Source organism: Mobula birostris, chromosome 8, assembly GCF_030028105.1.
Source record: "Mobula birostris isolate sMobBir1 chromosome 8, sMobBir1.hap1, whole genome shotgun sequence".
NCBI classification, from domain to species: domain Eukaryota; kingdom Metazoa; phylum Chordata; class Chondrichthyes; order Myliobatiformes; family Myliobatidae; genus Mobula; species Mobula birostris.
In genome coordinates, this window is record NC_092377.1 from 6151760 (window position 1) to 6223848 (window position 72089).

The window sequence follows — 72089 nt, forward strand, 5'->3', positions numbered from 1 at the left end:
GGGTCTTATTCTGGTTGGCAGTCAGCACTGAGTGGCCTGCTACAGCTGTCAGTGCTGGGCCCACAACTGTTCACGATACGCATACATTAACAATCTGGAAGAGAGGACCAAGTGTGGTGTATCTAAGTTTGCTGATGACACTAAATTGAGTGGAAAAGCAAATCGTGCAGAAGATATGGAGAGTCTGCAGAGAGATATTAATAGGTTAAGAGAGTGGGCAAAGATCTGGCAGATGGAATACAATGTTGGTAAATACGAGGTCATCCACTTCAGAAGGAATAATGGAAGAGCAGATTATTCTTTAAATGGTAAAAACTTCTAGTATGCTGCTATGAAGAGGGAATTGGGAGTGCTTGGTACATGAATCTCAAATGGTTGGTTTGTAGGTGCAGAAGGTTATCAAGAAAGCAAATGAAATGTTGTCTTCATTGCTGTAAGGATTGAATTTAAGATCAGGGAGGTTATGCTGCAACTGTATTGGGTACTGGTGAGGCTGCACCTGGAGTACTGCATGCAGTTCTGGTCTCCTTACTTGAGGAAGGATATACTGGCTTTGGAGGTGGATCACCAGGTTGATTCCAGAGATGAGGGGGTTAGATTATGAGGAGAGATTGAGTCACCTGGGACTGTACTCACTGGAATTCAGAAGAATGAGCGGAGATCTTATAGAAACATATAAAATAATGAAAGGGATAAATAAGATAGAGGCAAGAAGGTTGTTTCCACTGGTAAGTGAGACTAGAACTAGAGGACATAGCTTCAAGATTCCGGGGAGTAGATGAGGAGGAACTGCTTATTCCAGAGAGTGGTGAATCTGTGGAATTCTCTGCCCAAAGAAGCAGTGGAAGCTACCTCAGCAAATATATTTAAGACAACGGTGGATAGATTTCTGCATAGTAGGGGAATTTAGGGTTATGGGGAAAAAGCAGGTAGGTGGAGATGAGTCCATGGTCAGATCAGCCATGATCTTATTGAATGGCAGAGCAGGCTTGACAGGCCAGATGGCCGACTCCTGCTCCTATTTCATATATTCATGTGTTCCCCCCAGTCCAAAGGTGTACTGGGAAGGTTAATTGGTCATCGTAACTTGTCCCGTGATTAGGTTAGCTTTAAATTGGGGTTGCTGAGCAGTGCTGCTTGAAGGGTCAGAAGGATCAATTCAGCTAAATATCGCTAAATAAATCCAGAAAAACCAGGACCCCGAGTTCTGGAGCTCCCTCAACACCTTCAGTCCTCTGTTTGACGTGAATATACCCCTGGACTTTATACCCTGTGATCTGTTGCAACACATCCTTTTGTGTCCCAGCCTCAGTTTCTGTATGATAAAGATTCCTGTTTGATACTTTGGGACGTTTCAGTCTGTTAGAGGTACTGTATGTGGTGGTGTTGGAGAAACTGATGAGTGAGTGAGCCACCCGACATCACCCGACCTGCCTCCACTTCAGAGCCTCAGGCTGAGTGAAGGAAGAGAACCTTCCGACATCAGTAATGAAATCTGACAGCAAACCGTACATTTATTCATATTTAATAACAACCATAGCAATACATTGGCTTTCAGATCAGCATGCAAACACTTCAGTATGGTGAATATGGGAAATTGGTAAATATCGTAGTCATGGCCAGCCAGCAGCTTAACACAGACAACGCTGTGTATCCTGCTCAATTCATTGTGAGTGTCTGGTTTAAATCAGGGTCTGAAATCATGGTAAATTATGGGGTTCATTTAGAAATAAATCGGGGCCATGTTCTCCAATGTCACCGTTCACTTTCTCTGTTAAATCCAACTGTATGTTGTTTTTGTGCTGGCATTCACCTCACATCTTTGCAGTTTGAAAAACGTACTTCATGTGCACCAGAAACCCAGATTCAGTCCTGTCCTTGGGCACAGTCTGGGTGCAGATTGCATGTTTCCCTGTGGGGTTCCTCCAGATGCTCTGGTTTTCTCCCACATCCCAAAGACAAAACTATTTGTAGAATAACTGGTCACTGTAAATTACCCCAGTTAGTGGTAGAACTGGGGAAGAGCTTGTAGGAATGTAGGAGATCCAAAACTGAGATCACTGCAGGAGTCATGGAACAGAGTGGTGACTGGTGGTGTGGGCTCAGTGGGACAAATACCCTGTTTCTGTACTGGATGACTACTGTAACTGGGTAGTTACTGGTGGTGTGGGCTCAGTGGGACAAGGTCCTGTTTCTGTACTGGATGACTACTGTAACTGGGTAGTTACTGGTGGTGTGGGCTCAGTGGGACAAAGACCCTGTTTCTGTACGGGATGACTATTGTAACTGGGTAGTTACTGGTGGTGTGGGCTCAGTGGGACAAGGTCCTGTTTCTGTACTGGATGACTACTGTAACTGGGTAGTTACTGGTGGTGTGGGCTCAGTGGGACAAGGGGCCTGTTTCTGTACTGAATTAGGGACATGAATAGAACTGAATATCAGGAACCCCAGGGACACAATGGGAGGGGTGATAACAACTTAAAGCACAGTTTCCTGCAGTGAATTGATGTCATGGGGCACAGACTGATGTCCACAATTACTGTGGTCATCGCCATTAGCACCACTGACTGACATCAGAACCTGATGATTCAATGGCCTTCAGCTGACCACTGAGAGATTCCAGCATTTCAACAGTGGAAGCCTCCAGCTGCAGCACCTTCCCTTCCAGCAGGTTGGGCAGCTTTAACATGTGGGCAATGATGTCATTGAGAACAATGACCAGTGCATCCACGTTACAGAATTTCTCACTGCGAAACTTCAACACGTCCACTTTACCAAGCAGTTGATTAACAATGCCTGTCCCTTGTTTCAGCTGGTAATCTAATTCACCGAGAATTTTCAGCAGCTCATGCAGTTTTTCCAGTTGATTCTCCGTACTTTGGAGGTTTTTATCAAGCCTCTCGATCTCTCGTTTTTTCTCCTCTATGCGTGCGATATAGGATTGCAGACGTGCTGAACATTTTGAAATGTGCTCCTCTTCATCCCGTATTTGTTCACTGAACAATTGACAATTCGCCTCTGCCTCGGCTCTTTGAGATTCACAAACTCCGATTGTTATAGCTCCTGGAGGCGGAAATATTTTCAGTGGATTAAATACTCCAGTATTAATTGTTACAATGCTCAATCACAAGCTTACTGTCCATTGGACTTCACTGCTGATGTACAGCCAGTAGACAAGATCATTTGTGAGAATTAGTTCTGTTGAAAGTTGCAATATGGGCTGAGAAATGGGAATGGAATTGAACCCCGATAAATGTGAGGTGTCATACCCTGGTAGGTCAAATGCAAGGAAACAGTACACTGTTAAGGGCAAGATCCTTAACAGTGTTGCTGAGCAGGGAGAACTTGTGATCCAAGTACATGGCTCCTTGAGAGTGGCTGCACAGGTTGATTAGATGGTTTAGAAGGCTTATGGAATGCCTGCTACAAATAGACGAGCACAAACAACAGGAATTCTGCAGATGCTGTAAGTTCAAGCAACACACATCAAAGTTGCTGGTGAACGCAGCAGGCCAGGCAGCATCTCTAGGAAGAGGTGCAGTCGACGTTTCAGGCCGAGACCCTTCGTCAGGACTTAAAATTAGACGAGCATTGAGATCAAACTTATTAATCTCTGGTTTGGCCACATCTGGAGTATTGTGTACAGTTCTGGTCACCCCACTATAGGAAGGATGTTGAGGCATTGGAAAGAGTGTGGAAGAGGTTTAGTTTAGAGAGCACGTGCTATCATGAGAGACTGGATAAATTTACATTGTTTACTCAGAAGCACCAGAGCTTGAGTGGAGATGTGATAGAGGCTTTCAAGATTATGAGACGCATAGGTAGACTGAACAGAAAGTATCCGCTTCTCAGGGTCGAAATGTCTAATACCAGAGGGCATTCATTAAGATGACAGGGGGTAATTTCAAGGGGGATTTGAGGGATGAGTGTTTTACTCAGAAGTTGTGGATGTCTGGAATGTGCTGCCTGGTATGGTGGTCGAGGTAAATTCACTGAAGATCTTTAAGAGACATACGGATAGGCACATGGATACAAGGAAGATGGAGGGATATGGACATTGTGTAGGTAGGAGTGATTTGGGCTTTGGTGTTTTTGACTTGCTTTTTGGCTGGTTCAGCACAATGTAGAACATAGTTTACAGCACATTACAGGCCCTTCAACCCACAATGTTGTGTTGACCATGTAACCTACTCTAGAAACTGCCTAGAATTACGCAAGCGCTTAGCCCTCTGTTTTCCTAAGCTCCGTGTAGCTATCTATGATTCTCTTAAAAGACCCTATTGTATCTACTTCCACCACCACTACTGGCAGTGCATTCGATGCACCCACCACTCTCTGTGTGGAAAAACTTACCCCTGACAACTCCTCTGTACCTACTTCCAAGCACCTTAAAACTATGGCACCTATTGTTCGCCATTTCTGCCCTGGGAAAAAGCCTCTGACTATCCACATGATCAATGTCTCTCATCATCTTGTACACCTCTATCAAGTCACCTCTCATCCTCCGTCGCTCTGTCTTCAAATTTGACCTACCAAAATGAACCACTTCACACTTATCTGATTTGAACTCCATCTGCCATGAATTAACTGAGTTCTGCATCCCATCGATGTCCTGCTGTAACCTCTGACAACCTACCAGACTATCTACAACATTCCCAACTTTTGTATCATTTGCAAACTTACTAAGCCACTCTTCTACTTCTTCATCCAGGTCATTTATAAAAATAACAAAGAGGAAGGTTCCCAAGACTGATCCTTGCAGAACACAAGTAGTCACTGTCCTCCATGCAGAATACGAACCATCTACACCCACCCTTTGCCTTCTCTGAGAAAGGCAATTCTGGATCCACAAAGCAAGGTCTACTTGGATCCCATGCCTCATTACTTTCTGAATGAGCCTTGTATGGAGAATATTATCAAATGCCTTACTGAAATCCATATACACTGTTCTACCTTCAATGTACTTTGTTACAACCTCAAAGAATTTAATCAGGCTTGTAGGGCTTGACCTGCCCTTGACAAAGCTATGCTGACTATCCCTAATCAGATTATGTCTCTCCAAATGCTCGTAAATCCAAGGCCTTCTCATGACCCTTCTAGCTCTCCTAATTTCATTCTTAAACTCCTTCCTGGCAACCTTGTAATTTTCCAGACCTCTAACAGTACTTAGTTTCTTTAACATTTCGTAAGCTTTTCTTTTCCTCTTAACTAGATTTTCTACATCCTTTGTACACTGTGGTTCTTTTATTTTAACCATCCTTTCCCTGCCTTAATGGAGCATACTTATGCAGAACGCCATGCAAATAATCCCTGAACATTTGCCATATTCCAGCCGTTCATTTCCCTGAGAAAATCTGCTCCCAAGTTTCTGCCCAATAGCATCTTATTTCCCCATACCCTAATTAAATATGTTTCCCAAATTGTCTGATCCTATCCCTCTCCAGCACTATGGTAAAGGAGATAGAGTTGTGATCAATACCTCCAAAATGCTCTAGTATTGTGGGCTGAATGGCCTACTCCTGCACCTATTGTCTATTGTTCTATGAAAGTTCACCAAGTTCTATATTTCTGCAGCATAGAATGAGGTCGGTCAGCCCAAACCTATCGTCTGCCTGAACTGCACTTTCTCTGTAACATTAACAGTTTATTCTGCATTCTGCTGTTGTTTTATCTTGTACCACCTCAACGCACTGTGTAATGAATTGATCTGTAGGGATGGCACGTGAAACATTGTTATTCACTGTCCCTCACTGCACCTGATTTATGCCCCAGACCACACCTGTGAATGTGTGACATTGGAACCAGCTTTCTAATCTAACTCGTACCACCATAACGTTCCGTCCCCGTCTTCCTTGTGTGCTTGGCCTGATATTCCCTTAAGGTCATGATACTATACACCTCAGCCACTGTTGAGAGATCTGGATCCACTTCTCTCTCTTTCTCTGGGGAAGTGTTTCTGCTCAATTCCCCATTGGATTGGCGGCTACTCTTGCCCATGTTGGTGCACTCTGTTTACTCAAAGCCTGTCACAGATTTGAAGATGTCAATCTGGTCACATAGTCTAGACTCATTCAGCTCTGCTGTCACAAGGATCGTTACAGAAAATCTTTCCTACCAATTGCAATATACATCATTTCATCTCTGTGTGACAGAACACACATCATAGTACAATAGTCTCTGTTTTATTATTTGGTATATTATCATTGCACATAATTGCATTGCTACATTATTATTGTTTATATTGTTATTCGGTGGTTTATTATTAGTTATGTCTGAACACTGCTGAATGTTTTTAAATGTTGCTGCTGTAACAAAAGAATTGCCTGCTCAGGATCAGGAAAGTACTTTATTATTATTATTATGTCAGTCTTTTTTCAATACCCCAGTGATATTTTCACTGAACATGCAACCTTGCAGGACTACCCTAGTGAACCTTCATTGCACACACTATTTTATTCTGCCAGCAAGATGTAAATTGATGATCAGAATTGTACGTGGTGTTTCAATGTGTGGCCTAGTTGAGACTCAGCTAAGTAACATAATCTATACAGAATCTGAGAAGGGAAATATGATGAGCTGCTGGAAACAGTGGTTACACTGATGATCACTGCACTGTGTGTGTAAAATTGTTTGAATTTAAAATTATATTCAAAGGATTGGCCAGATGTAGGAGGGGATGCTTTGTTGAAGTTTTTTCAAACAGCAAAAAAGACTTATCAAAAAGATGGCCTGTGCTGTGAGTCATTTCCCAGTCCATGAGGCACAATACAAAATACACAATTGTCCATCACAGAACAGTGCAATAGGTAGAGCTATCGCAACCTGAAAGTTAGGTGGGTTTTCAATATTTGAATCGTACCAAATGGTTGGAGCCAGAATCAGTCTTTATTGGACAGTAGCACCTATTCTTTTTCACCAGGTTAATCTGAAGAGAGTGACCAGCCAGGCAGCAACTCTCTTTACAGGAAGGTAAGACAGTGAGTTGAGCACCCACAGATTCTGCTAAATTTGTCATGAATCAGCCTGATGGTGGTCAAATATCAAGATGTACTTCAGTGTTGCATTGAAGAAGATATTTTGCTGTTATGTCCTGCGCTGGTGTATTTGTGACGAATCCCATTTGAATATGATTGGCTGCTAATGAGCCCGGAGAGAGCAAAGGCACACACCATATACCACCACTGAAAGGAACATATCACAATGCACACTGCAACTACAAGCTGGGTGTAGGAATGGCACGAGGCATTGTAAATGTAGATTGTAAATTCAATTCCATTCACAGAAATATGATTGCAGAGTGCCCATGATCCTCTGGAAATTGGATTGGATCAGCAGAAGGTGATATTTTTGGACTGAGATTAAAAAGTAACAATGGCAAACCAAAAGTTTTATGTTACTGCAACATGATTTATTGACTCATCTACTCAGTGCCCCAAGGAGGAAGGCAAGTGTACAGCATTGGAAAGGGTACAGAGGAGATTTACCAGGATGCTGCCTGGTTTAGAAAGTATGCATTATGATCAGAGATTAAGGGAGCTAGGGCTTTACTCTTTGGAGAGAAGGAGAATGAGAGGAGACATGATAGAGGTGTACAAGATAATAAGAGGATTAGATAGAGTGGATAGCCAGCGCCTCCTTCCCAGGGCACCTCTGCTCAATACAAGAGGACATGGCTTTAAGGTAAGGGGTGGGAAGTTCAAGGGGGATATTAGAGGAAGGTTTTTTACTCAGAGAGTGGTTGGTGCGTGGAACGCACTGCCTGAGTCAGTGGTGGAGGCAGATACACTAGTGAAATTTAAGAGACTACTAGATAGGGATATGGTGAAATTTAAGGTGGGGGTTTCTATTGCAGGCCGTGTTTAAGGGTCGGCACAACATTGTGGGCTGAAGGGCCTGTACTGTGCTGTACTATTCTATGCTCTATGAATTATTGAGACAGTATGGCCACATTCATGGAGCTGTGGACATGGACTCCAGTATCACTCTGCTAATGTTGTTAAGGCTCCTGCCATTAACTGTAAACTTTCTCAAGCAGACAATAATTAGATCATTCAACCATCAGAACATAAGATATAGGAAGTGAATTAGGCCATCTGGCCCATCGAGTCTGCTCCACCATTTCATCATGGCTGATCCATTTTTCGTCTCAGGCCCAATCTCCTGTGTTCTCCCCGTGACTGTTCATGCCCTGGCCAGTCAAAAATCTATCAACCTCTGCTTTAAATATGCATACAGACTTAGTCTCTACAGCTGCAGATGGCAAAGAATTCCACAGATTCACCATCCTTTGGCAAAAGAAATTCCTCCTCATCTCCGCTGTAAAAGGATGTCTCTCTATTGCAGTGACTAGCAGGGTACCGCAAGGCTCAGTGCGGGGACCCCAGTTGCTTACAATATATATTAATGACTTAGATGAGGGAATTAAATGCAGCATCTCCAAGTTTGCGGATGACACGAAGCTGGGTGGCAGTGTTAGCTGTGAGGAGGATGCTAAGAGGATGCAGAGTGACTTGGATAGGTTGGGTGAGTGGGCACATTCATGGCAGATGCAATTTAATGTGGATAAATGTGAAGTTATCCACTTTGGTGGCAAAAATAGGAAAACAGATTATTATCTGAATGGTGGCCGATTAGGAAAAGGGGAGGTGCAATGAGACCTGGGTGTCATTCTACACCAGTCATTGAAAGTGGGCATGCAGGTACAGCAGGCGGTGAAAAAGGAGAATGGTATGCTGGCATTTATAGCAAGAGGATTCTAGTACAGGAGCAGGGAGGTACTACTGCAGTTGTACAAGGCCTTGGTGAGACCACACCTGGAGTATTGTGTGCAGTTTTGGCCCCCTAATCTGAGGAAAGACATCCTTGCCATAGAGGGAGTACAAAGAAGGTTCACCAGATTGATTCCTGGGATGGCAGGACTTTCATATGAAGAAAGACTGGATGAACTGGGCTTGTACTCATTGGAATTTAGAAGATTGAGCGGGGATCTGATTGAAACGTATAAAATCCTAAAGAGATTGGACAGGCTAGATGCAGGAAGATTGTTCCCGATGTTGGGGAAGTCCAGAACGAGGGGTCACAGTTTGAGGATAAAGGGGAAGCCTTTTAGGACCGAGATTAGGAAAAACTTCTTCACACAGAGAGTGGTGAATCTGTGGAATTCTCTGCCACAGGAAACAGTTGAGGCCAGTTCATTGGCTATATTTAAGAGGGAGTTAGATATGGCCCTTGTGGCTACGGGGATCAGGGGGTATGGAGGGAAGGCTGGTGCAGGGTTCTGAGTTGGATGATCAGCCATGATCATAATAAATGGCGGTGCAGGCTCGAAGGGCCGAATGGCCTACTCCTGCACCTATTTTCTATGTTTCTATGTTTCTATTCTGAGACTGAGTCCTCTGATCTCATTCTCTCCCACCAGAGGAATCATCCTCTCCACATTCACTCTATCAAGGCTCGCAATACTCCAAGTGAGGCCTCACCAGTGCTTTATAAAGTTTCAACATTACATCATTGCTTTTATATTCAAGTCCTCCTGAAATGAATGCTAACATTGAATATGTCTTCCTCATCACAGATTCAAACTGCAAATTAAACTTTCGAGAATCCTGCACAAGGACTTCCAAGTCCTTTTGTACTTCAGTTTTTAGTATTTTTTCATCATTAAGAAATAGTCAACACTTTCATTTCTCCTACCAAAGTGCAGGACCATCCATTTCCCAACACTGTATTCCACCTTCCATTTCTTTGCCCTTCACCTAATCTGTCTGTTATTCTGTAGCTACTCTAGTTCCTCAAGTCTACCTGCCCATCCACCTATCTTTGCAACAAAGTCATCAACTTCATCATCCAAATCATTCACATATAATGTAAAAAGAATTGCTCTCAACACATACTCCCATGGAACATCATTTCTCATCAGCAGTCAACCAGTAAAGGCTTCTTTTATTTCCACTGACTACCTACTGCCTATCAACCACTACTGTATCATGCAAGAATGTTCCCTCTAATAGCATGGGCTCATAGCTTGTTAAGCAGCCTCATGTGTGGCACCTTGTCATAGGCCATCTGAAATTCCAAGTACACAACATCAGATGATTCTCATTTGTCTGTCCTGCTTGTTACATCTTCAAAGAATTCCAACAGATCTGTCAGGCAAGATTTTCCCTTGAGGAAACTACAGTCCATTTTATCTTATGCCTCCAAGTACCTTGAGACCTCATCCTTAATAATCGACTCCAATATATTCCCAACCACTGTGATCAGACTAACTGGCCTATACTTTCCTTTCTTCTGCTCCTCTCCTTGAAGAGTGGAGTGACATTTACAATTTTCCTGTTTTCTGGAACCATTCCAGAATCTAGTGATTCTTGAAATATCATTACTAATGCCTCCATGATCTCTTTAGCCATCACTTTCAGAACTGTGTTGAATGCTATCCAGTCCAGATGGTTCATCTACCTTCAGACCTTCCAGTTTCTCATGAACCTCCTCTCCAGTTATAGTAACTTCACACATTTCATGATCACTGGCACCTGGATCTTCTACCATACTGCTGGTATATTCCATAGTGACTACTAATGCAAATACTTATTCAGTTTGCTCGCTATTTTGTTGTTCCCCCATTACTACCTCTCCAGCACTGTCTTCTGGCAGTCCAATATCCACCTTTGTCTTTCATTTACACTTTATGAATCTGAAAAACTTTCAGTAACCTCGTTAATATTATTGGCTAACTTATTTTCATAGTCTATCTTTACCATCTCAATGACATTTCTAGTTGCTTGCTATTAGTTTTTAAATCTTCCTATTACATTTTACTCGATTATAAGGAGGCATGGGATCCAAGGGGACATTGTTTGGTGGATTCAGAATTGGCTTGCCCATGGAAGGCAAAGAATGGTTGTAGATGGGTCATATTCTGCATGGAGGTCAGTGACCAGTGGTGTGCCTCAGGGATCTGTTCTGGGACCCCTCCTTTTTGTGACTTTTATAAATGACCTGGATGAGGAAGTGGAGGGATGGGTTAGTAAATTTGCTGATGACACAAAGGTTGGGGGTGTTGTGGATAGAAACATAGAAAACCTGCAGCACAATACTGACCCTTCAGCCCACAAAGCTGTGCTGAGTATGTCCTTACCTTAGAATTTACCTAGGTTTACTCACAGCCCTCTATTTGCTGATGATACAAAGGTTGGGTGTGTTGTGGATAGTGTGGAGGGTTGTCAGAAGTTACAGCAGGACATCTATAGGATGCGAAACTGTGCTGAGTAGTGGCAGATGGAGTTCAACCCAGATAAGTGTGAGAAGGTTCATTTTGGTAGGTCAAATATGATGGCAGAATATAGCATTAATTGTAGGACTCTTGGTAGTCTGGAGGATCAGAGGGATCCATGGGGTCTGAGTCCATAGGACACTGAAAACTGCTGCGCAGGTTGACTGTGTGGTTAAGAATGCATGCGGTGCATTGGCCTTCATCAACCATGGGATTGAGTTCAGGAGCCGAGAGGTAATGTTGCAGCTATGTAGGACCCTGGTCAGACCCCACTTGGAGTACTGTGCTCAGTTCTGGTTGCCTCACTATAGGAAGGATGTGGAAACCATAGGAAGGGTGCAAAGGAGATTTACAAGGATGTTGCTTGGATTGGGGAGCATGCCTTATGACAATAGGTTGAGTGAACTTGGCCTTTTCTCCCTGGAGCGACGGAAGATGAGAGGTGACCTGATAGAGTTGTACAAGATGATGAGAGGCATTGATCATGTAGATAGTCAGAGTCTTCTTCTCAGGGCTGAAATGGCTAACACGAAAGAGCACAGTTTTAATGTGCTTGGAAGTAGCTGTAGAGGAGATATCAGGGTATTTTTTTTAATGTAGAGGGTGGTGAGTGCATGGAATGGGCTGCTGGCGACATTGGTGGAGGTGGATATGACAGGGTCTTTTAAGAGACTCCTGGATGGACACATAGAGCTTAGAAATATAGAGGACTATGTGTAACCCAGGGTAATCTCAAAAGTAAGGTCATGTTCAGCACAGCATTGTGAGCCAAAAGGTTTGTATTGTGATGTAGGGTTTCTGTGTTTCAATTATTGGACCTCTCTTCAAGCGATGCGGCCTGTGGAAAGCAGCCAGTGAGTGAGTGGGCCAGTGAAGGAGTGGAGCTTTGAGGCTTTTACTCGACAGGCTTCGATGAGAAGAGGCGGAGGACAAGCTTGCTTGCAGTTAATCTTCACAATGTCTACTGAGACAGTGACGTGCCTCTCACGTGAGATGTGGCAGTCTCGGGGGAACTCCCCTCTCCCGCAGAGTCATATCTGCCAGAAGTGCATACAGCTGGGTGATCTGGAAGACCGTGTAAGGAATCTGGAGCAACAGCTGGATGACCTTCGACTCATAAGGGAGAATGAGGCAGTCATGGATGAGAGCTACAGGGTGGTAGTCACACCTAGGCTGTCGGAAGCAGGTCGTTGTGTGACAGTCAGAGGGGGGAAAGCGAAGGTGAGCAGACAGGTAGTGCAGAGCACCCCTGTAGCCATTCCCCTGAGTAATAAGTTTACTGTGCTGGATACTGTTGGCGGGGACGACCGACCAGGTGTGAGCCACGGTGGCAGGGCCTCCGGCACTGAGTCTGACCCTGTGGTGCAGAAGGGTGGGACGGAGAAGAGGAGAGCTGTCGTCATTGGAGACTCTATAGTCAGGGGAGCAGACAGGAGATTTTGTGGATGTGAGAAGGATACTCGCATGGTTTGTTGCCTCCCGGGTTCCAGGGTCCGGGATGTCTCTGACCGGGTGCACGACATCCTGGTACGAGAGGGAAAGCAACCAGAAGTCGTGATATATATTGGAACCAATGACATAGGCAGGAAAAGGGATGAGGTCCTGAAGTGTGAGTTTCGGGAATTAGACAGAAGGCTGAAAAACAGGACCTCGAGGGTGGCGTTCTCAGGATTGCTGCCGGTGCTACGTGACAGTGATGATAAGAATTGGAGGAGATGGCAGTTGAATACGTGGCTGAGGAGTTGGTGCAGGGAGCAGGGGTTTAGATTTTTGGATCATTGGGGTATCTTCTGGGGAAGGTGGGATCTGTACAGATTGGATGGGTTACACCTGAACTCAAGGGGGAACAATATTCTTGCAGGTAGGTTTGCTAGCATGGTTCGGGAGGATTTAAACTAATTTGCGAGGGGAATGGGACCCAGAGCGATAGAGCAGTGAAAGAAGTGCCTGGAGTAAAGCCAGATCTAATATACAGAGAGGCTTTGAGGAAAGAGAAGCAGAATAAACCGTGTAAAGACAGTAAGGTAGAAGGGCTGGAATGTGTGCACCTCAATGCCAGAAGCATCAGGAACAAAGGTGATGAACTGTGAGCTTGGATACATACATGGAATTATGATGTAGTGGCCATTACAGAGACTTGGCTGGTACCAGGGCAGGAATGGATTCTCAATATTCCTGGATTTCAGTGCTTTAAAAGGGATAGAAATTGTGGAAAAAGGGGAGGAGGAGTGGCATTACTGGTCAGGGATACTATTACAGCTACAGAAAGGGTGGGTAATGTAGCAGGATCCTCTTTTGAGTCAGTATGGGTGGAAGTCAGGAACAGGAAGCGAGCAGTTACTCTATTGGGGGTGTTCTATAAGCCCCCTGGTAGCAGCAGAGATACAGAGGAACAGACTGGGAGGCAGATTTTGGAAAGGTGCAAAAATAACAGGGTTGTTATCATGGGTGACTTTAACTTCCCTAATATTGATCGGCATCTGATTAGTTCCAAGGGTTTAGATGGGGCAGAGTTTGTTAAGTGTGTCCAGGATGGATTCCTGTCACAGTATGTGGACAGGCCAACTAGGGGGAATGTCATACTAGATCTAATACTAGGTAATGAACTGGGTCAGGTCACAGATCTCTCAGTGGGTGAGCATCTGGGGGACAGTGACCACCGCACCCTGGCCTTTAGAGAGGACAGGAAAATTTTTAATTGGGGAAGGGCAAATTATGAGACTATAAGGCTAGAACTTGCGGGTGTGAATTGGGATGATGCTTTTGCAGGGAAATGTACTATGGACATGTGGTCGATGTTTAGAGATCTCTTGCAGGATGTCAGGGATAAATTTGTTCCGGTGATGAAGATAAAGAATGGTAAGGTGAAGGAACCATGGGTGACAAGTGAGGTGGAAAATCTAGTCAGGTGGAAGAAGGCAGCATACATGAGGTTTAGGAAGCAAGGATCAGATGGGTCTATGAGGAATATAGGGAAGCAAGAAAGGAGCTTAAGAAGGGGCTGAGAAGAGCGAGAAGGGGGCATGAGAAGGCCTTGGCGAGTAGGGTAAAGAAAAACCCCAAGGCATTTTTCAATTATATGAAGAAAAAAAAGGATGAAAGGAGTGAAGGTAAGACCGATTAGAGATAAAAGTGGGAAGATGTGCCTGGAGGCTGTGGAAGTGAGCGAGGTGCATACAGCTGGGTGATCTGGAAGAACTTGATGATGGTGAGGACAATATGAGTGAGGTAGATGTTCTGGAGCATGTTGATATTAAGGGAGAGGAGGTGTTGGAGTTATTAAAATACATTAGGATGCATAAGTCCCCGGGGCCTGTCGGAATATTCCCCAGGCTGCTCCACGAGGCGAGGGAAGAGATTGCTGAGCCTCTGGCTAGGATCTTTATGTCCTCATTGTCCACGGGAATGGTACTGGCGGATTGGAGGGATGCGAATGTTGTCCCCTTGTTCAAACAAGGTAGTAGGGATAGTCTGGGTAATTATAGACCAGTGAGCCTTACGTCTGTGGTGGGAAAGCTGTTGGAAAAGATTCTTAGGGATTGGATCTCTAGGCATTTAGAGAATCATGGTCTGATCAGGGACAGTCAGCATGGCTTTGTGAAGGGCAGATCGTGTCTAACAAGCCTGATAGAGTTCTTTGAGGAGGTGACCGGGCATATAGATGAGGGTAGTGCAGTGGATGTGATCTGTATGGATTTTAGTAAGGCATTTGACAAGGTTCCACACGGTAGGCTAATTCAAAAAGTCAGAAGGCATGGGATCCAGGGAAGTTTGGCCAGGTGGATTCAGAATTGGCTTGCCTGCAGAAGGCAGAGGGTGGTGGTGGAGGGAGTACATTCAGATTGGAGGGTTGTGACTAGTGGTGTCCCACAAGGATCGGTTCTGGGACCTCTACTTTTTGTGATTTTTATTAACGACCTTGATGTTGGGGTAGAAGGGTGAGTTGGCAAGTTTGCTGACTACACAAAGGTTGGTGATGTTGTAGGTAGTGTAGGGGATTGTCACAGATTGCAGAGAGACATTAATAGGATGCAGAAGTGGGCTGAGAAGTGGCAGATGGAGTTCAACCCGGAGAAGTGTGAGGTGGTACACTTTGGAAGGACAAACTCCAAGGCAGAGTACAAAGTAAATGGCAGGATACTTGGTAGTGTGGAGGAGCAGAGGGATCTGGGGGTATATGTCCACAGATCCCTGCAAGTTGCCTCACAGGTGGATAGGGTAGTTAAGAAAGCTTTTGGGGTGTTAGCTTTCATAAGTTGAGGGATAGAGTTTAAGAGTCGCGATGCAATGATGCAGCTCTATAAAACTCTGGTTAGGCCACACTCGGAGTACTGTGTCCAGTTCTGGTCACCTCACTATAGGAAGGATGTGGAAGCATTGGAAAGGGTACAGAGGAGACTTGCCAGGATGCTACCTGGTTTAGAGTGTATGCATTATGATCAGAGATTAAGGGAGCTAGAGCTTTACTCTTTAGAGAGGAGGAGGATGAGAGGAGACATGATAGAGGTGTACAAGATTTTTTCGAGGAATAGACAGAGTGGATAGCCAGCGCCTCTTCCCCAGGGCACCACTGCTCAATACAAGAGGACATGGCGTTAAGGTAAGGGGTGGGAATTTCAAGGGGGACATTAGAGGAAGGTTTTTTACTCAGTGGTTGGTGTGTGGAATGCACTACCCGAGTCAGTGGTGGAGGCAGATACACTAGTGAAGTTTAAGAGACTACTAGACAGGTATATGGAGGAATTTAAGGTGGGGGGTTTTATGGGAGGCAGGGTTTGAAGGTCGGCACAACACTGTGGGCCAAAGGGCCTGTACTATGCTGTACTGTTCTATGTTCTATGTTCTTTTGCTTTTATGTAGGTTTTGGCTTCTCTTGTTAGCCATGCTTGTTTCATCTTTCCTTGAGAATACTTCTTCCTCTTTGGGATGCATATACCCTGTACCTTCTGAATTGCTTCCAGAAATTCCAGCCATTTCTGAGAATTTCTGGCAGGTATTTCTGGGAATATTACAGAATGTGCAGGATCAGTTCATTCCAAAGAGTAAGAACGATTCTAAGGGGAGTAAGGGGCAACCGTGGCTGACAAGGGAAGTCAAGGACAGTATAAAAATAAAGGAGAGGAAGTATAACATAGCAAAGATGAGTGGGAAGCCAGAGGATTGGGAAACTTTTAAAGACCAACAGAAGATACTTAAAAAGGCAATACAGTGAGAAAAGATGAGATATGAAGGTAAAGTAGCCGAGAATATAAAGGAGAATAGTAAAAGCTTCTTTAGGTATGTGAAGAGGAAAAAATTAGTTAAGACCAAAATTGGGCCCTTGAAGAAGTGGGTGAATTTATTATGGGGAACAAGGAAATGGCAGACGAGTTGAACAGGTACTTTGGATCTGTCTTCACTAGGGAAGACACAAATAATCTCCCAGATGTAATAGTGGCCGGCGGACCGAGGGTAACAGAGGAACTGAAGGAGATTCATATTAGGCAGAAAATAGTGTTGGATAGACTGATGGGACTGAAAGCTGATAAATCCCCAGGGCCTCATGGTCTGCATTCCAGGGTACTTAAGGAGGTGGCTCTACAAATCGTGGATGTATTGGTAATCATTTTCCAATGTTCTACAGATCCAGGATCAGTTCCTGAGGACTGGAGGGTAGCTAATGTTATCCCACTTTTTAAGAAAGGAGAGAGAGAGAGAGAAAAAACAGGGAATTATAGACTAGTTAGCCTGACATCAGTGGTGGGGAAGATGCTGGAGTCAATTATGAAGAATGAAATAGCGACACATTTGGATATAACAGGATCGGTCCGAGTCAGCATGGATTTATGAAGGGGAAGTCATGCTTGACTAATCTTCTGGAATTTTTTGAGGATGTAACTATGAAAATGGACAAGGGAGAGCCAGTGGGTGTAGTGTACATGAACTTTCAGAAGGCCTTTGACAAGGTCCCACATAGGAGATTAGTGGGCAAATTTAGAGCACTGGTATTGCAGGTAGAGTACTAACATGGATAGAAAATTGGTTGGCAGACAGGAAACAAAGAGTAAAGATTAATAGGTCCCTTTCAGAATGGTAGGCAGTGACTAGTGGGGTACCGCAAGGCTCGGTGCTGGGACCGCAGCTATTTACAATATACATTAATGATTTAGATAAAGAATTAAAAGCAACATCAGCAAATTTTCAGATGTCACAAAGCTGGGTGGCAGTGTGAAATGTGAGGAGGCTGTTCTGAGAACGTAGGATGACTTGGACAGGCTGGGTGAGTGGGCAAATGCATGGCAGATGCAGGTTAACGTGGATAATTGTGAGGTTATCCACTTTGGTGACAAAAACAGGAAGGCAGATTCAATGGTGTCAAGTTAGGCAAAGGGAAAGTACAATGAAATCTAGGTGTCCTTGTTCATCAGTCACTGAAAGCAAGCATGCAGGTAAAGCAGGCAGTGAAGAAAGCTAGTAGCATGTTGGCCTTCATAACAAGGGGAGTTGAGTATAGCAGCAAAGAGGTCCTTTTGCAGTTGTACAGGGCCCTGGTGAGACCACACCTGGAGTACTGTGTACAGTTTTGGTTTCCAAATTTGAGGAAGGACATTCTTGCTATTGAGGGAGTGCAGCGTAGGTTCACAAGGTTAATTCCCAGTATGGCGGGACTGTCTGTCTTTCTTTTCAAATCTTTTTATTATTATTATCCAAAATTAACACGAGTACATCGAATTAAGCAACACTTACAATGTCTCAAGAAAAAAAAACTATTTTAAAGATTGAAAAAATTTTGATGATTAAAAAAACCCCTACTAAGCAAGAAAAAGTGGCAAAAAAACCCCATTAGGTGTTTAACCCCAGAGCCATATGTCATACAAAAAGCTTCTAAAGATAAACATCAAACTGCCAGCAAAAAAAAAGTACCATAAATTTACAATGGATCTTGGAGGAAATCTATCAATTAACTCAAATGATAATAACGAGGAAATGAACCCCATCTTTTCTCAAAATCAAACATAGGTTCAACAGTTCGACTTCTAATTTTTTCCAAACTAAGACATAGCATCATTTGAGAGAACCATTGTGACAAAGTGGGAGCTAATGTACCCTTCCACTTCAGCAAAATGGCTCTCTTGCGGGCATGTCATATGTTGAAAGGTTGGAGCAACTGGGTTTGAATACACTGCAATTTCGAGGGATGAGAGGGGATCTGATTGAAACATAAGATTATTAAGGGATTGGACATGCTAGAGGCAGGAAGCATGTTCCTGATGTTGGGGGAGTCCAGAACCAGAGGCCACAGTTTGAGAATAAGGCCTAGGACATTTAGAATAGAGTTGAGGAAGAACTTTTTCACCCAGAGAGTTGTGGATCTGTGGAATGCTCTGCCTCAGAAGGCAGTGGAGGCCAATTCTCTGGATGCTTTCAAGAAAGAGTTAGATAGAGCTCTTAACGATAGCGGAGCCAAGGGATATGGGGAGAAGGCAGGAACGGGGTACTGTTTGTGGATGATCAGCCATGATCACAGTGAATGGTGGTGCTGGCTCGAAGGGCTGAATAGCCTACTCCTGCACCTATTGTCTATTGTCCTATTGCTTCTCTGCCATCATCCTTGCCAGTGTTCTTTTCCAATCAATTCTGGCCAACTACTCTCTCATGCTTCTGTAATTCATATTACTCCACTGTAATACTGATACATCTGACTTTAGCTTTTCCTTTTTAAATTTCTGGCTGAATTCGATCACATAATGATCAGTTTCCCTCATGGTTCTTTTACTTCAAACCTTCTCGTCAGTTCTGGTTCATTGCACAACACACAATCCGGAATAGCTGATCTTCTGGTGGGCTCAATCACAAGCTGTTCTTAAAAACCCTTCTCACAAGCACTCTAGAAATTCTCCCTCCTGGATCGAGCACCAACTCGATTTCCCAAACTACCTGCCTATTGAAATACACCATGACTATTGTTACATTGTCCTTTTAGCATGAATTTTCTTTCTTCCATTGAAATTTGTAGACCACATTCTTACTACTGTTTGGGGGTCTGTATACAATTCCCATCAGGGTCTTTTCACCCTTGCAGTTCCTTAGCTCTATTTACAATGACCTTATGTCACCTCTTTCTAATAATTTAATTTCATTTTTTACCAACAGAGCAATGCCACCACGTGGCTTACTGCCTATTCTTTCGATACAATGTGTATCTTTGGATGTTAAGCTCCCAGTTATAATCTTTCAGTCCATCAAGTCTGCTCCGCAATTCCATCTTAACTGATCTATAATCTCTCTCAACCGCATTCCTCCTGTAACCTTTGATGCTCTGACTCATCCGGAATCTACCAACCTCCTCTTTAAATGTATCCAGTAACTTGCCTCTACTGCCATCTGTAGCCACAGATTCTTCCTCATCTGTTTCAAGTGGATGTCCCTCAGGCTAGCCTTCTGGTCGTAAACTCCCCATCTATCCGAAACTTGCTCTCCACATCCACTCTATCTAGGCCTTTCAATACTTGATATGTTTCAATGGAAGCCCGCGGCATTCTTCTAAACATCACTAAGTACAGGATCAGAGTTATCAAATGCTTCTTATATGTTAACTCTTTCAATCCTAGAACTATTCACATGCATCTCCCCTGGACCTCATCAAATGCAGCAGAACTTTACTTAGAAAGTCACCCAAAACTGATTACGATATTCCAAATGCAGTCTGTCCAAAGCCTTATAATGCCTCAAAATTACATCCTTGCTCTTATATTCTAGTCCTCTTGAAACAAATGCAAAAATTGCATTTGCCTACCGTACCTCCAACTCAAAAATTGAGTCGTCTCTTTGAAGAGGACAAGAGAAGCAAGAGTAGATATCAGACCACTGTAAAATGATACTGGACAGGTAGTATAGGAAACAGTGGAATAGTGGACAAACCTGGTAAGTATTTAGCATCAGTCTGCACTGTGAAAGACGCTGGCAGTATGCCTGACGTTCAATGGTGTCAGGGGACAGAAGTGAGTGTTGTTGCAATTACTAAGGAGAAGAGTCTTGGGACATGAAAGATCTGAATCTAGATTAGTCACCCAGACAAGATAGATTACTCCCTGGGTTTCTGAAAGAGGTGGCTGAAGAGATTCTGGAAGCAACAGTAATGATCTTCCAAGAATCACTAGATTCTCTAATGGTTCCAGAGGACTCAAAAATTGCAAATGTCACTCCACTCCAAGATGTCAGAACAGGAATAGGAAGTGGAAATAAAATGAGTGGCCACTGGGAGATCTCACTTCTTCTGACGATCTGCAAAAGCGGAACATCGCAGTGGTCAAACATTTTAATCCTGCTTCCCATTCCTGTTCTGACATCTTGGTCCATGGCCTCCTCTTGTGTCAAGAAGAGACCACACTCAGAGTGGAGGAGCAGAAGAAGTGGGATCTCCCAGAGGCCAACTATTTTAATTCCAGTTCCCATTCCCATTCTGATATATCTATGCATGGCCTCCTCTGCTGTCACAATGAAGCCACACTCAGGTTGGAGGAACCACACCTTGTAATCTGCCTCAGTAGTCTCCAAACTGATGGTGTGAACATCAATATCTCGAACTTCCGGTAATGTCTCCCACTTCTTTCTCCATTCCCCATCCCGTTTTCCCTCTCTCACCTTACCTGTTTGCCAGTCCATCACCTCCCTCTGGTGCTCCTCCTCCTCCTTTCTTCCATAGCCTTCTGTCCTCTTCTATTAGATTCCGCCTTCTCTAACCCTCTATCTCTTTCACCAATCAACTTCCCAGCTCGTTACTTCACCCCTCCCCCCCAATTTCACCCATCACCTTTTGTTTCTTCCTCCCTTCCACCCACCTTTTAAATCTACTCTTCATCTTTTTTTTTCCTCCAGCCCTGCTGAAGGTTTTGGCTTGAAATGTTAACTGTACTCTTTTCTATTGATGATGCTGACCTGCTGAGTTCCTCCAGCATTTTGTGTTGCTTGGATTTCCAGCGTCTGTAGATTTTCTCTTGTCTGAGGTGGAATGTAGTGTAGGGATGTCTTTGGTCATGCACTTTGGTGGAAGAATAAAAATGTAGACTTTTCTAAATGGGGTTACAATTCAATATTTATATATCTGAGAACACTTTGTGTATCCTCTTTTATATTATTGACTAAGTTCCCCTCATAGTTCATCTTTCCTCTACTTGTGGTTCTTTTAGGTGCTTTCTATGGGTTTTCAAAAGCTTCCCAATCCTCCAGCTTCCCACTAGTTTTTGTTATATCATACGTCCTCTGTTTTGCTTTGGTGCTGTTCTTGAATTCCATTGTCAGACATAATTTCCTCATCCTTCCTTTAGAATACTTCTTCTTTGAAATCTGTCTCTTCTGCACCTTCTGAATTGCTCCCAGAATCCCCACCCACTGCTTTCTGATGTTATCCCTGCTAATGTCCCCTTCCAATCAACTTTGGCCAGTCTCCTTCTCAAGCTCTAATCCCCTTTATTCCAGTCTAATACTGACAGATCTGGCTTCAGTTTCTCTTTACAACTGACCTTCCAGAGAGTTTTCTGATCACTCAGTGTTCTTGTAATTCATGGCTAGACTGTCTCACCTGGTTGAAGTACCGTTTTCTATCTACATCTGCAGCAGCAGTTCGCAGTGACTCACCTGCGATTGTGCCGATAATAGGCAGAAATAAAAGGCCGATGCCAACATCACGTCCCACTGCCATCGACCTCTCCTCTTCCCTTTGTCTCTCCAATGCTTGCTCTGCATCTCTCAGAGACTCTTCTGCATAACGTAGGTTTTTTTCATACTCTTCCTTCTCACTTTTAATGACCTGTAACCAATCTCGTAAGTTGCTCAGTTGCTGTTTCTTCACTTTCACCTCTGCTTGCAGTCTTCCTTTCTTTTTGACGGACTTCGCATGAAATGACTGAACCTCTCTCAAGCAGGCAGAAGCTGCATCATAAGCTCCCTGTGCTCCTTGATGTGCTTTCTGAACGAGGGTCTGAATCACACAAATATCCATCTCACTCAAGTCTCCGTTCCCAATGTTGATCATTTTGTTGGCCAGTGACTTCACAGCTTCGATCTCTTGCAAAAGACACTCTCCGATCTTGCTAAGAACTTCTTCATTCACAGAAAGGTTGGCAACTGCCATGGTCCCTTTAGAAATACAGAGATCTGATATTATTGAGTGACAGTGTTGGGTTTCCATGGGTCACACTCCCTCCCCTGTCAGGATCAAAAGGTTAAACATGGTGCAACTAGTTTCCTGAGCTTCATATATTTCAGTGCAAGAAATATTGTGGGAAAGGCAGATGACAGTGCTGAAGGAGTAGCTGGTTTACAAACAGAGGCAATTTGTTGTGAGGAGAGGCTGTTGATAGGGTAAACTTCCAGTAAATATGACGAATTACAATTTAAAAGGTGCACAAAATCAAAAAGAGTGAATACAGGACTGAAGGTGTTGTATTTGAATGCGCACAGTATACAGAATAAAGTAGATGAACGCAGTGCAGTTACAGATTGGCAAATAGGATGTTCTAGGCATCACTGAAACATGGCTGAAAGAAGATTATAGCTGGGAGCTCAGTGCCCAAGGATACACATTGTCTCAGAAGGACAGGCAGGAAGGCAGAGGAGGCAGCATTGCTCTGTTGGGAAAAATTGAAATCCAATCATTAGAAAGAGGTGACATAGGGTCAGAATGTGTTGAGTCATTGTGAATAGGAACTGCAAGGGTAAAAAGACCCTGAAGAGAGTTGTATACAGACCACCACACAGAGGTAATGATGTGGTCTACAAAATACAACAGTTGATGGAAAATGTATTCCCAAAGGGCAATGTAATAATAGTCATGGGGGACTTCAATATGTAGGTTGATTGGGAAAGACAGGCTGTTGCTGGATTCCAGGAGGGGAAATTTCTAGACTGCCTATGAGATGACTTTTTAGACCAACTGGTGGTTGAGCCCACTATAGCATCAGCTAATCTGGATTGTGAGATTTCTAATGAACCAAAAATTGATTAGAGAGCTTAAGATAAAAGAATCCTTATGGGCAAGTGATCATAATATGATCAAATGCACCCTGAAATTTGAGAAGGACAACCTAAAGTCCGATGTATCAGTATGACTGTGGAGTAAAATGAATTACAGAAGCATGGGAGAGGAGTTGGGTAAATTGATTGGAAAAGAATATTGGCAGGGATGCCAGCAGAGCAGCAATGCTGGAACTTCTGAAAGCAATTTGGAAGGCACAGGCTACATACATCCCAAAGAGGAAGAGGTATTCTAAAGGAAAGATGACACAACTGTTGCTAACAAGAGAAGTAAAAGCCACAGAGACAGCATATAATAGAGCAAATATTAGAAGGATGTTAGAGGATTAGGAAGCTTTTAAAACCAACAGAAGGCAACTAAAAACATCTTTAAGGTGGTAAAGGTAGACTACGAAAGTAAGCTAGCCAATAATATTAAGGAGGATACCAAACGTTTCTTTAGATACATAAAGTGTAAAAGAGAGGTGAGAGTGGAAATTGCATGGCTGGAAAATAATGCTGGAGAGGTAGTAATGGGGAACAAAAAAATAGCAGATGAATTGAATAGGTATTTTCTATCAGTCTTCCCTGTGGAAGTCACTAGCAGTATGGTGGAATTTCCAAGAGTCAGGGTCATGAAGTGTGTGAAATTAACATGACTAGACAGAACGCTCTTTGGAAACGGAAAGGTCTGAAAGTTGATGAGTCATCTGGACCGGATGGCGGGAAACCCAGAGTTCTGAAAGAGCTGGCTGAAGAGATCATGGAGACATTAGTAATGATCTTTCATGAAGCACGAGATTCTGAAATGGTTCCAGAAGATCGGAAAATTGCGAATGTCACTCCACTCTTCAAGGTATGAAAGGGGCAGAAGGAAAGAAACTATAGGCCAGTTAGTCTGACCTCAGTGGTTGGGAAGATATTGGAGTCGATTGTTAAGGATGTGGTTTTGGGATACTTGGAGGCACATGATAAAATAGGCTGTCGTCAGCATGGTTTCCTGAAGAGAACATCTTGCCTGACAACTCTGTTGGAATTCTTTGAAGAAATAAGCAGGATAGACAGTGGAGAATCAGTAGATGTTGTGTACTTGAGTTTTCAAGAGGCCTTTGACAAGGTGCCACACATGAGGCTGTTTAACAAGCTACAAGCCCATGGTATTATAGTAAAGATTCTAACATGGATAAAGTTGTGGTTGATTGGCAGGAGGCAAATAGTGGGAATAAAGGGAGCCTCTTCTTGTTGGCGTCTGGTGACTAGTGCTGTCCCACAGAGGTCTGTTGGGTCATATGTCAATGATGTGGATGATGAAATTGTTGGCTTTGTTGAAAATTTTGTAGACAATGTGAAGATGGATGCAGGGGCAGGTAGCTTTGAGAAGTAGAGAAGCTACAGAAGGACTTAGACAGATTAGAAGAATGGGCAAAGAAATGACAGATGGAATAGTGTTGGAAAATGTATGGTCAAGCACTTTAGTAGAAGAAAAGAAAGGGTTGACTATTTTCTAAATGGAGAGAAAATACAAAAAAAAAACTGAGGTGCAAAAAGATTTGGAGAGCATGTGCAGGATTCCCTAAAGGTGAATTTTTAGATTGAGTCTGTGCTTGGGAAGACAAATGTAATGTTAGCATTCATTTCAAGAGGACTAGAATATGAAAACAAGGATGCAATGTTGAGACTTTATAAAACATTGGTGAGTCCTCACTTGGAGTACTGTGAGTGGCTTTGGGCCCCCTCTCTTCCTTATCTTCGAAAGCATTTGCTTAAACTGGAGAGGTTTCAAAGGAGGTTCACAAAAATGGTTCCACTTTGAATAGCTTGTCATACGAAGTGTGTTTGATGCCTCTGGGCCTATATTCATTAGTATTCAGAAGAATGGTGAAAATACTTGACAGTGTGGATGTGGAGAGGGTGTTTCCTATGGTGGCAGATTTGAAGACAAAAGGACACAGCCTCAGAATAGAGGGGTCATGTAGGGGCCATGTCATTATGTATATTTAAGGCAGGGGTTGATAGATTATTGATCAGGGCATGAAGGGATATGAGGGGAAGGCAAGAGATTAGGGCTGAGAGGAAAATTGGATCAGCCATGATGAAATGATTGAGCAGATTCGAATGGCAAAATTAACTAATTCTGCTACTATATCTTATAGTCTTATGAAAACTGAAAAGTTTGAATGTAGATATGTCACCTGGACCAGATGGACTACTCCCTAGGTTTCTGAAAGTAGTAGCTGAAGAGATTGTGGAGGCATTAATAAAGATCTTCCAAAACTCAATAGATTCTGGTTTGGTTCCAGAGGAATGAAAAACTGTAAATGTCACTCCACTCATCAAGGGAGGGAGGCAGAATAAAGGAAATTATAGGTCAGTTAGCTTGACTTTGGGGGTTGAGAAGATGTTGGAGTCGATTGGTAAGGATGTGGTTGGAGCTTGGGTGTTTGGATGTACATGATAAAATAGGCCAAAGTCACAACGGGTTCCTCGAGGGAAAGTCTTGTCTGACAAATCTGTTGGAATTCCTTGAGAAAATAACAAGCAATATAGACAACCGGAATTACTGGATGTTGTGAACTTGAAATTTCAGAAGGTACTTGACAAGGTGCCAAACGCAAGGCTGCTTAGCTGGATAAGAACCCATAGAATTACAAGAAAGATACTAGCATGGATAGAGCATTGGTTGATAGGTAGGAGGTAAAGAATGGTAATAAAGGGGGCCTTTTCTGATTGGCTGCCAGTGATTAGTGGTGTTCTGCAGGGGTTGGTGTTGGCACTGCTTCTTTTTAGATCATATAGCAATACTTGGATGATGGAATTGATGGTTTGTGGTCAGTCTGCAGACGATGTGATGGTAGGTGGAAGGGCAGGTTGTGTTAAGTAAAAAAGGGCGGCTGCAGAAGGACTTAAACAAGGAGAATGGGCAAAGGTGTGGCAGATAGGATACAGTGTCAGGAAGCGTTTAGTCAAGCACTTTGATAGAGAGAATAAAAGTGTAGCTATTTTCCAAATGGGCAAACAATTCAATAATCCAAGGTGGAAAGGGACTTGGGAGTCTTCGTACAAGATCCTCTAAAGTTTAACTTGCAGGTTGAGTGGGTACTGACGAAGGCAAATATATTGTTTGCATTCAATTCAAGATGAATATACTATAAAAGCAATGATGTTTTATTGAGACCTTTTAAGGCACAGGTGAGGCTTCACTTGGAGTATTGAGAGTAGTTTAGGGCCCCCATCTGAGAAATGATGTGCTGAGTAAATATTTAAGACAAGCTTGGATAGATTTTTGCATAGTAGAGGAATTAAGGGTTATGGGGAAAAGGCAGGTAGATGGAGATGAGTCCACGGTCAGATTAGCCATGATCTTATTGAGTGGCGCAGCAGGCTCGATGGGCCGGACGGCCTACTCCTGATCCTATTTCTTATGTTCTTCTTGTGTTCTTATGACATTGAACCAGGTTCAGAGGAGTGGTTCTGGGAATTAAAGATTTATCATATGTTGAACATTAATTGTTGCAGGGCTTTACTTGCAGGAATTCAGAAAAATGAGGAGGATCTCATTTAGACCTGTTGAATGTTGAAAGGCCTAGAGAGAGTGGACACGGAGAGGATGTTTCCTATTGTGGGGGAATCTAGGACCAGAGGGATGTCTTTTTATAACAGAGATGTCGAGAAATTTCTTTTGCCAGAAGGTGGTGAATCTGTGGAATTCATTGCCACAGGCAGCTTGGAGGCTATGTTATTGAGTGCATTTAAGGCAGAGGTTGATAGGTTCCTGATTAGTCAGGATGTAAAAGGTTATGGGAAGAAGGCCGAGAATGAGGTTGAAAGGGATAATGGATGAACCATGATAAAATGGCGGAGCAGACTCAAAGTTCAAAGTAAACTTATTATCAAAGTACATATATTTCACCATATGTGCAGAATATGTTAATTCTTCTCCTACCTCTCCTGATTTTATGTTCTTGTGCTCTAAATCTGTTCTGAACCCTCTTCAACTCCTTGACATCTTTCCTATAATGGGACAACCAGAACTGTATGCAATATTCCAGATGTGGCCTAACTACATCTAGAGTTTTAAAAGCTGCAAGAAAATTCGCTGACTTTTTAAATCAATGCCTCAACTAATAAAGGCAAGTCTTCTTAACTACCTGATCAACTTCCTATGAATTTAGACTTCAAGATCTCTCAGCTCATTAAAGGTGTTAAAGGTCTTAAAGGTCTTGCCATTAACAATGTTCTGTTTCTTTACATTTGACTTACCAAAGTGCAACATTTCACATTTGCCCAGGTTAATCCCCTCTGGCATTTTTTGCCCATACCTGCAACTGATTTATATCCCGTGTATTCTTTGCCAGTCTCCTAAACTATACACAACATGATCAAATTTCATATAATCTGCAAACTTAGTAACACACCTATCTACATTTTCATTCAGGTAATTCACATAGACATCACAAATAGCAGAGGTCTCAGTACAGATCCCTGTGGAACCCCAATGATCACAGACCTCCAGCTAAAATTCAACCACTACCGTATATCTTCTGTCGGCAAGCCAATTATGAATCCAAACGGTCAATTCACCATTGATCGCATGCATCTTAATCGTCTGGATGAGCCTCCCATGACAGATCGGGACTACAGAGCGTCGTGGGAGCTGAATTCTGAAGGAATGCAGTTTTTTTTTTTTTAAAAACTTCTTCGAGTGCAAGGAGGACGAGACTGCGCAGGCGCGTGACGTCAACAGGACAGCGCGGAGAGTTTAAAAAGGAAGATTGCTACCAACGTCTGTCTTTTGGATCGGGACTACAGAGCGTCGTGGGAGCTGAATTCTGAAGGAAGGCAGTTTTTTAAAAAAACTTCGAGTACAAGAAGGGCGAGACTGCGCAGGCACGTGAAATCAACAGGACAGCATGCAGAGTTTAAAAAGAAGACCACCCTGTACAGTGGGCAGCTGTCGGAGCGGGCAGCGGAGTGAGTGGGAGCAGAGTGTAGGGCTTTGGCTTCAACGGGCTTCGGCAGTAAACGGGAAGACGCAAGAGCGAAGCACCAACTCTTTTTTTCCTTCACTGCCTCCCCCCATTCGCAAATCGGCCTGGACAGACAGGAACAGCAGGGCTGTCACAGCTAACGGTATGAGCTAACGGTTTAAAAAGTTCATCTGTTTGGCGAGGTAAGTGTGTGAGTAGACTTACTTTTCCTGTTTCATTCCTGTAGAATTAGATAGCATGCCTGCAGGGTTAGTGCTTTGTTCAGGGTGTCAGATGTGGGAATCCTGGGAGACCTCCAGCCTCCAGGATGGCCACATCTGCGCCAGGCGCACCGAGTTGCAGCTCCTCAGAGACCGTGTTAGGGATCTGGAGCTGCAGCGTGATGACCTACTGCTTATCAGGGAAAGTGAAGAGGTGATAGACAGGAGCTACAGGGAGGTAGTCATCCCTAGGCTACAGGGGTCAGAAAACTGGGTCACTGTCAATAGAGGGAAGGGAAATGCCCGGAGAGTGGAGAGTACACCTGTGGCTGTCCCCCTCAGCAACAAATATCTTGTTCTGGATGCTGTTAAGTGGGATGACCTGACAGGGGACGCCCACGGTGACCGGGTCTCTGGCACTGAGCCTGGCGCTGTTGTGCAGGAGGGAAGGAGGGAGAAGAGGAATGCGGTAGTCATAGGGGATTCCATAGTCAGGGGAATGGACAGGAGATTCTGTGAGCCTGGTAGAGATACCCGCATGGTGTGTTGCCTCCCAGGTGCCAGGGTACGGGATGTCTCGGATTGGGTCCTGAATATTCTGAAAGGGGAGGGTGAGCAGCCAGTTGTCTTGGTACATGTTGGTACCAATGACAAAGATAGGACAAGGGAGGAGGACCTGTAGAGAGATTTCCAGGATTTAGGAAGGAAGCTGAGAAGCAGGACCTCTAGGGTAATAATCTTGGGATGGCTACCTGTGCCACGTGCCAGCGAGGCCGAGAATAGTAGGATCAGGCAGATGAATGCATGGCTGAGAGACTGGTGCAGGGGGCAGGGCTTCAGATTCTTGGATAATTGGGATCTCTTCTGGGGCAAGTATGACCTGTTCAAAAAGGACAGGTTACACCTGAACCCAAAGGGGACCAATATCCTAGCAGGAAAGTTTAATAGAGCTGTTAGGGAGGGTTTAAACTAATTTGGCAGGGGGATGGGAACTGGAATGATAGAGCGGAGGAAGGGGAAAACAGAAATAAATCTAAGATAGTGAGCAGTAAAGATTTCAGGAAAGACAGACAGGTGATGGGGCAAATTCGTAGCCATTGGGATGAGTTGCAGTGCAATAAAGTTGCAGTGAAATCAAAGCAAAAAGTATCAAATACTGGTCTTAAGGTGTTATACTTAAATGCACACAGCATAAGGAATAAGTTGGATGATCTTGTCGTACAGCTACAGATTGGCAGGTATGATATTGTGGCCATCACTGAGACCTGGCTAAAGGATGCATGTTTCTGGGAGCTGAATGTCCAAGGATACACGGTGTATCCGAAGGATAGGAAGGTAGGCAGTGGGGGAGGCGTGGCATTATTGGTAAGAAATGATATTAAATCATTAGAAAGAGATGATATAGGATTGGAAGGTGCAGAATCTTTATGGGTTGAGCTAAGAATCGCAGGGGTAAAAGGACCCTGATGGCAGTTATTTATAGGCCTTCAAACAGCTGCAGTGTTGTGGACTTCAAATTAACACAGGAAATAGAAAAGGCTTGTCACAAGGGCAGTGTTATGATAATTGTGTGGGATTTTAACAGGCAAGTGGATTGGGAAAATCAGGTCGGCGCTGGATCTCAAGAGAGAGAATTTGTAGAATGTCTGCGAGATGGCTTTTTAGAACATGTTGAGCCCACTAGGGGATCGGCTGTACTGGATTGGATATTGTCTAATGAACCAGAGGTGATTAGAGAGATTGAGGTGAAGGAACCCTTAGGAGGCAGTGATCATAACATGATTGAGTTCACTGTGAAATTTGAAAGAGAAGTCAAAATCTGATGTGTCGGTATTTCAGTGGAGTAAAGGAAAGTACAGTGACATGAGAGAGGAACTGGCCAAAGTTGACTGGAAAGGGACACTGGCGGGAAGGACGGCAGAGCAGCAGTGGCTGGAGTTTATGCGAGAAGTGAGGAAGGTGCAAGACAGGTATATTCCAAAAAAGAAGAAATTTTCGAATGGAAAAAGGATGTAACCGTGGTTAACAAGAGAAGTCAAAGCCAAAGTTAAAGCAAAGGATAGGGCTTACAAGGAAGCAAAAATTAGTGGGAAGATAGGATTGGGAAGTTTTTAAAACCTTACAAAATGAAATTAAGAAGGTCATTAAGAGGGAAAGGATTAACTATGAAAGGAAGCTAACAAATAATATCAAAGAGGATACTAAAAGCTTTTTCAAGTATATAAAGAGTAAAAGACAGGTGAGAGTAGATATAGGACCAATAGAAAATGATGCTGGAGAAATAGTAGTGGGAGATAATGAGATGGCAGAGGAACTGAACGAGTACTTTGCATCAGTCTTCACTGAGGTAGCTATCAGCAGTATACCGAACACTCAAGGGTGGCAGGGAAGAGATGTGTGCGCAGTCACAATTACGACAGAGAAAGTACTCAGGAAGCTGAATAGTCTAAAGGTAGATAAATCTCCTGGACCAGATGAAATGCACCCGCATGTTCTGAAGGAAATAGCTGTGGAGATTGCGGAGGCATTAGCGATGATCTTTCAAAAGTCGATAGATTCTGGCATGGTTCCAGAGGACTGGAAGATTTCAAATGTCACTCCGCTATTTAATAAGGGGGCAAGGAAGCAAAAAGGAAATTATAGACCTGTTAGCTTAACATCCGTGGTTGGGAAGTTGTTGGAGTCGATTGTCAAGGATGAGGTTACAGAGTACCTGGAGGCATATGACAAGATAGGAAGAACTCAGCATGGATTCCTTAAACGAAAATCCTGCCTGACAAACCTATTACAATTTTTTGAGGAAATTATCAGTAGGCTAGACAAGGGAGATGCAGTGGATGTTGTATATTTGGATTTTCAGAAGGCCTTTGACAAGGTGCCACACATGAGGCTACTTAACAAGATAAGAGTCCATGGAATTACAGGAAAGTTACATACGTGGATAGAGTGTTGGCTGATTGGCAGGAAACAGAGAGTGGAAATAAAGGGATCCTATTCTGGTTGGCTGCCGGTTACCAGTGGTTTTCCGCAGGGATCAGTGTTGGGGCCGCTTCTTTTTACATTGTACATCAACGATTTAGATTATGGAATAGATGGCTTTGTGGCTAAGTTCGCTGATGATACGAAGATAGGTGGAGGGGCCGGTAGTGCTGAGGAAACAGAGTCTGCAGAGAGACTTGGATAGATTGGAAGAATGGACAAAGAAGTGGCAAATTAAATACAATATTGGAAATTATATGGTTATGCACTTTGGCAGAAGAAATAAATGGGCAGACTATTATTTAAATGGGGAAAGAATTCAAAGTTCTGAGATGCAACGGGACTTGGGAATCCTCGTACAGGATACCCTTAAGGCTAACCTCCAGTTTGAGTCGGTGGTGAAGAAGGTGAATGCAATTTTGGCATTCATTTCTGGAGGAATAGAGTATAGGAGCAGGGATGTGATGTTGAGGCTCTATAAGGCGCTGGTGAGACCTCACCTGGAGTACTGTGGACAGTTTTGGTCTCCTTGTTTAAGAAATGATGTGCTGACATTGGAGAGGGTACAAACATAGAAAATAGGATATTACAGCACAGTACAGGCCCTTCGGCCCACAATATCATGCTGACCCTCAAACCCTGCCTCCCATATAAGCCCCCACCTTAAATTCCTCGATATACCTGTCTAGTAGTCTCTTAAACTTCACTAGTGTATCTGCCTCCACCACTGACTCAGGCAGTGCATTCCACGCACCAACCACTCTCTGAGTGAAAAACCTTCCTCTAATATCCCCCTTGAACTTCCCACCCCTTACCTTAAAGCCATGTCCTCTTGTATTGAGCAGTGGTGCCCTGGGGAAGAGGTGCTGGCTATTCACTCTATCTATTCCTCTTATTGTCTTGTACAGGGAAGATTTACTAGAATGATTCCGGGAATGAGAGGGTTAACATATGAGGAACATTTGTCCGCTCTTGGACTGTATTCTGTGGAGTTTAGAAGAATGAGGGGAGACCTTATAGAAACATTTTGAATGTTGAAAGGCATGGACAGAGTGGATGTGGCAAAGTTGTTTCCCATGATAGGGGAGACTAGTACGAGAGGGCATGACTTAAGGATTGAAGGGTGCACATTCAGAACAGAAATGCGAAGAAATTTTTTTAGCCAGAGGGTGGTGAATCTATGGAATTTGTTGCCATGGGCAGCAGTGGAGGCCAAGTCATTGGGTATATTTAAGGCAGAGATTGATAGGTATCTGAGTAGCCAGGGCATCAAAGGTTATGGTGAGAAGGCTGGGGAGTGGGACTAAATGGGAGCATGGATCAGCTCATGATAAAATGGTGGAGCAGACTCGATGGGCCAAATGGCTGACTTCTGCTCCTTTTTCTTATGGACAGACTTTGCCAAGCTCCTTTCTAAAGTCCATTTTAACACACACACACACACACACTTTCATTATCACCCTTGTCACCTTGTCAAAATAATCTGTCAGGTTAGCAAGATATGACTTGTCCCACAGAAGGCCATGTTGGCCCTCCCTATTTGGACCATAGTTTTCCAAATGCTCATGGATTCTATCCCGAAGAATTCTCTTCAGTAATTTCCCTAGCACTGACATGAGATTCACCTGTCTATAGTTTCCAGGATTATCCAGATTCTCTTCTTAAATAGTGGAATGTTAGCTACTTGCCAGTCCTCTTGGACCACACCTGTGGCTGGAGAGGGTACAACGATATTGGTCAAGGCCTTCTGTTGCCTCTTTCAGTGACCTGAGGTATATCCAATCAAGCCCCAGGGACTTAATGCTCTACAAAAGACCCATCACTCTCTCAATGCAATGCACACAAAGTGCTGGAGGAACTCAGCAGGCCAAGCAACATCTCTTGAAAATAATAAACAGTCAATGTTTCTGGCCAAGACCTTCCATCAGGACACTTATACTTTGTAATGGCGTAACATATTAACACATTTGGCACTGATCTCCCTGTCCTACACATCTTTCTGCTTGGTAAATAGTGATATAAAGTTTCATTAAGGACTGCACCCACATACTCTGCATCCAAATGTTCTCCGGGCTCCTCAGTGAACAAGGTATAGTTGCAAACTGGAGATAGCAGGCATGTGATTACTTTTCTAGCAATTTATAAGGATGGAGTCCTGAAGACTGGCAGTATGGAGACTCTTCCGATTTAAAAAAAATTTGTTACTGGAAAGGTGAGACCAAGGGTCGGGGGGAGGAGAGACAGGGACCAAATTGGTATCTGAAATACATGTGGTGTTTTAATACTCGGGAAGATGTGGCTGAAAGGCACTAGCCACTAAAATCTAAAGCTAAAATGCAGGGGGAAAAATACAAAAAATGTATCTCAAACAATAACGAGGTGGCTTACAGAGAAGAAGTTATCACCCTGACAGTGGTGTCAAGAAAATAACGTCATCCTCAATGTCGCAAAAACAAAGGAGCTGGTTGTGGACTACATGAGGAACATGACCTCACTACTTTTTATTTCTGTTTTTGTACTTTTGCACTACTCATTTTATACTCACGACTCACTTGAATATACACGCAGACACGCACGCACAGACACACACACAGTCTCTCACTCACACACACACACATATATATATATATATATATATATACACACACACACACACATATATATATATACACACACTCATGCAGACACATACACACATGCACAGACACACACATTTACACAGATACAGACACACACATGCACTCACACTGACATACACACACGTACAGACAGACACAGACTCAGACACACACTTAATGTATTGCAGGTTTTTCTCTGTATTTAGTTATCATGCATTTCATATTCCGTAAAGTTAACACATTTCATGACATAGGCCTGTGATATTAAATCTGATTCTGAATGTACACATTGTTTTTGAGGCTGCATCTGGAGAATAGTGTACATTTTTGGATCACCTGTTATGGAAAGGATTATTGTTAAACTGGAAAGAGTGGAATGAAGATTTATGCAACTACTGTAATGACCTCAGGGCTTGTGTTCTAAGGAGAGGTTGAGTACACTGAGATGTGGCATTATTGGAGAGGGTCAATTCATAAGGGGCACAGATTGGGGGATTGTGCACACTCTTTTTCCCAGGTAAAAAGAAACAAAAACAAGAGGGGAACGATTTGCAAGGAACCTGAGATATGATTTTCATAAGGAGGGTGTGTGTATGTGGAACAAGCTCCCAGAAGAAATGTTTGAGGGAGGTTTTGTAAGACATTTAAAAGACACTCGACATGTATGTGGATAGAAAAAATTTTAGGGGTGTGGGCCAAAAGAGGACATATGGGACAGGTTTAAATGGGCATCCTGGTCAACATGGATGAAATGGGCTTTTTTCTGGGCTGTATTATTCCATGTCTCTATGACGGAATGCGTTGCTTCAATGAAAAAAACAGTGTGGAACTCATCTTGTCAGTATAGTTCATCAATCAATACTTATGGTTTCCTGCCACTGAGCTAGTGTTGACTTTCTTCATCAATAGGTTTTAATAGGTACATTTAATATCAGAGAAACCTATACAACATACATCCTGAAATTTTTGTTCTTTGCAATCATCCACAAAAACAGAGGAGTGCCTCAAAGAATGAATGACAGGTAAGCACTAGAACCCCAAAGCCCCCCAACTCCCCCCTCCCACGCACAAGCAGCAGCAAGGCAATGACCCCAATACGCCATTATTAGATTTTGTCAAACACCAGGCATATTACATCAATTGCTTTATCATCCTCTGTAAAATGTAATTATGTCAGATTCAGCATTTCCTCAACAAATTCAAATTGACGGCTCTTATTACCTGTGTTTGAATCTATCAACCTGATACCATTAATTCCCTTTGTCACCTCTTCAAAGAACTCAGATTTCTGAAGCATGATTTCCCAGTCACATCACCATTCTGCTTATTCCTAATGAGTGCTTACCTTCCAAATGCAGACAAATCCTGTCTCTCAATCCCCTTCAGTATCTTTTCCACTGGTAGTTTTCCGCTTCTCCCTGCTGCCCCGAAATAAAGCCACAGTATTAGCTACCCTCCAGATACAAAAATCTCTGTCAGAGTCCCGGCAACATTCTAGCATATTGGTTACTATAACCCTATTACAGTACCAGTAATTACTGATCAGGGTTCAATTCCACCGACGTCTGTTAGGAATTTGTTTGTTCTCCAGCAGGATTTCCTCAGGATGCTCTCGTTTCCTCCCGTGTTCCAGCGATGTATGGGTTAATGCTTGTGAGTTGTGAGCATGCTATGTTATGTTGTGTGCTGCACAGCACAATCCTTTCTGACTTTATTTGATGGAAACAACACATTTCACTGTATGATTTGATGTACACGTGACAATGAAGCTGATCTAATCTTTATGACAATGAAGCTGATCTAATCTTTAATGACAGCCCAGAATACAGCTGGTCAGGCCTTAACAATCTATCTACTTGTCAAGGTCAAAGTAAATTTATTATCAAAGTGGATATATGTCACCATAAATTACCTTGATACTTATTTTCTTGCAGGTATTTACGGAAAAAGAAATAAAATAGGATCTATAAATAACATGTAAATAACAAAGACTGACAAACAACCAATGTTCCTGTTTATCACCCTTCTATCTGTCTTCATCTTTACCTTTGAATGCCCTCACCAGCTTTTATCGGCCTCTGTTTTCTGTCTGTCTGCACCAAGCATCCACTTGCTAGTGTCCCACCTCCACCAATCCCTACCTGGATCAATCTGCCTGTCAGTCTGTCACCCCTTCTTAGAATACCAGTTCTTTCTGATCCCTGTCTCACCACTCTCCCTCTCCTCCTTACACTGATTGTCTCCCCTCTTCAATCTCAGTCCCAATGCAGAGTTTTGACCTGAAACGTCAAACGTCATGTCCTCCACAGTTTCATTGATTTTCACCACAGATTGTTTACCTACCTGCATGTGCTTAAAGTTCAACAACAAATGCTCTTTCCTCTCCTACACAAAATGTATCACCTCACCTTATCTGCTGTTACAGTAGGTGCTGGTGGTGATGAAGGCAGCCAATGTTCCTGATTATCACCCTCCTATCTGTCTCCACCTTTACCTTCAAATGTTGGCATTCATTTCCAGAGGTGTGGATTTTCAGTGTTTTAAAAGGGATAGAGAGGGCGGAAAAATGGGAGGAGGGGTGGCATTACTGGTCAGGGATACTATTACAGCTACAGAAAGGGTGAGTAATGTAGCAGGATCCTCTTTTGAGTCAATATGGGTGGAAGTCAGGAACAGGAAGGGAGCAGTTACTCTATTGGGAGTATTCTGCAGGCCCCCTGGTAGCAGCAGAGATACAGAGGAGCAAATTGGGAGGCAGATTTTGGAAAGGTTCAAAAATAACAGGGTTGTTATCATGGGTCACTTTAACTTCCCTAATACTGATTGGCACCTGATTAGTTCCAAGGGTTTAGATGGGGCAGAATTTGTTAAGTGTGTCCAGGATGGATTCCTGTCACAGTATGTGGACAGGCCGACGCGGGGGAATGCCATACTAGATCTAGTACTAGGTAAAGAACCGGGTCAGGTCACAGATCTCTCAGTGGGTGAGCATCTGGGGGACAGTGGCCACTGCTCCCTGGCCTTCAGCATTATCACAGAAAAGGATAGAATCAGAGAGGACAGGAAAATTTTTTAATTGGGGAAAGGCAAATTATGAGGCTATAAGGCTAGAACTTGCGGGTGTGAATTGGGATGATGCTTTTGCAGGGAAATGTACTATGGACATGTGGTCGATGTTTAGAGATCTCTTGCAGGATGTTAGGGATAAATTTGACCCGGTGAGGAAAATAAAGAATTGTAGGGTGAAGGAACCATGGGTGACAAGTGAGGTGGAAAATCTAGTCAGGTGGAAGAAGGCAGCATACATGAGGTTTAGGAAGCAAGGATCAGATGGGTCTATGAGGAATATGGGGAAGCAAGAAAGGAGCTTAAGAAGGGGCTGAAAAGAGCAAGAAGGGGGCATGAGAAGGCCTTGATGAGTAGGGTAAAGGAAAACTCCAAGGCATTCTTCAATTACATGAAGAAAAAAAGGTTGACAGGAGTGAAGGTAGGACCGATTAGAGATAAAGGTGGGAAGATGTGCCTGGAGGCTGCGGAAGTGAGCGAGGTCCTCAATGAATACTTCTGTTCGGTATTCACCAATGAGAGAGGGAACTTGATGACGGTGAGGTCAATATGAGTGAGGTTGATGTTCTGGAGCATGTTGATATTAAGGGAGAGGAGATGTTGGAGTTGTTAAAATACATTAGGCCAGATAAGTCCCCGGGGCCTGACAGAATATTCCCCAGGCTGCTCCACGAGGTGAGAGAAGAGATTGCTGATCCTCTGGCTAGGATCTTTATGTCTTCATTGTCCACGGGAATGGTACCGGATGATTGGAAGGAGGCAAATGTTGTCCCCTTGTTCAAAAAAGGTAGTACAGATAGTCTGGGTAATTATAGACCAGTGAGCCTTACATCTGTGGTGGGAAAGCTGTTGGAAAAGATTCTTAGAGATAGGATCTATAGGCATTTAGAGAATCATGGTCTGATCAGGGACAGTCAGCATGGCTTTGTGAAGGGCAGATCGTGTCTAACAAGCCTGATAGAGTTCTTTGAGGAGGTGACCAGGCATATAGATGAGGGTAGTGCAGTGGATGGGATCTATATGGATTTTAGTAAGGCATTTGACAAGGTTCCACATGGTAGGCTTATTCAGAAAGTTAGAAGGCATGGGATCCAGGGAAGTTTGGCCAGGTGGATTCAGAATTGGCTTGCCTGCAGAAGGCAGAGGGTGGTGGTGGAGGGAGTACATTCAGATTGGAGGATTGTGACTAATGGTGTCCCACAAGGATCTGTTCTGGGACCTCTACTTTTCATGATTTTTTATTAACGACCTGGATGTGGGGGTAGAAGGGTGGGTTGGCAAGTTTGCAGACGACACAATGGTTGGTGGTGTTGTAGATAGTGTAGAGGATTGTCAAAGATTGCAGAGAGACATTGATAGGATGGAGAAGTGGCTGAGAAGTGGCAGATGGAGTTCAACCCGGAGAAGTGTGAGGTGGTACACTTTGGAAGGACAAACTCCAAGGCAGATTACAAAGTAAATGGCAGGATATTTGGTAGTGTGGAGGAGCAGAGGGATCTCGGGGTACATGTCCACAGATCTCTGACAGTTGTCTCACAGGTGGACACGGTAGTTAAGAAAGCTTATGGGGTGTTAGCTTTCATAAGTCGAGGGATAGAGTTTAAGAGTCGCGATGTAATGATGCAGCTCTATAAAACTCTGGTTAGGCCACACTTGGAGTACTGTGTCCATTTCTGGTCACCTTACTATAGGAAGGATGTGGAAGCATTGGGAAGGGTACAGAGGAGATTTACCAGGATGCTGTCTGGTTTAGAAAGTATGCATTATGATCAGAGATTAAGGGAGCTAGGGCTTTACTCTTCAGAGAGAAGGAGGATGAGAGGAGACACGATAGAGGTGTTCAAGATATTAAGAGGAATAGATAGATTGGATAGCCAGCGCCTCTTCCCCAGGGCACCACTGCTCAATACAAAAGGACATGGCTTTAAGGTAAGGGGTAGGAAGTTCAAGGGGGATATTAGAGGAAGGTTATTTACTGGCTAACTAAACTATTCTCTTCTGCCTACAGGATGTCCATATCCTTCCATTTTCCTCAGAACCATATGCCTATGTAAACATCACCTCAAAATCTTTGATATTTCTGGCTGTGCCTCCATCCCAGGCAGCACATTCTAGGCACCCACCACTCTCAGACTTGCCCCTCGCAACTCCTTTAAACATACCCCCTCTCACGTTAAATACGTGCTGTCTGGTATCAGACATTTCAACCCTGGGGTAAATATACTATCTGTCTGTTCTACCTATGCCTCTCATTATCTTATCAGCTCTCCCTTCAGCACCTCCTGCTCCAGAGAAAAGAAGGCAAGTTTGTTCAACCTCTTGTTATAGCACATACCCTCTGATCCAGGGAACATTCCATGTAAAACTCTTCTACACCGTCTCCAAAGCTTTCACACCCTTCTAATATGAGGCAACGAGAACTGAACACAATACTTCAAAATTGGCCTAAATGGATTTTTATAAAGCTATAACATGTAGTAGCTTCCAGGCTCTTGAACACTGTGCTTCTAATAATGAATAATAATAATAGTTCCACATTCCTTCTTTACTGTCATATCAACCTGTGCGGCTGCTCTCAGGGAATCGTGTACCTGGACCCCAAGATCCCTCTGTTCATCAACACTGTGTCCTCTCCCTTTGGATCTCCCAGAATGCAACACTTCACACTTGTCCACACTAAACTCCATCTTCCACTTCTTTGCCCAGATCTAACCATATAACCATATAAAAATTACAGCACGGAAACAGGCCGCATCGGCCCTTCTAGTCCATGCTGAACTCCTACTCTCACCTAGTCCCACTGACCTGCATTTGGTCCATTACCCTCCATTCCCTTTCTGTCCATATATCTATCCAATTTAACTTTAAACGACAACATCGAACCTGCCTCAACCACTTCTGCTGGAAGCTCATTCCACACAGCTACCACTCTGAGTAAAGAAGTTCCCCCTCATGTTACCCCTAAACTTTTGCCCTTTAACTCTCAACTCATGTCCTCTTGTTTGAATCTCCCCCACTATCAATAGAAAAAGCCTATCCACGTCAACTCTATCAACCCCCCTCATAATTTTAAGCACCTCTATCAAGTCCCCTCTCAACCTCCTATGCTCCAAAGAATAAAGAGCTAACTTGCTCAACCTTTCTCTGTAACTTAGGAGATGAAACCCAGGCAACATTTTAGTAAGCCTCCTCTGTACTCTCTCAATTTTGTTGACATCTTTCCTATAATTCGGTGACCAGAACTGTACACAATACTCCAAGTTTGGCCTTACCAATGCCTTATGCAATTTCAACATTACATCCCAACTCCTATACCCTGCTGTATCCTTTGCCAATCTTATGCAATCTACAACAGAACAAAACTTTGTGTCATCTAGCAAGTTACTCACCCATCCTACCACATCTTCATCCAGATCATTTATGTGTATGACAGACACCAGCATCCCAGTACAGATCCTGAGATCTCAGACCTCTCATCAGAATAAGGCTCATCCAACACTACCCTCTGTCTTCTGTGGGCAAGCCAATTTTGAATTGAATCAGACAAGTCACCACGGTCGATAATGACCGATCACTGATTGAGGTGCAATGCTCACTGCAGCTTGTAGGGAGTTTGGATGTTCTCCCTGTAACAATGTGGGGTTTCCTCTGGTTGCTCCACATTCCTCCATCATTCCAAAGGAACGAGGGTTAATGACTGGTGCACATGTTATGTTGGCACCAGAAGCATGACAACACTTGCAGGTGCTCCATCACAATCTTTGCTGGGCAGATTTGGCAGAAACAATGCATTTTACACTATGTTTCAATGTACATGTGATACCCAAAGGAAATCTTTTTCTAATCGTTAATCTTATCCTTCATGAGAGACTGTGCCAAAGGTCTTAATAAAATCTCTGTGTATTATAGCCACTGTTGTAATCGTATCAGACATTTTCATCACTTCCTTAAAATAACTTAATTAAATTCGTGAGTCATGACCTTTCCCTCACAAGATTATGCTGATCAACTCTAATTTGCCTCTGCTTTTCCAAATGCATTGAAATCCTGATGCAAACTATCTTTTACAATAATTTCCCTACCACTAGTGTAAGGCTTACTAAACTAAAATATCATAGTTTGTCCCTGTTCTCCTTCTTAAACTAAGGAATAACACCTGCTAGTCTCCAACCCTTTGGGAACTTGCCTGTGGCTAAAGAGGACACAAAGATTTCTGTCAGCCCTCAGTCATCTTCTTTCTTGCCTCTCTCATATCGTATCCTGGGGATTGGTTGATTTCTTACTTCTTGATATTGATGTTCTCGACAATATCAACATATCCCTTGCTTATCTTGCTATCGTCACTGTTGAACCCCGTGATGAAAACAAATGCAAAGTCTGCATCAAGGACCTCTAAGGAATCTGGCTGCATGCATAACTCCCCAACTGCCCTGATGAAAGGTATCATTCATCTCCATAGTTAATGCCTGACCTGCTGAGTTCCTCCAGCATTTTGTGTGTGTTACTCTGGATTTCCAGCAACTGCGAAGTCTGTTGTATGAACTCTCCTCCATTGTGATCTTGTGAATCTAAAGTACCCTCTTGTTACTAATATATGTACAAAATGCTTTAGCATTTTCCAGTTGCCAAGGTCATTTCATAGCCCCATTAGCTCACCTAATTCTGTGCTTCCTTTATATTCATGAAGGGTTTTGTCTCCTTTCGGCTTCATAACCCTTCTTACTTCACCAAAGAAGCCTTGTTTTACCTGCTGCCTTGAAACATTCCAAAACATTCCAGGAACGTGGGCTTTTTGGCTGTGTCAGCAGATAATTTCCTGTCCCTGAGAGCCCTTGCAAATGCATCTCAAAGGATCGTTGTCTCCTGTGGTGCATTAAAGCTCAGGGGACCCCTGTCTCTGGTAGTGTTTCCTGAGCGGCTGAGAACTCACCTCTTGCGCTGTGCTTGAACTTGAGCTGCTCTGTGCCACTGCAGGTTTAAACTCCAGGTTCTCTGCCCTCCACACCCCTCATAAGCTGAGGGAAACTGTGATCACAGCAGGAGTGACCATTCAGCCCACCCACCCTGTTTGCCTGATATTTTACACGAGTTCCATATATAAACTCCCTTGATTGCTTTAGTCAAATGATCACTGCCTTGAATGAGTGAAATTGAAAGCCACGTCACCTACTGAGGGAGGAAGTTGGTAAATTGATGTTTAATAACTATGACCCCACCATGCTCTCTCCTCTTTCACCTGGTCTGAAACCCCGGTTTGAGAGGTGTAATACCTTGCTCCACACTGCTCTTCACTTACCCAGTGTTGACACGGAGCTCTCTCTGGCTCGGTTAGGAGTGGATGTGTTGAATGTGGTTTGGGCTGGAGAGGCGACTGATTTTATAGGAAAACTGGCACTTTGTCAAAAAGGGGAAGTTTTCGAGGTGTCAGCACTGTGGTTTTGTGAACAGGAGATGTGTTCGAGGTGTCAGCACTGTGGTTTTGTGAACAGGAGATGTGTTTGAGGTGTCAGCACTGTGGTTTTGTGAACAGGAGATGTGTTTGAGGTGTAAGCATTGTGGTTTTGTGAATGTGGGATGTGTTTGAGGTGTAAGCACCGTAGTTTTGTCAGAAGAGGAAGTTTCTGTGGTGCAGTGCTGTGTCTTTGCCAAGAGAGGGTTTGGTGAAGATGCTGAGCACTGACAAGATCTTGCAAGTTCTTCTGGTTAACATAAGAGATTCAGCAGTTGCCGGAAATCCAGAGCAAACCCACAATTTGCTGGAGGAACTCAGTGGGTCAGGAGCATTTACGGAGAATAACAAGTGAATTTAAGAGTAGGGTGGATATTGGATGTAAAGTTGATGAAATAGACAAGCCCAGCCAGCATGTGTACATGAAGCAGCACCAATGTAGTCATCTATGTATCTCAGAAAGGGGCGGGGAGCTTTATTAATGAAGGATTGAACATGGACTGTTCCATAGGGTCACTGAAAAGGCAGGCAGATCTGGGGCCCTTGAGTTAAGTGGGAGAATCCAGAAGAGAAATTTACTGAGTGTGAAAAGGGCCTGATGAAGGGTCTCGATTCTGCAGAGAGTGGTGCAGACAGCCCAACGCACCTGTAGTTGTGAACTTCCCATGATTCAGGACATTTACAAAGACAGGTGTGAAAAAAGGGCCTGAATGATCATTGGGGACCTGTCACCCCAACCACATTCTATTCCAGCTGCTACCATCCAGGAAGCGGTACCTCAGCATAAAAGCCAGGACCAACAGGCTCCAGGACAGCTTTTTCCACCAGGCCATCAGACTGATTAGTTCATACTGCTTTGAGTGTATTTCTATGTTATGTTGACTGTTCTATGTATAATAAATTATTATAAACTACTTTGGCTGCACATTGCACATTTAGACGGAGTGGTAATGTAAAGATTTTTACTCATTTATGTGAAGGATGTAAGAAATAAAGTTAATTCAATTCAAAATGTCAACTGCTTATACCTGGTGATGCTAGCTGACCTGATGATATCTTCTACTTCCCACTTCAGAAAGCAGTCAGGGCACCTCTTAGAAACATAGAAATGTTGTGCCGACCGTTTAAGAGTCTCTTAAAAGACCCCATTGTATCCGCCTCTACCACAGTCACTGGCAGTGCATTCCACGCACCCCCCGCTCTCCGTGTGAAAAATTTACCTCTAACCTACTTCCAGGCACTTTAAAACTATTCCCCCTCGTTTTAGCTATTTCAGCAATGGGAAAAGCCTCTGGTTATCCACCTCTTGTTGAATTTCAGAGACCAGAGAGGCAACCAGTTTCCGGGTGATCAAATCAGCAGACAGTTGCCAAGTGGCAGATCCTGGCTGAGAGTGGAGAGTGGGGGCACTCCCAGTGCTGAGTGCTTCATGGATGCCAGCAATAATGAGGTGGCCCTGATGCAGAGTGGTGGAGAGTGGAGTCCATGGGAGATGGAATGTTAGCTGGCAGACCACAAGAGAGACTCCAAGCTGGTTTGTTGCTTCTGTGGTGCCAGGGTCAAGAATGTCTCCAAGCATTTACAAGGTGAGCAACCAGCAATCATGATATAGACATTGGTTCTGGCGGAATGAGTAGAGAGAGGGATGAGGTCCTGCAGAGTGAATGTAGGGAGGTCAAAGTCAAGTTTATTGTCAGATGCACAAGTCCATGTTTGTATAGGTGCAATGAAACACTTACTTGCAGCAGCATCACAAACACATCAGCAGCTTTCACAATAAAAACAAACTATACAAATTTTTACAAGACAGGATGCAATTAGAACAAAAAAATCTGATGCAATGCAAACTGTTTATAGATGGCAGTAACTGGTGAACCTACAAGGGAACGTGTTATCTCAGATCCAGTCCAGCGGAATGAAAAAGGTAAAATTAGTGAGCTTGTAGTTAGCGTTCCTCTTGGAAAGAGTGATTACAGTATGACTGAGTGACACACACAAAATGCTGGTGGAACACAGCAGGCCAGGCAGCATCTATAGGAATAAGTACATTCGACATTTTGGGCTGAGACCCTTCATCAGGACTAACTGAACAAGACATAGTATGTAGAACTATTGTAACTGGTTAGTTACTGGTAGTGTGGGCTCAGTGGGTCAAAGACCCTGTTTCTGTACTGGATGACTATTATAACTGGTAGTTACTGGTGGTGTGTGCTCTGTGAATCAAAGGGCCTGTTTCTGTACTGTATGACTATTGTTAGTCCTGGGTATGACTTTAAACTGCAACCAGTGATGATGCTCTGACTGGGGACTTCCAGAGCTCTGGGGAAAGTGGAGTTACCTCTTAGTCATTTATTGCTCCCAGGGCCGCTCTGACCTGGAACGGAAGCACCTGCAAGGGGTCCTGCTCAGGATACGAGTGAAGGCTAACGGCAGATCCAGTCGGTTCAGTAACCAAACTTATGACGGAGAAGGCGGATGAGCTAGGACCTCAAATGTCAATGGCTATAGTATAGGCGGATGAACATTTGGGAAGAGAAAGGGCAATTTCTTTAGTTCGCCCAACTGTAGGCAATAGCAAACTACCATTGCTATTTGCTAAGAAAAGAATGGTCAAACTCACAAAATGTATCACACAACAGCAGCGTCAAGAGGATCTTCAAGACAATTTTGAAGATGTTTCACTCGGTAGGGTTGATTCTGGTCAGCAGGGGATCCCCGACCGTCATCAAGCTACTGCTCAAAATTCAAGTAACACAAAAGAAAATGATTGCCACTTGGAATGTAAGAACCCTATATAAAGCAGGAAGATTGGACAATATGATAAATGAAATGGAAAGACTAAAGATTAACATCATGGGAATTAGTGAAGTTCATTGGATTGCCACTTGGAATGTAAGAACCCTATATAAAGCAGGAAGATTGGACAATATGATAAATGAAATGGAAAGACTAAAGATTAACATCATGGGAATTAGTGAAGTTCATTGGATAGGTTTGAAAGCAAAGGATGGTACAGTTATCATAGAAAATGATGAGATTATGAATGGATGGACTGACTATTTTCAGGTATTGTTTAAAGACTCAAAAGGGAGAGTGAGCAGCCAGATGTCGATGTCCATGCAGGGACCAATGACGTGGGTAGGAAGAATGAGGAGGTCCTGAAAGGCGAGTTTTGGGAGTTAGGCACCAAGTTAAAGGACAGGACTTCAAGGATAGCAGTCTCAGGATTGCTACCAGTGCTACGTGCAGGTGGGTTTAGAAATAGTAAGATAGTGCAGATCAACACGTGACTGAAGACATGGTGAAGGATGGAGGGCTTCAGATTTATAGATAATTGGGCAGTTTTCCAGGGAAGGTGGGACCTGTTCCAGTGGGATGATTTACATCTGAACTGGAGGGGGACAAATATTCTTGCAGGTAGGTTTGCTAGAGGGGCTCAGGTGGATTTAAACTAGATACGGGAGGGGGAGGGGGGAAGAAGGGGAACCAGAGTGTAGGAACAGATGTAGCACAGAAGGAAGAAAAAGAAAATAGTAAAGTTGTTTGCACCATTAGAGATAAACAGAGAGTAAGAGGTGGAAAATTTCTTAAATGCATTTATTTTAATGTTAGGAGCATTATAAGAAAGCTGGATGAGCTTAGAGCATGGATTGATACCTGGAAGTATGATGTGGTAGCTATTAGTGAGACATGGTTGCACGAGGTGTGCGATTGGCAAGTAAATATTCCTGGATTTCCTTGCTTCAGGTGTGATAGAATCGGAGGGACAAGAAGGGGAGAATGGCATTGCTTGTCAGAGAAAATATTACAGTGGTGCTATTTGGGTGGAATTGAGGAAGGGGAAGGGTGTAGTAACACTTATAGGGGTGTATTATAGACCACCAAATGGGGAGTGAGAATTGGAGGAGTAAAATTTGTAAGGAGGTAGCAGATATTTGTAGTAAGCACAAGGTTGTGATAGTGGCAGATTTCAATTTTTCACACAGACTGGGAAGCCCATACAGTAAAAGGGCTGGATGGTTTGGAGTTTGTAAAATATGTGCAGGATAGATTTTTGCGGCAATACTTAGCGGTACCAGCCAGAAAAGGGGCAGTGTTGGATCTCCTGTTGGGGAATGAGATAGGTCAGGTGATGGAGGTATGAGTTGGGAAGCACTTTGGGTCCAGTGATCATAATGCCATTAGTTTCAATATAATTATGGAAAAGGATAGGTCTGGATCCAGCATTGAAATTTTTGATTGGAGAAAGGTTAATTTTAAGGAGATGTGAAAGGATTTAGGAGTGGATTGGGACAATTTGTTTTATGGGAAGGATGTAATAGAGAAATGGAAGTCACTTAAAGGTGAAATTTTGAGGGTACAGAATCTTTATGTTCCTGTTAGGTTGAAAGGAAAAGTTCAAAGTTTGAGAGAGCCATGGTTTTCAAGGGATATTGGAAACTTGGTTTGGAAAAAAAAGGGATATCTACAATAAATATAGGCAGCATGGAGTAAATGAGGTGCTTGAGGAATATAAAGAATGTAAAAAGAATCTTAAGAAAAATATTAGAAAAGCTAAAAGTTATGAGGTTGCGTTGGAAAGTAAGATGAAAATAAATCCAAAGGGTTTCTACAGTTATATTAATAGCAAAAGGATAGTAAGGGATAAAATTGGTCCCTCAGAGAATCAGAGTGGACAGCTATGTGTGGAGGAGATTTTGAACAATTTCTTTTCTTTGGTATTCACTAAGGAGAAGGATATTGAATTGTGTAAGGTAAGGGAAACAGGTAGGGAAATTATGGAAACTATGATGATTAAAGAGGAAGTACTGGCGCTTTTAAGGAATATAAAAGTGGATAAGTCTCTGGGCCCTGACAGTATATTCCCTAGGACCTTGTGGGAAGTTAGTGTGGAAATAGCAGGGGCTCTGACAGAAATATTTCAAATGTCATTAGAAACGGGGATGGTGCCGGAGGATTGGCGTATTGCTCATGTGGTTCCATTGTTTAAAAAGGGTTCTAAGAATAAACCTAGCAATTATCGGCCTATGAGTTTGACATCAGTGGTGGGCAAATTGATGGCAAGTATTCTTAGAGATGGTATATATAATTATCTGGATAGACAGGGTCTGATTAGGAACAGTCAACATGGATTTGTGCGTGGAAGGTCATGTTTGACAAATCTTATTGAATTTTTTTTGAAGAGGTTACTAGGAAAGTTGACGAAGGTAAAGCGGTGGATATTGTCTATATGGACTTCCATAAGGCCTTTGACAAGGTTCCACACGGAAGGTTGGTTAGGAAGGTTCAATCATTAGGTATTGATATTGAAGTAGCAAAATGGATTCAGCAGTGGCTGGATGAGAGATGCCAGGGAGTAGTGGTGGATAACTGTGTGTCAGATTGGAGGACGGTGTGCAGCGGTATGCCTCAGGGATCTGTACTGGGTCCAATGTTATTTGTCATATACATTAATGATCTGGATGATGGGGTGGTAAATTGGATTAGTAAGTATGCAGATGATACTAAGATCAGTGGCATTGTGGATAGTGAAGTAGGTTTTCAAAGCTTGCAGAGAGATTTAGACCAGTTAGAAGAGTGGGCTGCAAGATGGCAGATGGAGCTTAATGCTGGTGAGCTGCTACATTTTGGTAGGACTGTTCAAAATAGGACATACATGGTAAATGGTAGGGCAATGCAGAATGCAGTAGAACAGAGGGATCTAGAAATAATAGACAATAGGTGCAGGAGTAGGCAATTTGGCCCTTCGAGCCACCACCACCATTCACTGTGATCATGGCTGATCATCCACAATCAGTACCCCATTCCTGCCTTTTCCCCATATCCCTTGGCTCCGCTATCATTAAGAGCTCTATCTAACTCTTTCTTGAAAGCATCCAGAGAATTGGCCTCCACTGCCTTCTGAGGCAGAGCATTCCACAGATCCACAACTCTCTAGGTGAAAAAATTGTTCCTCAACTCCGTTCTAAATGGCCTACCCCTTATTCTTAAACTGTGGCCTCTGGTTCTGGACTCCCCCATTATTGGGAACATGTTTCCTGCCTCCAGCATGTCCAATCCCTTAATAATCTTATATGTTTCAATCAGATCCCCTCTCATCCTTCTAAATTCCAGTGTATACAAGCCCAGTCGCTCCAATCTTTCAACATATGACAGTCCCGCCATCCCGGGAATTAACCTCGTGAACCTACACTGCACTCCCTCAATAGCAAGAATGTCCTTCCTCAAATTTGGAGACCAAAACCGTACACAATACTCCAGGTGTGCTCTCACCAGGGCCCTGTACAACTGCAGAAGGACCTCTTTGCTCCTATACTCAACTCCCCTTGTTATGAAGGCCAACATGCCATTAACTTCCTTCACTGCCTGCTGTACCTGCATGCTTACTTTCAGTGACTGATGAACAAGGACACCTAGATCTCGTTGTACTTCCCCGTTTTCTAACTTGACACCATTCAAATAGTAATCTGCCTTCCTGCTCTTGCAACCAAAGTGGATACCCTCAGATTTAACCACATTAAACTGCATCTGTCATGCATCTGCCCACTCACCCAACCTGTCCAAGTCATCCTGCATTATCACGACATCCTCCACACATTTCACACTGCCTCCCAGCTTTGTGTCATCTGCAAATTTGCTAATGTTACTTTTAATTCCCTTCATCTAAATCATTAATGTATATTGTCCCAGCTGCGGTCCCAGCACCAAGCCTTGCGGTTTCCACTAGTCACCGCCTGCCATTCTGAAAGGGACCTGTTAATCCCTACACAAACATGAGGAAATCTGCAGACACTGGAATTTCAAGCAACACACATAAGAGTTGCTGGTGAACGCAGCAGGCCAGGCAGCATCTCTAGGAAGAGGTACAGTCGACGTTTCAGGCCAAGACCCTTTGTCAGGACTAACTGAAAGAAGAGCTAATTAGAGATTTGAAAGTGGGAGGGGGAGATCTGAAATGATAGGAGAAGACAGGAGGGGAAGGGATGGAGCCAAGAGCTGGACAGGCGATTGGCAAAAAGGAGGAAGGGAAGCCCCTTTCTTTAAAAAAGGACATCTCCTTCGTCCTGGAATGAAAAGCCTCATCCTGAGAGCAGATGCGGCGGAGACAGAGGAATTGTGAGAAGGGGATGGCATTTTCGCAAGAGACATGGTGAGAGGGGGAATAGTCCAGATAGCTGTGAGAGTCAGTAGGCTTATAGTAGACATCAGTAGATAAGCTGTCTCCAGAGACAGAGACAAAAAGATCTAGAAGAGGGAGGGAGGTGTCGGAAATGGACCAGGTAAACTTGAGGGCATGGTGAAACTTGGAGGCAAAGTTAGTGAAGTCAACGAGCTCAGTATGCATGTAGGAAGCAGCATCAATGCAGTCATCGATGTAGCGAAGGAAAAGTGAGAGCAGGGGCAGCGCTAAGGTGGTGCTAGCTGGGGCTATAGCCCCAGCAGAAATTGCAATAGTGCCACCATAGCACCACCAAGAAATTAACTGCAGCTGCTTTGCTTTCTCTGTATAGTTCTGAATACAGCCTTTTTCTCCAACTGATCTAGTGAAACAGCGTCCCCCAATTGCCATAGCACCCATGCAGCAATAAACTCTGTCAGATCCACGCTACACTTCTGCTTATTCGTTCGTTGTCAATGTCTTGCTGTTGCTGTCCTCAGGTCAGTTAAGCTGATCTAAGATCACTGAAGGTGGTGATGTCACTCACTCTCACTCACGTGAGAGATTGATAGTATACATCCAGGCGCAGGTCCATGGTCTCGCGAGACTAATGGATGCCACACACGGTCGTCGTGCTTTCACAAGCGAGCGTGGGCCTGGCACGTGCATTTTTTTAGCAGGCGTGAAAAATAGATCGATGTTTAGTCAGAAAACGACCTCATCCAGAGGAATCAGTGGTGTCTCAGCCTGAGCCTGTCTTAATTGAAAGTGACATGCAGAATGAAGTAAGTGGGGATGAGGACGACAGCAGTTCATCGGAGGAGTGTGAGGGCGAAGTAGAGAAACAAGAAATGGAGCGAGATTCGGAAGAGAACGTGGATGAAGCTGCTGTTAGTGCAAGTGGGAATACTGTCAGCAATGTTAGCCAGCAGCCTGAGGAAGGACCCTGTCGGCCAGCGTTGAAAAAGTACCCTTCGCACCAGTCTGGCAATCAGCAAAGGAGTTTTATTCGTGGCTGGTTTGACCTGTACTCCTGGCTGGAATATTCAATCATAAGAGATGCTACATTCTGCTTCACATGCAGGCATTTCCTGTGTGGAGGACATGGGTTCCATTCTAAGTCTAACTTCACTGTCAACAACAGCTTTCAAAGCCCACCATGTAAGTGCAGCTCGTAAGTTTGCGATGAAGGCATGGGCCGAATTCAGATTCGGAAATATGCTTGACAAAGGACATGCAAAGATTGTCCAAGAAAATCATGAGTATATGAGCAGTAGTTGAGTCTCTACGCTATACTGCGAGCCAAGGCATTGCCTAGCGAGGACACCGCGAGAATGATAGATCTGGCAATAGGGGAAACTTTGTTGAGTTGCTCAGTGTAATCGGAAAGTTTGACAAGACTGTCGCTAAAAAAAAAATAAGAGGACAATCCTGGAAATGCAAAAAACACCCATCACAATATCAAAAATGAAATTATGGGTATTATGGCAGTTATGGTCAGACGTCAAATAAGTGCAGAAATCAAGGAGGCTGGACATTTTGCCATCATGGTGGATGAAAGTAAAGACTTGAGTAAAAAGGAGCAAATATCAGTGGTGGTGCGGTATTTGAATAACGAAACAGTGCTTGAAGAATTCTTGCACTTTACTCCAGCAGAAGGGTTGGACGCAGAGTCACTTCTTAAAAGCATTGAACAGACACTCGCCCGGCCGGTGCATTACTGATATGACGGGGCGGCAGTGATGCCCGGGTGCAATAACTTGATACAAGAGAGGTTCAGGAAAGAGGTCCCGCAGGCATTATATATACACTGCCATGCTCAGACTTAACCTTGTTTTGGTGCATGTTGTGAGCAGTGTACAACAAGCGGGTGAGTTTTTGAAACTGTGCAGCTGCTTTACAACGTCTTTTCAAACTCTGTTGCCCACGATCTTTTCATGAAGAAACAGAGAGAACTAGGATCAACTGCTCAGCCCGTGGAGTTGAAGAAATTGTCAGATACACGCTGGGCATAGCAGTATACAGCTTTGTGGGCTACAAGGAAATCACTCCCTGCCATTCTAGCTACACTACAGGATATTATGTGTCAACCAAATGCACGGAGGAAAACAGAGGACAGAGCTGTAAATGGACTGATTGACGAGCAGTTTGCTTTACTTCTCACTCTGTTTGAGAATTTATTCCAAGTCACCAAGTTCATGTCAGACCAGCTACAATCTCCCAGTTTGGAGCTTTCATCCGCTGTGGACTTGGCTCAGTCTGTTATCGATGCACTCTCAGCAAAACGGGGAGAGGAATCATGGAGTGAAATTCAGACAAGAGCTAGTGACCTGTACGTAAAGGCCGGTATACAGAGCAGACCACATGAAAGGAGACAGGCTCAGCCACCCCGCCGCCTACATGATTTTGTTGTTGAGGCCCAAACTGAACGCACACCTGTCACATCCTCTGATGACCTTCGCAACCACTGTTCCTATCCAGTTATAGACAGACTTCTGACTGAAATGAAAAGACAGTTCTCAGTTGAGACTTGGGGTGTTCTGACTGGACTCTCAGCATTGAGTCCCAAACACAAGCTCTTCCTAGACAAGAATTGTCTTTGGCCAGTGGCCCAATACTATGGAGTGACTGAAGTGAACCTGACTGCAGAGCTACATCAGGTTGGGCGTCTGCTGGAAATAAAACAAAAGCAAGGACAGACAGTGACATCCAGAAAATCATTGATGCTTTCGCCACCAATCACAACAACAGACGGATTGTGCTTCTCTGAAAACAGCAATGGTGAGTGTAGTTAATTTTTAAAAAATTTGGGCCAAGACTAATGCTGATTATTATTATTATTTTGCGGTGGATACCCCATAGTCCTTATGTTTCCTGCAAATCCTAAAATATTACATTTACTGCTATTAAGCCTACTGGTTTAGCTTAGACTTCCAAGCTGTGATTCTGCTGATTTTTGTTTTAAGTTCAATAACTGAACTAATTGAGGTATTGCATGGTCAGAGTATGATTTGTCCAACTCCTGCTAAAGCACTGCATCTGTTGTTTGCCTTATTTGTCTTTAATAACGGTGTATCTTTTGGCATTGCTGTCTATGTAATGCGAATAGCCGTGGACATTGTGGGTTCGTTTTGCGTTTTTCAGTTGAAAAGCACTCATTTGACGCTGATTGCGGGTTTGGTGCGTGATTCACGTTGTGCGCTGTGGGTCGGATGCTCTGTTGGTTTGTTTGTTTATGCTCTGTGTAGCCCGGGTTGTCTCTGATGCTGTTGACACTGTCACAGTTCACTGCTATATTAGATCTATCCATTGCTGTTGCTGTGAATCAACAGAGGCATTTATAGTAGGCACATAATGCTTGAAACTGACTTTTTAACACCTCGCGCCTGGCCTTGCGAATACATATTACCATACAGTACATCCCTCAGCACCATCACTGAATAATTCAGCCCCTCCATAGCACCAGCAAGAAAAAATCTCTGGCGCCGCCACTGAGTGGGGAACAGATACCGGAATAGGTTGGAACATAGATTGTTCCACAAAACCAACAAAAAGGCAGGCATAGCTAGGACCCATACGGGCGCCCATGGCTAAACCTTTACTTTGGAGCAAGTGGGAGGAGCTAAAGGAGAAATTATTAAAAGCCTCCACTTCTACATCCAGGTCACTTATAAAAATCATGAAGCGTAGGGATCCCAGAACAGATCCCTGAGGCACACATTGTTCACTGAACTCCATGAAGAATATGACCCATCTACAGCCACTCTTGGCCTTCTGTGGGCAAGCCAGTTCTGGATCCACAAAACAAGGTCCCCTTGGATCCTATGCCTCCTTACTTTCTCAATAAGCCTTGCATGGAAAATTTGCTTCTGCTAAAGTTATTGTGAATGAGCCTGAATGTGGTAAAGATACTGATATGTTACTGAAAGCTGCATTCAATGAAGGAATTTACAGGCATTTCGCAGTCTGTGCTGATGCCCTCTGGAGCATGGCCAGCTCCCAACTTCCTGGCACTTGAGAGGGCACAATATCCAGATGTATACCACATCCACAGGGTGGATGAATGCACGGTAAAAGTAAGTGTTAAATCCAATTACCGTTACAGATAGGTGACTGCAGAGTGAATAACAGTGGGATCCAGTTTTGGAAGCATTGGGATGAGGGAAGCTCACTGAAAAGGGCACCGGACAGCACTGTGTGCATGGAATAGCTTCACACTGCTGTTGTCAACGTTTTTGGATCTGCGTAATATGGTGCAGATTTAGAACATTTTTGCACAGAACTAGGAGTGCTGTGACATGAAAGCGGCGTGCATCATCAAGCACCCCAAACTTTCCGTACTGATTTGCGTAGAATGCAGCGGTAGCCCGGAGGCACACAGCACATCTTTAAGAAAAAAGCTGAAATAAACATGCTAATTAATTAGGTGCCGCCTAGCATGTAATTGTTGGCCCAGATCAGTGCCGATGCAATCGGCAATCGCCTCTGACCTGCGCCGACATTTACGTGTCAGGTGGCACCTAATTAATTAGCATGTTTATTTCTGCTTTTTTCTTAAAGATGTGCTGTGTGCCTCCCGGCTACCACTGCGTGCTTTGTGGCAATGTATCAGTCAGCAGCCTGGAGGGTGGGGGCCACTGCATCACTCAACCACTGACGACTCAGTCTAACACACCATCAGTGTGCTCGATGTCTTCCCAATTCCCGTAAGTGATACTACACTGTACATACATTATTTCTACTTTATATAGGCTGTGTATTTTTACGTGTTATTTGGTAGATTTGGCAGCTTCATAGTTTAAAGGTTACTGGAGAGCACGTTTATGCCAACAGCGCTTGCGTGAGATTTTCGCTACGGAGATCTGTGCAGGCAATCATTGTAGAGAAGTATTTCTACTTTATATAGGCTGTGTATTTATCATATCATTCCTGCTTTTACTATATGTTACTGTTATTTTAGGTTTTATGTGTTATTTGGCATGATTTGGTAGGTTATTTTTGGGTCTGCGGATGCTCACAAAACTTTCCCATATAAATAAATGGTAATTGCTTCTTTGCTTTACGACATTTCGGCTTACGAACCATTTCATAGGAATGCTCTACCTTCGGATGGCGGGGGAAACCTGTATTGCACTGCAGTGTTGCCACAAAAAGAAACAAAATTCATGAGTTCAAAGTAAGTTAGTAAATTTGCTGATGACGCGAAGTTTGGGGGTGTTGTGGATAGTGTGGAGGGCTGTCAGAGGTTACAGCGGGACATTGATAGGATGCAAGACTGGGCTGAGAAGTGGCAGATGGAGTTCAAACCAGATAACTGAGGTGGTTCCTTTTGATAGGTCAAATATGATGGCAGAATATAGTATTAATGGTAAGACTCTTGGCCGTGTGGAGGATCAGAGGGATCTTGGGGTTCATGTCCATAGGACACTCAAAGCTGCTATGCAGGTTGACTCTGTGGTTAAGAACGTATACGGTGTATTGGCCTTCATCAAACATGGGATTGAGTTTAAGAGCCGAGAGGTAATGTTGTAGCTATATAGGACACTGGTCAGACCCCACTTGGAGTACTGTACACAATTCTGGTCACTTCACTACAGGAAGGACATGCAAACCTTAGAAAGGGTACAGAGAAGATTTATAAGGATGTTGCCTGGATTGGGGAGCATGCCTTATGAGAATAGGTTGAGTGAACTTGGCTGTTTCTCCTTGAAGCGACGGAGGATGAGAGGTAATCTGATAGAGGTGTACAAGATAATCAGAGGCATTGATCGTGCGGATAGTCAGAGGCTTTTTCCCAGGGCTGAAATGCTAGCACGAGAGGGCGTATTTTTAAGGTGCTTGGAAGTAGGTACAGAGATGTTAGGGATAATTTCTTATGTAGAGAGGAGTGAGTGCGTCGACTGGGCTGCTGGCAGCGGTGGTGGAGATGGAAACGATAGGGTCTTTTAAGAAACTCCTGGATAGATACATGGAGCTTAGAAAAATAGAGGGCTAGGGCTAAGCCTAGGTAGTTCTAAGGTAAGGACATGTTCAGCACAGCTTTGTGGCTGAAGGGCCAGTATTGAGCTATAGATTTTCTATGTTTCTGAAGTAAACTTATTATCAAGTATATATCACCATATACAACCCTGAGATTCATTTTCCTCTGGGCATAAGCAGCAAATCTATAGAATAGTCAATATAACAGGATCAATGAAAGATCAATCAGGAGTGCAGAAGACAATAAACTGTGCAAATTCAAATAGAAATAAATAGCTATAAATAATGAAAATATGAGATGATGAGAAAAAGAATCCTTAAAGTGAGATCATTGGTTGTGGGAACATTGTGAGTGCAGTTATTCCCTTTTATCCAACAGCCTGATGGTTGTGGGGTAGTAACTGTTCTTGAACCAGGTGCTGCAAGTCCTGAGGCACTTGTACCTTCTACCTGATGGCAGCAACGAGAAGCGAGCATGACCTGGGTGGTGAGGATCTCTGATGATGAATGCTGTTTTCCGACGACAGCATTTCATGTAGGTGTGCTCAATGGTTGGGAGGGTTTTACTCATGATATACTGAGCCAAATTTGCTACCTTTTGTAGGATTTTCTGTGCAAAGCAAAGGTATTGGTGTTTCCATACAAGGCCGCGATTCAGCTAGTCAGTACTCTCTCCAATGCACATCCATAGAAATGTTTCAATGTTTTAGATTTCATGCTGGACCTTTGCAGACTCCTAAGTAGAGACACTGCTGTGCTTTCTTCACAATTGCACTTACGTGCTGGGTCCAGGACGGGTCCTCTGAAATAATAACACCCAGGAAGTTGGAAACTTCTAACCCTCTCCACCTCTGATCGTCTGCTGAGGGCTGGCTCATGGACCTGTGGTTTCCCTTTCCTGAAGTCTACAGTCAGTTCCTGGGTCTTGCTGGCACTGAGTGAGAAGTTGTTGTTATGACATTAGTTCGCAAAATTTTCAATCTCACATCCGATTTTGACATGGGTCTCTATTGTGGACTCAGAGTGGGATGGGGACAGAGAGAGGGGAATCATGGTTGGGAATAGTGTAAGAGAGAGGGGAGGGGTCAGGAAACACCAGAGAGGCATTCTATATTGATCAATAAACCAATTGTTTGGAATCAAATGCCCTTTCCTGGTGTCTCTGGAATGGAAGAATTTGCACCTGTTTCAGCCCAACACCTGGCACTCATGTTCGACTAACCTGTCCTACACCCCTCCTGCGGCATTCCACCCTCACTATTCCCAACATTGTTTGCTCTCGCCACATTTACAAACTCACTCTTCGCTCCACGTTGACAAATACGTACTGTGTAAAAGTCTTAGGTACCCTAGCTGAGACTTTTGCACAGTACTAAATGTGCACATCTTCCCCAATGTGTCATCTTTCATCCTCTTTACTGGTCATCTACATTTACATGTGTTAGGAATTTGCTGTGCTGTGTTGATCAGGGTGTGACATGCAACAAAAATCAACATTCAATAATTATACAGAATAAAAAACTATATCAAGAATAAAGTACAGATAAGTAAAGCAAAGTGTATAAATACATACGTAGATAGCAGCATGTATTTACAATGGAAGTTGCATGAGTTAAAGTGTTTCTTTTGTTAATGCTGCTAATATGACACTATGTGCCTGTCTTGCCTCTGCCAGTAAGGTTGTTCACTGATGAGGAAAGAGTTCATTCCTGCCTGAGCTAGGACCTACTACCACAATCGTAGACAGTTGATGCCATCTCACTGGCTCTCCACTTGGCTCTGGAGCACCTGGACAACAGCAATATCTTCATTCAGTGGCCATTCTACGAGGTACACCTGTACACCTGCTTGTTAATGCAAATATCTAATCTGCCAATCATGTGGCAGCAACTCAATGCAGTCTCGGGGTTCAATTCTTGTTCAGAGTAAACATCAGAATGGGGGAGAAATGTGAACCAAGGGACTTCAACCGTGGAATGATTGTTGGTGGCAGATAGGTGTTGTGAGTGTCTCAGAAACCAGGAATTGAATGCACAAATCTCAAGAGTTTACAGGGAATGGTACAAAAAACAAAAGACTTCCAGAGAATAGCAGTTCTGAGCCTCTGGCAATGATCTTTACAAGATTGCTGAGCCTCTGGCAACGATCTTTGCATCATCAAAGGGGACTGGAAGTTTGCAAATGTCATTCCCTTGTTCAAGAAAGTGAATAGAGATAACCCAGGTCATTATAGACCAGTGAGTCTGACTTCAGTGGTGGGTAAGTTGATGGAGAAGATCCGGAGAGGCAGGATTTATGAGCATGCTCTGATTAGGGATGGTCGGCATGGCTTTGTCAAGAGCAGGTCATGCTTTGCAAACCTGATTGAATTCTTTGAGGATGTAACAAAATACATTGATGAAGGTAGAGCAATAGATGTTGTATATATGGATTTCACTAAGGCTTTTGATAAGGTTCCCCATGTGAAGCTCATTCAGAAAGTAGTGGGGCATGGGATCGAAGGAGACCTTGCTTTGTGGATCCGGAACTGGATTGCCCACAGAAAGCAAAGGTGCTTGTAGATGGTTCGTATTCTGCATAGAGGTTGGTGGCCAGTGGTGTGCCTTAGGGATCTGTTCTGGGACTCCTTCTCTTTGTGGTTTTTATAAATGACCTGGATGAGGAAGTAGAAGGGTGGATTAATAAGTTTGCTGATAACACAACAGTTGGGGGTATTGTGGATAGTCTGGAGGGTTGTCAAAGGGTGTAGCATGACATTGATAGGATGGAAAACTGGGCTGAGAAGTGGCAGTTGGATTTCAACACAGATAAGTGTGAAGTGGTTCATTTTGGTAGGTCAAACTTGAAGACAGGAAACAATATTAATGGTAGAACTCTTGGTTGTGTGAAGGATCAGCAAGACCTTGTGGTGCATGTCCATAGTACCCTCAAAGCTGCTGTGCAGGTTGACAGTGTTGTTAAGAAGGCATACGGTGTGTTGGCCTTCATCAACCATGCGACACAAGTCCTTAGTTAGACCCTACTCGGAGTACTGTGTTCAGTTCTGGCCACCTCACTACAAGAAAGATGTGGATACTGTAGAGAGTGTGGAGGGGAAATTTACTAGCATGTTATCTGGATTAGAGAGCCTGCTTCAAGTGTGTTAAAGTTTTTTCAAGTATGTTAAAAATAAAAAAAGAAATGAGAGTGGATATGGGATGGCTAGAAAATGAGGCCAGAGAAATAATAACAGGGGACAAGGAGATTGCAATTGAACTCAATTAGTCTTTTGCATCAGTCTCACTGTGGAAGACACTAGCAGTATGCCTGATGTTGTAGTGTGTGAAGGAAGAGAAGTGGGCGCAGTTACTGTTACAAGAGAGAAGCTGCTAAAAACCTGAAGGATCTAAAGGTACGTAAGTCACCCAGACCAGAGAAACTACACTTTAGAATTCTGAAAGAGGGAGTGTTGGAGATTATGGAGGCACTAGAAATGATCTTTCAGAAATCATTGGGCTCTGACATGGTGCCAGAGGACTGGAAAATTGCAAATGTTATCCACTCCTTAAGAAAGAAGGAAGACAGCAAAAAGGAAATTATAGACTAGATAGCCTGACCCCAGTGTTCGGGAAGATGCTAGAGTCAATTAATAAGGAGGAGGTGAAGGAGTACTTGGTGACACAGGACAAGAGTGTAAGAAGTTAACACTGTTTCCTTTAAAGAAAATACTGCCCAACAAACTTGTTGGAATTCTTTGAGATTACAAGTAGGATAGATAAAGGGTATGAAGTGGATGTTGTATATCTGGACTTTCAAAAGGCCTTTGACAAGGTGCCACACATGAGGCTGCTTACCAAGTCAAGAGCCCATGGTATTACAGGAAAGTTATTAACATGGTTCAAACATTGGCTAATTGGGAGGAGGCAGCAAGTGGGAATAAAAGGATTCTTTTCTGGTTGGCTGCTAATGACTAGTGGTATTCTGCAGGGGTCAGTGTTGGGACCACTTCTTTTTATGCTGCAGATAAATGATTTAGTTGATGGAATAGGTGGCTTTCTTACCAAGAATGTAGAAGATATGAAGATTGGTGGAGGGACAGGAAATAGATAGGATGCAGAAGGACTTAGATTAGGACCGCGGTCCCCAACCACCGGGCCGCAAAGCATGTGCTACCGGGCCGCGAGGAAATGATATGATTTGGCGATGGGAGTCAGCTGCACCTTTCCTCATTCCTGGACTTATTTCCCGGCATAATTTACATATTACTATTTAATTATTTATAGTTTTATTACTATTTAGTTATTTATGGTGCAACTGTAACGAAAACCAATTCAAGCTCCCCGTCCTCCCCTGATAATTGACTTATCACCATATTCCTGCGAGCAAATTATGCGCTGTGTGTTTAATGTTAAGTTCATTAGATAAACCCTTCTAGAAATGAAATTGAATGTATTAGCCACTTATCACCTATATTGTGTTTGTGTTTAACACCCACCTCCCAGCAGAATCGCCAAAAATGATTTGTAGGGGGAAAAAAAATTGGCACATGATTATGCATGTGCACTGGTGCCCGCTCAAGGCTTCATGGTCATTGTAGTCTTTTCTCGGGGTAAACTCAACGCATTTGACTGCTACTCTTGTTCGTTGGCAACTCTACCACCCTCCCCCCCCCCCCCCCCCCACCGGTTGGCCGATCCGCAAGAATATTGTCAATATGAAACTGGTTCACAGTGCGAAAAAGGTTGGGGACCCCTGGATTAGGAGAATGGACAAGAAAGTGGCAAATGAAATACAATGTTGGAAAATGCATGATCATGCGCTTTGGTAGTAGAAATAAATGTGTGGACAGATGCTGAGAAATTTCTTTTGCCAGAGGGTGGTGAATTTGTGGCATTTGTTACCACAGACAGCTCTGAAGGCCAGGATGTTTGGGTGTATCCAAGTGTGATGGGGTGCTGAATTACCCCTATGAACTGTGCTTTTGAAAGAGAGAGAGAGAGAGAGAGTTATTTAACACCGACATGTTGTTATGAAAAGAGAGAGAAAGAAAGAAAGAAAGAAAGAGATGAAGACTAACTTTTAGACTGTCACTTTAAGGCACTGGAAATAACTTCTGGATTTCTGCTGAGTTCGGAGCTCGTAAGTTGCTATGGTGACCGGGGCGGGGTTATTTGTTGGACAATCGATGTTATGATTTTTCGGCAGCGTGTTGATACTTCCCAAGGACATGGCATGCTGGTGCATTTCTTACACAGACAAAGGAAGGGGGAGTTATTTGACTGACACTTGGTACTTAGTACAGTGAGATAAATAAGAGATCACATGATATAGACTTCAAGCACATGTTTTGGACACTGAATGAGCTTTGCTGTGCCCACAGAAAAGCTGGCTTTTTGGAGGATCGATCAGGTGGATCAATCAGTGGCTCTTGCAGTGAAGAGAAAAGGCAGTGACTGGTGGGGAGTTGTCCATGTGTCTAACCCTTGCCTGGGATGATAACTCCACCACAGAAAACCAGTCCCCTTTCTTGAAGTCATAGTTGGTGACTTTTAAAGGATTTTGGAGAACAATGAGAAGATTGATGGGGTCCGCTCAACTGAAGACTCAAATCTCTCCCTCTCTCTCCATCACTACTCAACTCAATACCACAAACTTTACTCATCGTAAGACTACCTTTTTACCCCTAGACTTGAAGCAGCTTGATTTTCATTATATGTAAATAAATCATTGCTAACCTGTTTGATTTATCTACATTTATATTACTGTATCACGTAGTTACTAATAAATAATTAGTTAATAGCAATACTGGACTCCAAAGTGTTTTTCATCTCTGCTGGTTCTTTAACCTGTCACAGGATATGTGACACTAAGGCAGAGATTGATTTGTTCTTGATTGGACATGGCATCAACGGTTAGGAACCATAGAAACCATAGAAACTACAGCACGAAACAGGCCTTTTGGCCCTTCTTGGCTGTGCTGAACCATTTTCTGCCTAGTCCCACTGACCTGCACATGGACCATATCCCTCCATACACCTCCCATCCATGTATCTGTCCAATTTAGTCTTAAATGTTAAAAAAGAACCCGCATTTACCACCTCATCTGGCAGCTCATTCCATACTCCCACCACTCTCTGTGTGAAGAAGCCCGCCCCCTGATGTTCCCTTTAGACTTTCCCCCCCTCACCCTTAACCCATGTCCTCTGTTTTTTTTTTCTCCCCCAGCCTCACTGGAAAAAGCCTGCTTGCATTCACTCTATCTATACCCATCATAATTTTATATACCTCCATCAAATCTCCCCTCATTCTTCTATGCTCCAGGGAATAAAGTCCTAACCTATTCAACCTTTCTCTGTAACTGAGTTTCTCAAGTCCCAGCAACATCCTTGTAAACCTTCTCTGCACTCTTTCAACCATATTTATATCCTTCCTGTAATTTGGTGACCAAAACTGCACACAATACTCCAAAGTCAGCCTCACCAATGCCTTATACAACCTCATCATAACATTCCAGCTCTTATACTCAATACTTTGATTTATAAAGGCCAATGTACCAAAAGCTCTCTTTACGACCCTATCTACCTGTGACACCACTTTTAGGGAATTTTGTATCTGTATTCCCAGATCCCTCTGATCCACTGAACTCCTCAGTGCCTTACCATTAACCCTGTATGTTCTACCTTGGCTTGTCCTTCCAACGTGCAATACCTCACACTTGTCTGTATTAAACTCCATCTGCCATTTTTCAGCCCATTATTCCATCTGGTCCAAGTCCCTCTGCAGGCTCTGAAAACCTTCCTCACTGTCTACAACACCTCCAATCTTTGTATCATCAGCAAATTTGCTGATCCAATTTACCACATTATCATCCAGATCATTGATATAGATGACAAATAACAATGGACCCAGCACTGTCCCGTGGCACACCACTAGTCACAGGCCTCCACTCGGAGAAGCAATTCTCAACTACCACTCTTTGGCTTCTTCCATTGAGCCAGTGTCTAATCCAATTTATCACCTCTCCATGTATACCTAGCGACTGAATTTTCTTAACTAACCTCCCATGTGGGACCTTGTCAAAGGCCTTACTGAAGTCCATGTAGACAATATCCACTGCCTTCCCTTCATCCACTTTCCCGGTAACCTCCTCAAAAAACTCCAATAGATTGGTCAAACATGATCTACCATGCACAAAGCCATGTTGACTCTCCCTAATAAGTCCCTGTCTATCCAAATGCTTGTAGATTCTGACTCTTAGTACTCCCTCCAATAACTTACCTACTACCGACGTTAAACTTACTGGCCTATAATTTCCCAGATTACTTTTCGATCCTTTTTTAAACAACGGAACAACATGAGCCACTCTCCAACCCTCCGGCACCTCACCTGTAGACAGCGACATTTTAAATATTTCTGCCAGGGCCCCTGCAATTTCAACACTAGTCTCCTTCAAGGTCCGAGGGAACACCCTGTCAGGTCCCGGGGATTTATCCACTTTAATTTTCCTCAAGACAGCAGCAAGGACCTCCTCCTTTTTGATCTGTACAGTTTCCATGATCTCACTACTTCTTTCCCTTAACTCCATAGACTTCATGCCAGTTTCCTTAGTAAATACAGATGCAAAAAACATATTTAAGATCTCCCCCATTTCCTTTGGTTCCGCACATAGCCGACCACTCTGATCTTCAAGAGGACCAATTTTATCCCTTACAATCCTTTTGCTCTTCATATACCTGTAAAAGCTCTTTGGATTATCCTTCACTTTGACTGCCAAGGCAACCTCATGTCTTCTTTTAGCCCTCCTGATTTCTTTCTTAAGTATTTTCTTGCACTTCTTATACTCCTCAAGCACCTTATTTACTCCCTGCTTCCTATACATGTCATACAACTCCCTCTTCTTCTTTATCAGAGTTGCAATATCCCTTGAGAACCAAGGTTCCTTATTCTTATTCACTTTGCCTTTAATCCTGACAGGAACATACAAGCTCTGCACTCTCAAAATTTCTCCTTTGAAGGCTTCCCACCTACCGATCACATCCTTGCCAGAGAACAACCTGTCCCAATCCACGCTTTTTAGATCCTTTCTCATTTCTTCAAATTTGGCCTTCTTCCAATTAAGAACCTCAACCATAGGACCAGATCTATCCTTGTCCATGATCAAATTGAAACTAATGGTGTTTTGATCACTGGAACCAAAGTGCTCCCCGACACAGACTTCTGTCACTTGTCCTAACTCGTTTCCTAACAGGAGATCCAATATTGCATCCCCTCTATATATTTAGAAAACTTTCCTGAACACATGTTACAAACTCTAAACCATCTACATGCCTAACAGTATGGGAGTCCCAATCAATATATGGAAATTTAAAATCCCCTACCACCACAACTTTATGTTTCCTGAAGTTGCCTGCTATCTCTCTGCAGATTTGCTCTTCCAATTCTCGGTGGTCTGTAATACAATCCCACTAATCTGGCCATACCTTTCCTGTTTCTCAATTCCACCCATAAGGACTCAGTAGACAAGCCCTCTAATCTGACCTGCCTGAGCACTGCTGTAGTATTTTCCTCAACAAGCAATGCTACTCCCCCACCTTTCATTCCTCTGCCTCGATCACATCTGAAACATAGGAACCCTGGAATATTAAGCTGCCAGTCCTGCCCCTCCTGTAGCCAAGTTTCACTAATTGCTACAATGTCACAATTCCATGTGTCAATCCACGCCCTCAACTCATCCGCCTTCCCCGCAATACTCCTAGCATTGAAATATATACACCTCAGAAGATTTTTACCACCATTCACAACCTTTCTATTAGTGGATTTGCTTGAACTTTTAACATCATTTATTTTCACCCCAACTCTGGCACTCTGGTTCCCATCCCCCTGCAAATCTAGTTTAAAGCCTCCCCAATAGCATTAACAAACCTCCCTGAAAGGATATTGGTCTTCCTGTAGTTCAAGTGTAACCCGTCTCTCTTGTACAGGTCCCACCTGCCCCGGAAGAGGTCCCAATTATCCTGAAATCTGAAATCCTGCCCCCTACACCAGTTCCTCAGCCACTTGTTCATCCAGAGCATCCTATTCCTACCATCACCAGCATGTAGCACTGGTAGCAATCCTGAGATTACCACCCTCAAGGTCCTGCTTTTCAACTTCCTACCAAGCTCTCTATACTCACTCTCCAGGACCTCCTCACTCTTCCTTGCTATGTCATTGGTACCGATGTGCACCACAACATCTGGCTGATCACCCTCCCATTTCAGAATGTCATGCAATCGATCAGAGACATCCTTGACCCTGGCACCCGGGAGGCAACAAACCATCCTGGATTCTCTGTCACGACCACAGGGGAAAGGGCTGGGAACTGGGGTTGAGGAGGAGATATAAAAGAAGGGAACAGCCATGATGGAATGGCTGAGCAGACTCAGTGGGCCAGATGGCATAATTATGCACCTATGTCTTATGGTCTTATCAAGAATTTGTTGAGTGAACTTGGCCTTTTCTTCTTGGAGTGACAGAGGATGAGAGGTGACATGATAGAGGTTTTTAAGGTGATGAGAGGCATTGATTGTGTGGATAGTCAGAGGTTTTTCCCCACGGATGAAATAGCTAACAGAAGGGGTCATAGTTTTAAGATGCTTGGAAGTAGGTACAGAGGCTTTGTCAGGGGCAAGTTTTTCCACACAGAGAGTGGCGGGTACATGGAATGTACTGCCAGTGGCAGTGGTGGAAACAGATACAATAGGGTATTTTAAGAGATTCTTAGGTAGGTACACGGAGCTTAGAAAAATAGAGGGCTATGCAGTCAGGAAATTCTTGGCAGTTTCTGGAGTAGGTTACAGGATCGGCACAACATTGTGGGCCGAAGGGCCTGTAATGTGCTGTAGATTTCTATGTTCTATGTTGAGCTTCAAAACTGGTATTCACTTCTGCAAAGTTTCAGAGGTTCATTTGGTTAACAAAGCAAGTATGCAGAATACAGCTCTGAGATCTGTCTTCTGCAGATAACCATAAAGCACAGAAGACCATCGGAGTAGTTGCCAGAAAGATATCAATTAACACTGCCTCCAACACCCACTGAGCTCAAAAAAAAGAAACAAAAACTCTCAAACCCCAGACCCCTTCAACCTCTGCTTCACACAAAAACTAACAGATCACCCGCATGGAGAAACAGCAAGAACATCAAACCCCAATCAGCAGCAAGAAACAATGGATGAGAACACATAAAAAAATACATGGAATTGAAAGAAGCCAACATGTACCACAGTTAGTTTGAACTACAGTCCAATCCATAAATCTCAGAATTTTGGTAACATTTCCGAGCGTAACAGGATGCGGCAGCCTCTGAAGGGCAGCGACATGGAATTATTTCGAATTGAACTCTGGAGCAAATGGGGGCATGTCTATAGAGCCAGTGTTCTGTTCTAGGTGTTTGATGTGGGATTTCGAGGAGATTCCCAACCTCCCCGATGGCACATCTACTCCAGGTGCATCGAGTTGCTGCTCCTTACAGACCGTGTGAGGGAACTAGAGATGCACCTCCATGACCTTTGGCTTGTTAGGGAAAGTGAAGTGGTGATAGACTGGAGCTACATGGAGGTAGTCACCACAAGGCTACAAAAGACAGGTAAGTGTATGACTGTCAGGAGAGGGAAGAGATAACATTAGATAGTGGAGAGCACCCTTGTGGCCATCCTCCTCAACAACAAGTACTCGATTTTGGGTACTTTTGGAGGGTGGGGACTTCCTGGGGGAAGCAACAGTGGTCATGCCTCTGGCATTGAGTCTGGCCATTTGGCTCAGAAGGGAAGGGAACTGAAGAAGATGGCAGCACTAATAGGGGACTCTGTAGTCAGGGGGATAGATGGGCGATCCTGTGAATGTGAAGAAGAAACATGAATGGCAGTTTGTCTCCAGGTGCCAGGGTCCAAGACGTTACTGAACACGTCCACAATATCTGGAAAAGAAAGGGTGAGCAGCCAGAAGTTGTGGTACATATTGGTACGAACTACAAAGGAAGTAAGAGGGAGGAGGTCATGAAAAAAGAATATGGGGAGATTGAAAGCAAGCTGAGAAGCAGGGCCTCAAGGGTAGTAATATTGGAATTGCTGCCTGTGCCACGTAACAGTGAGTATAGGAATAGAATGAGGTAGCAGATAAATCCGTGGCTGAAGAATTGGAGCAGGGGGCAGGGATTCAGACTTCTTGATAATTGGAACTTCTTCTGGGGCAGGTTGCACTTGAATCCAAGGGGGATCATTATCTTTGCCAGCAGGGGTACAAAACTGTTGGGAGTGGTTTAAACTAATATGACCAACCAGGACAATAGAGCTGAGGACAAGCCAACAGGTTTACAAGTAGATGATGGATGTAACATGAATGTAAGGAAGGATAAGCCAATGATTGGGGATAAATGCAGACAGAGCCAAGAGTTAAATCATCCCACAGGGGCAAAATTCAAGAGGGTGAAGAATGCAGGACTGAAGAAGCTGTATTTAAGTGCACGTTGCATTCAGAATAATGAACTCGTGGTGCAATTAGAGATTGGTTGGTATGACATTGTCGGCATCACTGAGTCATGTTCGATTTCTGATTCTAAACATGATTTTCTAATGTTACAGGGATGCTTTGTGAGTTATTTTCATAATCCTTGAACTGTTATTAAAGTATGGATCTGAGCTATTATTATTGTAATATTATATGGTAAGGTTTTTTTCCTTTTTTTTACTAACCTGCTCATTTTGATAGTGGGGTTAGATTTTTTTTAATAAAATATAATTATTTTATTTTATTTCATTTCATAATTCAATCTTTTTGTCTACATGATTGATTTGGAATATGGGATACTGTCACCATATTACTGTGATTTAAGTGTAATGTAATTCGTTTTTCTTGTATCCTTATGAATTTTGTATTTGTATTCATGCAATTTATATAATATTAATAAAAATATTGAAAGAGGAAATTCTGGACACTGCACAGTGCACAGATACAAATATTAGAAGTAGAAAGAATAAAAAATAAGTGATATAAGTGACGTGATATTTCCTCGGACCTTGAGAGAGACTAGTGTAGAAATTGCAGGGGCCCTGGCAGAAATACTTAAAATGTCCTTAGCCACAAGTGCGGTGCCAGAGGATTGGAGGGCAGCTTATGTTGTTCCATTGTTTAAGAAAGGCTCCAAAAGTAAACCAGGAAATTACAGGCTGGTGAACCTGACATCAGTAGTAGGTAAATTACTGGAAGGTGTTCTGAGAGATTGGTTATACAAGTATTTGGACAGCCAAAGGCTGATTAAGGATAGTCAGCATGGCTTTGTGCATGGTAGATCATGTTTAATGAATCTTGTAGAGTTTTTCGAGGAGGTTACCAAGAAAGTAGATGAAAGAAAGGCTGTGGAATTTGCCTACATGGACTATAGTAAGGCCTTTGTCAAGGTCCCACATGAGAGGTTAGTTCAGAAGGTTCAGACACGAGGTATCCATAAAGAGGTTGTAAACTGGATTCGAAATTGACTGTGTGGGAGAAGACAGAGAGTTGTAGTGGATGATTGCTTCTCAGACTGGAGGCCTGTGACTGGTGGTGAGCCACAGGGATCTGTGCTGGGACCATTATTTTTTGTCTATATCAATGATCTAGATGATAATGTGATAAATTGGATCAGCAAGTTTTCTGATGACGCTGAGATTGGAGGTGTTGTGGACAGTGAGGAAGGCTTTCAAAGCTTGCAGAGAGATCTGGACCAACTGGAAAAATGGGCCAGAAAATGGCAGATGGAATTTAATGCAGGCAAGTGTGAGGTGTTACAGTTTGGAAGGACAAATCAAGGTAGGACCTACACAGTAAATGGTAGGGTACTGAGGAGTGCGGAGGAACAAAGGAATCTGGGAGTCCAGATACATAATTCCCTGAAAGTGGCATCACAGGTGGACAGGGTTGTAAAGAAGTATTTTGACATCCTGGCATTCATAAATCAAAGTATTGAGTATAGGAGTTGGGATGTTATGGTGAGTTTGTATAGGACATTGGTGAGGCCAAATTTGGAGCATTGTGTGCATTTCTGGTCACCTAGCTATAGGAAGAATATCAGTAATATGGAAAGAGGGCAGAGAAGATTTACTAGGATGTTGCCGGGTCTTCAGGAGTTGAGTTACAGGGAAAGATTGAAGAGGTTAGGACTTTATTCCTTGGAGCATAGAAGAATGAGGGGAGATTTGATACAGGTTTACATAATTATGAGGGATATAGACAAGGTAAATACGAATAGGCTCTTTCCACTTAGATTAGGTGAGATAAATACTAGAGGACATGGCTTTAGGGTGAAAGGGGAAAGGTTTAGGGGGAACATTAGGGGGAACTTCTTCACTCAGAGAGTGGTGGGAGTGTGGAGCAAGCTGCCATCTGACGTGGTAAATGCGGGCTCACTCTTAAGTTTTAAGAATAAATTGCATAGGTACACGGATGGGAGAGGTCTGGAGGGTTATGGACTGGGAGCAGGTCAATGGGACGAGCAGAATAAAGTTTCAGCACAGACTAGAAGGGCCAAATGGCCTGTTTTCTGTGCTGTAGTGTTCTGTAGTACTATGGTTCTAAGTTAACTCAGTCTAACAGGAGGGGTCATCATTTCCCTAGCTAAAGGTTGACTCAAAGTCATAGTCATAGTCATACTTTATTGATCCCGGGGGAAATTGGTTTTCGTTACAGTTGCACCATAAATAATAAATAGTAATAGAACCATAAATAGTTAAATAGTAATATGTAAATTATGTCAGTAAATTATGAAATAAGTCCAGGACCAGCCTATCGGCTGAGGGTGTCTGACCCTCCAAGGGAGGAGTTGTAAAGTTTGATGGCCACAGGCAGGAATGACTTCCTATGACGCTCTGTGCTGCATCTCGGAGGAATGAGTCTCTGGCTGAATGTACTCCTGTGCCGACCCAGTACATTATGTAGTGGATGGGAGACATTGACCAAGATGGCATGCAACTTAGACAACATCCTCTTTTCAGACACCACCGTCAGAGAGTCCAGTTCCATCCCCACAACATCACTGGCCTTACGAATAAGTTTGTTGACTTTGTTGGTGTCTGCTACCCTCAGCCTGCTGCCCCAGCACACAACAGCAAATATGATAGCACTGGCCACCACAGACTCGTAGAACATCCTCAGCATCGTCCGGCAGATGTTAAAAGGACCTCAGTCTCCTCAGGAAATAGAGACAGCTCTGAACCTTCTTGTAGACAGCCTCAGTGTTCTTTGACCAGTCCAGTTTATTGTCAATTATTGGCTCAATATAGAGCCTAATGGCTGAGGGTAAGAATGACCTCATATAGTGTTCTTTGGAGCAGCACAGTTATCTTAGTCTGTTACTAAAAGTGCTCCCCTGTTCAGCCAAGGTGTCATGTAGAGGGTGAGGAACAGTGCCAGGATTTTCCATAGGATCCTTTGTTCTATCACGGCCTCCAGTGTGTCCAGTTTGACTCCTAAAACAGCAGGACTTTCTAATCAGTTTATTGAGCCTGTTGGCATCACCCGTGTTGATTCCATTGCTCCAGAACATCACCGCATGGAGATTGTACTGGAGACAACAGACTGGTAGAATATGTGAAGGAGAGGCCTCATACTCCAAAGGACCTCGGTCTCCTCAAGAAGTAGAGATGACGCTAGTCCTTCTTGTACAAAGACTCTGTGTTACTTCTCCACTCAAGTCTGTCATCCAGGTGCACCCCTGGGTGCTTGTATGTCCTTACCACATCCATGTTGTCACCATCAATCGTAACAGGCTGAGTCTTTCTAAAGTCCATCACCATCTCCTGTTCTTACTAATGTCTCACTAATAGCTTAGCCTGAGAGTGGTGAATCCGTGCATGTCTGTATGCTTCTATCATTGAGTTGCGGCCACTTGATTGGCTGATTAGATATTTGTATTAACGAGCTGGTGTACAAGTGTAGCTAATAACGTGGCCACTGAGGGCACTTTGGCCCTCTTGCCTCAGAAAACACACAATGACACTCAAGACAGTTCAAAGGTGTTTCACAGGGGCAAATCTCAGGGAGAGAGGGCTGTCTGACGAACCCTGAGTCTGTCTTCATTGGAGTTTGGAAGAATGACGGGTGAATTTATCCAAACTTGTAAAATATCGAGAGGAATTTACAGGATAAATGTGGAGATGTTGCAAATGTCTCCTCTGGAATTCCCTGTTCCTGAGGATGAGGGAGGCCAGGTTATTAGAGATATTCCAGATGCAGATAGACAAATGTTTGATAGCTTGGCGAATGGAGAGAATAGTGAGCTGCCACATGCGCTGATGTCTCAGGCAGGTCATCCAGGAACGTACTGAATTGATGGACCTGGTGACCTCTTGTGTTTCTCTTGTGTTAGAGATGTCAGCTTTCTCGAGCTTGGAAGAATGACATCCTCTTCGTACTCACGCATTTCTATCGCTGACCCACAGAAAGTGTCCTGTCCAGCTGCAGTAATGCCTCACTACGGCAACACTCTGCACGTGACCACAGTAAGCTGCAGAGAGTTGTGGACACAGCTCAGCACATCACAGAAACCAGCCTCCCCTCTGTCTACACTACTCATTGACCCAGTAAAGCAGCCAGCATTAACAAAACACCCCATCTACCCCAGACATTCTCTCTTCTCCCGCTCTCCCATCACGCAGAAGATACAAAAGCATGATTGCAGAAACCATTCGACTCCAGGACAGCTTCCCCCCACTATTATCAGACGATTGAATGGTTTCATGGTAAGGTAAAATGAACTGTTGACCTCTGTCTTGTGTCCCTTGCACTCTATTGTTTGACTGCACTACACTTTCTCTATAACCATATAACCATATAACAATTACAGCACGGAAACAGGCCATCTCGGCCCTTCTAGTCCGTGCCAAACTCTTACTCTCACCTAGTCCCACCGACCTGCACTCCGCCCATAACCCTCCATTCCTTTCCCGTCCATATAGCTATCCAATTTAACTTTAAATGACAACATCGAACCTGCCTCAACCACTCCTGCTGGAAGCTCATTCCACACAGCTACCACTCTGAGTAAAGAAGTTCCCCCTCATGTTCCCCCTAAACTTTTGCCCTTTAACTCTCAACTCATATCCTCTTGTTTGAATCTCCCCTACTCTCAATGGAAAAAGCCTATCCACGTCAACTCTATCTATCCCCTTCATAATTTTAAACACCTCTATCAAATCCCCCCTCAAACTTCTACGGTCCAAAGAATAAAGACCCAACTTGTTCAACCTTTCTCTGTAACTTAGGTGATGAAACCCAGGTAACATTCTAGTAAATCTTCTCTGTACTCTCTGTAACTGTAACACTTTTTTCTGCATTCTTTTATTGCTTTTCCCTTGTCCTACCCCTAGACACTGATGAAATGAAATGACCCATGG

At 43.5% G+C, this 72089-nt stretch overlaps 1 protein-coding gene across 1 annotated transcript; it reads right to left on the bottom strand.

Moving 5' to 3' along the window:
• Nucleotides 1-1541: 1541 nt before the first annotated feature.
• LOC140202127 (uncharacterized) lies at nt 1542-42456 on the bottom strand. Its single transcript, XM_072266987.1, has 4 exons — nt 42414-42456; nt 35397-35472; nt 21890-22390; nt 1542-3063 (listed from the first exon to the last, which is right to left on the bottom strand). The coding sequence occupies exons 3-4, from the start codon at nt 22383-22385 to the stop codon at nt 2555-2557; spliced, it is 1005 nt and encodes a 334-aa protein (XP_072123088.1). The 5' UTR covers nt 22386-22390; nt 35397-35472; nt 42414-42456; the 3' UTR covers nt 1542-2554.
• Between the last annotated feature and the right edge of the window lie 29633 nt (nt 42457-72089).

Coding starts and splice junctions, on each gene's coding strand:
- LOC140202127 (XM_072266987.1), bottom strand. CDS start 22,385: ATGGCAGTTGCCAACCTTTCTGTGAATGAAGAAGTTCTTAGCAAGATC. Junction 3,064..21,889: donor TATTATCGGCACAATCGCAG/GTGAGTCACTGC, acceptor TTCCGCCTCCAG/GAGCTATAACAATCGGAGTT.